Source organism: Gorilla gorilla, chromosome 13 (genome assembly GCF_029281585.2).
Source record: "Gorilla gorilla gorilla isolate KB3781 chromosome 13, NHGRI_mGorGor1-v2.1_pri, whole genome shotgun sequence".
Taxonomy (NCBI): domain Eukaryota; kingdom Metazoa; phylum Chordata; class Mammalia; order Primates; family Hominidae; genus Gorilla; species Gorilla gorilla.
The window spans coordinates 131,267,942-131,338,091 of NC_073237.2; the positions used below are offsets into that span (position 1 = coordinate 131,267,942).

General features: G+C 49.7%; 2 protein-coding genes and 1 long non-coding RNA gene across 4 annotated transcripts in view; 2 read left to right on the top strand and 1 right to left on the bottom strand.

Annotated features, from left to right (window-relative positions):
* Positions 1-19,147: 19,147 nt before the first annotated feature.
* Positions 19,148-26,053, top strand: FCN2 (ficolin 2). Its single transcript, XM_004048836.5, has 8 exons — positions 19,148-19,262; positions 20,934-21,047; positions 21,711-21,764; positions 23,091-23,123; positions 23,590-23,717; positions 24,118-24,247; positions 24,779-24,913; positions 25,517-26,053. The coding sequence occupies exons 1-8, from the start codon at positions 19,163-19,165 to the stop codon at positions 25,762-25,764; spliced, it is 942 nt and encodes a 313-aa protein (XP_004048884.3). The 5' UTR covers positions 19,148-19,162; the 3' UTR covers positions 25,765-26,053.
* Positions 26,054-45,503: 19,450 nt separating this feature from the next.
* Positions 45,504-56,175, bottom strand: FCN1 (ficolin 1). Of its 2 annotated transcripts, none has more exons than XM_004048838.5 (9): positions 56,048-56,175; positions 54,639-54,752; positions 53,047-53,100; positions 52,675-52,710; positions 51,812-51,844; positions 51,248-51,375; positions 50,718-50,847; positions 49,361-49,495; positions 45,504-48,263 (listed from the first exon to the last, which is right to left on the bottom strand). In XM_004048838.5, exons 1-9 carry the CDS (start codon positions 56,127-56,129, stop codon positions 48,016-48,018), a joined length of 960 nt encoding a protein of 319 aa, XP_004048886.3. In that variant the 5' UTR covers positions 56,130-56,175; the 3' UTR covers positions 45,504-48,015. The 2 variants fall into 2 exon arrangements, with proteins under 2 accessions (XP_004048886.3, XP_018889717.2); XM_019034172.4 differs by having other exon boundaries at positions 51,788-51,844.
* Positions 56,176-70,061: 13,886 nt separating this feature from the next.
* Positions 70,062-70,150, top strand: part of LOC134756845 (uncharacterized) — a 6,661-nt gene continuing 6,572 nt past the window's right edge. The window contains exon 1 of the long non-coding RNA XR_010130144.1: positions 70,062-70,111. This is a non-coding gene — a long non-coding RNA (uncharacterized lncRNA). The remainder of the gene's footprint in view (positions 70,112-70,150) is intronic.

Here is a 70,150-nt window from a genome sequence, read left to right on the forward strand (position 1 = left end):
GACACAGCAGCAGGGACAAACTGCGTAAGGAATAAAAATTGCTTCCCTCCTTTGTTCGGATGTGCTCTCACCATTATTCCATCTGCGATGAGCACTCTTTCTGCAGAAAGTACAAAAGGCCTTGCTGAGAGGATTAAATTTATGTTCAAATGCTATTTCTTTGCAGCACCGGGGAACAAGCATTCTGTTTCTAAATAAACATTTTTACATGTGACATAGATACCAAAGTTGAGGCATGGAAAATAAAGTTTCTAGAACAAGTGCACAAAGCCTCCGTCTTCACTGGGAAGGTAGTGAGCAAACCGAGAGAGTGCAATTGCAGTCCAAAGAAGGGAGAGGGAAGATGAGGCAGAAGAATCGTTCAAGAAATACTGGCCAAAACTTTCTAAATCTGATCAAAAGCATGAACCTGCATATCTAAGATCTCGATGAAACCCTAGCAGGAGGCCGGGCACGATGGCTCACGCCTGTTATCCCAGCACTTTGGGAGGCTGAGGCGGGTGGATCATCTGAGGTTAGGAGTTCAAGACCAGCCTGACCAACATGGTGAAACCCTGTCTCTACTAAAAATACAAAATTAGCCAGGCGTGGTGATGCATGCCAGTAATCCCAGCTACTCGGGAGGCTGAGGCAGGAGAATCGCCTGAACCTGGGAGGCAGAGGTTGCAGTGAGCCGAGATCACGCCACTGCACTCCGGCCTGGGCAACAAGAGTGAAATTCCGTTTTGGGGGAAAAAAAAAAAGCAAACCCTAGCAGGATAAACACAAAGAAAAAATCGCACCAAGGCGTACTGCCAAAAACAAAAGGTCAAGGGAAAACCTTTTTTGTTTTTTGAGACGGAGTCTCGCTCAGACCTTCCACTTCCCCTGTTCTTCTACCTTCCCTACGGATCAGCGTTTCCATGTGGTAACACCTCCCTGAGCTGTAGACCTCCCTTCAGCGTTGCTGGGGGTTTGGATCTGCTGGCAACAAATTCTCTCAGCTTTCACTCAACTGAAAAAAGTCTCATTTCACCTTCATTTTTGAATCATCTAGTTACGATTCTAAGTTAAGAATTTTTGTCTTGTAGCACCTTAGAAATGTGCTTTCATTATCTTCTCCTTTTATGATGAGAAGTCATTTACCCTTCTGATTAATTTTTCCTTTTTTCTTCTTCTCCGGTTATTTTTAAGATTTTCCTTTAAACGGTGTGGTGGCTCACACCTGTAATCCCAGCACTTTGGGAGGCTGAGGCGGGTGAAGGTTAGGAGTTCTAGACCAGCCTGGCCAACGTGGTGAAACCCCATCTCTACTAAAAATACATGGTGGCTGTGCCTGTAGTCCCAGCTACTTGGGAGGCTGAGGCATGAGAATCACTTAAACCAGGGAGGCAGAGGTTGCAGTGAGCCAAGATGGCACCACTGCACTCCAGCCTGGGTGACAGAGTGAGACTCCATCTCAAAATAAATAAACAAATGAAAATAAATAAATAAATAAATAAATAAATAAATAAATAAATAAATAAAAAGCCAACAGAGGAGAGATAATGAAGTACTAAAACATGCTTGACCAGCTCAAGGCAAGATAGGTAAGATAGAACAAAGATAGGATATGAAATAAATAGCAAGATGGTACCCCTAACAGAACCATATCGATAATTACATTAAATGTAAATCAACTAAACACTCAGAAGGCACAGGTTGTCAGGATGGATTTTTTTTTTTATTTAAAAAGAAGGATCCAGTGACTCGCTGTTTACAAGAAGGCACTTGCGGGGACAAACAGGATGAAAGCAAATGAATAGAGAAACACACATCACACAAAGAGTGACCTTGCGACGTACCCTACAGATAGCCTCAGTTCACTTTCCTGTGTGCTCAGCAACCACTGTTTCCTGTTCCCAGTCACACAACCAGGCTGCGTTCCCTAGTGTTCCTTGCAGTCACCCAGCTGTGGTGCAGGTGGGGCCGAGGGGCAACAGGTGGAAGGGAGGTGCGCCATCACCATTAGGCACCAGGGAGTCACTAGAAGCCCCTGCCACAGGCACCCCCATGCTCTCTTCCAGTTCCAAGTGGCTGGAATGGAGACCAACCTCAGGACAGGGGCCACGTATGGAACGTGGAAAAGCCACATGCTAGAAGAAGCTGGGGACCTGGAATCACTGTGGAAGGAGAGGTGTCTGGCCAGGGGCAATTACCCTGTACTTTTATGACAGCAACAAATAAACGTGTGTGTGTGTGTGTGCGTGTATGTGTGCATGCATGTGCCTGTCCGTGTGTGTGTGCATGTGTGTGTGTGCGTGTGTGTGTGCACGCATGTGTGCCTGCATGTGCAAGTCCGTGTGTGCACGTGTGTGCATGCGTATGTGTGTGTGCACATGTGCATGTGTGCGTGTGTGTGTAGCCACTGAGATAGCTGTTTCAGTTTGCTTTTCCTTAATAATACTCTCTACTCGTATTTACTTTGCAGCCCACATTGCTTTCTTGAGATATATGATCTGATATTATAATTATGCATTCATTTGATTGTTTGTCTAGTTGTTTATTTTCTGTTTGCCCTCAATAGAACAGGTTTCTAGAGCACAAGAACCAGTCTTTCTGTTCCCTACTGCACCACAGGGCATAAAACAGTACCTGGCACATAGTAGGTGTTTATTAAACACAAGCCCTTTTTCTCTCGTACTTATGAGACCACAATAGTTGGAAGCCAAATCCCTGTGTGCTGGCGCAGGGAATGCTACTATAGAGCACCCATAGGGAGGCTGGGGGTGGGGCAGAGCATCTGTAGACCCATAGGGAGCTCTGTGGACCCCGTTTTCTCATCCTTAGCAAAAATGCCCTCAGAGGTCCTGCAGCCGACCTGTGCCCGGTCCCGGTGATGTGGGTGGTTCCCTCCACGGTATTTTATTGCTTACTTTTATTTCTCGCACAGAGATCACTCTGTGAATTACTTCGTTTTTTAAAAAAGATCGATTCAAATGTAATTTTTTCATTGTATTAAAATCACAATTTCAAAAGTCCAGTGCTTCTTGAGACTAAATTTGGCTGATAAACCTTGTTCTACCCGTTACAGGCAAATGTTAATAACTTCCTTTATGAGGCCTGTGGATAATTCTTGGTCCATCACAGACTTAGTTTATTTAATAGCTTTAAACATTTTAATTGCACTTCCAAAATTAATATGTTTAAATTTATGTTTTAGTACTTCAGCATTCCACCTTTAGCAAAACCTTCCGAGTATAAACTAATTTTTCAAAATCTAATAATTTAAACATATGACTGTGGAGGGAGGTCTCTTATATGTTCCAAAACTACACACACACTACAGTTTTCCACATAAAATCACTAACTCATTCAGTTCCTCGATTTCACATTTTCAATTGGATTATCAGGGTGTCACTGACACAGGCCAAATTCTCCAATACTCATAATACCAAATTGACATAGATTGCTTTATGCTAAAATATTCATACTGTGAGGTTCGATTTCTCGAGTCTGTCTAGACTTTAGAAGAAACACACACCTACTCAGGAGGCCGTCTCCACTCAGGGAGCCCAGGTGACTAAGGGCCCGGGAGTCTGGGCAGCCCGCCGTGGGCTTTTAGCTACCAGCTGTGTGAGTCTTGCCCGTGGCACTTTGGTGAGAAGAGAAGGTGCCAGGAGGGAGGCCACATCTCTGGGTTCCGTTTCCACACATCCCTGGGAGCCCGCCCTTCCCAGCCACGTTCTGCTCATACTGCGTCTGGCACGGTCAAAGCCGAGGTCTTTAAATGGCTTTGTGTTTTCAGGCCTGTATGACGCCAGGGACATGGAGCTGGTCTGCCATGGATGAGCCTCACAGGGCTTTTTCCACTTGGGGTCATGAATCTAACCCTTTTGACACCTGCGCAGGGGCCATTGGTGGTGCAACTGGGGCCACAGCCCGCCACCTCTCCCTAATGGGACTGAACCCGAGGCCAGCGTTTGCTTCAGGATTTGCTTTTCTCTAAAAGGCTTTGAAGCTGGGGCCAATCCACCAGTTCCCCTGTTCAGGGGGCAGGTGTCCAATGGCCCCCCGCGAGCAATTTCACGCCACCCATCCCCACCCCTGCCCCCGCCCCCACCTGAAGCTGCTGCCGTCCCATTCACAGTCCTGCGTCTTTGCAGCACTGGCTTGGACGGGAGCCTGATCCAGTGCCAGCGTGCCACCCCTTGGCAAGGCTTCTGGTCCGCTCACACCACTTTTCGACAGCCAGTGTCCTCTAGGGTTGCAACCAACTCCCTGCACGCTGGCCCAGGGAGGTTCCTGGTAATCGTCCTGCTTCCTTCTCCCTCCCCTGGGAACCACTCAGACCGCAGTGGACATTCCTAAACTTCTGCGGACTCACAGCAGATTCTCTGCAAGAGATTTCCTCAAGGGCTGGATTCCACAAGCCCTTCTGTCCTGCTGCAGGCCTCAGGCAGTGTTCCCGCCAAGCTTTCCCTAAAGACACAAACAGGCAGGCCCTTCCCACATGGGCCTCAGGGAGCCTTCTGCTGGGCAGAGCGTCACTGCCAGGGGAAGCCAGGCTGGTTAAGTGGGAAGCCTGTGGGGCCTGCAGAAGACAGCGGCCCTAAGGCTGTCTCCACCGCCAGTTGGTGCCACCAAGCCTTCGGGAGGGAGTGGCCATCCCCACTGGGGTTGGGAAATGGAGACAGAGGTTACAGTGGGCAGCTGCAGCCCTGTAAGAACCATGGAGTTCCTTCAGTGGCAAAGACCAGAGCCCTAGGGCTGAGCCGAGCTGCCGTAGCCATGGGACCTGCTCTCCTGGCCCTCTCCTTCCTGTGGACCATGGCCTTGACTGAGGACACCTGTCCAGGTGAGTCAGCCCCCCGGGGGGTAGGACCTTAGAGCGATCACACTCTGGGAAGCTGACAGCGGCCACCTGCTGACCACTCACAGCACGCCAGGCCCGGTACTATGCCCTTTGTGAAGGTTCCTGCCTTATTTTCTCAACAGCTTGTTTTAAGCCTCACCCTTTAAAGAGGAGACAGAGGCTCAAAGAAACAGATGCAGCCTAACACAGGGGTTAGGAACAGGGCGCTGGGGCCAAACGGGCCAGGTCCCAAATTCAGAGCATGCAGCAAGGCCGTCTACCCGGGGCCGAATCCTCCTCCGCAGAAGGGCCGTCGTGAGAGTCCCACCAGCTGTGTGAGGAGGCAGTGGGCGTACAGGGCACTGGCGGGCAGTGGGCCTAGTCAGAGTCTGTGCCACGATCAATGTCACTGGAAGACCACCCAGCTGGAAGTGGCCAGCAAAGTCAAGCCCCAGCTCTGCAGGGAATTTGGCTTGGGATGTGCCTGGCACTGGGACAGGTGGTCCCCACTGTGTCCCTGATGTAGCCCAGTGAGGCTGATGTGGCACCTAGGCTCCAGACCTTCCCTGGGCTCCTGGGGGGCACTCAGGTGATTCCCAGCAGCTCCACCTTCTGGGGGAGGCTCTGGCCCCCCTGCATCGTGGCCATGCTGAAGTACGTTGCTCTGAACTCAGAACCAGGGATGGCTTCCAAAAACCCTAGTGGGCACCATGGCCTGAGCCTGCTCGTGGTGGACCAGGGGCCAGGGTAATGGTGGGTCCCATGGAGAAAGGCCCCGAGTGGGGCTAGGAAGAAAACACACACCACAGAGGCCCTTTCACTGGTTATGTTATGGGTGAGTTAACATTTTCCCTCAAACATGTCTTATTTTCTAGATTATCCTACATTATTAAGTATTCTTTTTTAATGAGAAAAATTAAGCAAATAAAAAAAGTGGTCTACACTTGCTCTGACCAGTGAGCCAGGGGTGAGGACAGACAAAAAAAAAAAATCCACCAAGCAGTGGCAGCTGCCATGTCTCTGGTGAGAGCACCACTCCGTTCCATGGTCTCTTAGAGCGCCCTTAGCAGGGCGTATTGATTTCATAATCAACAAAATGAAAAATATTTTTTCAGAGAAGTAAACAACCTTGGTTTGGCTCCAGCTGTGCCACACCTGGCTCTGTGTCCTTGGACCCCACACTGCCCCTCTCCAGAGGACCTAGAAACCCCTTCCAGCCCAGTAATTCTACAACCACATTCCCAAGGTCTGGGAGGGAAAATGCTTTGTCAGCCCCAGTTCCCCAAGTTTCTTAGAAATATTGATGGTCATTAGTTATTGAAAGTGCCCGCTGTTTATTAAGCTCTGTCTAAATGCCATAAATTACACTAAGAGATTTAAAATGCACATTCTTTGACCAAATCCTGGCCACAACCTTGTTATTATCCCCACTTGGCAGCCCAGAGCACAAAGCTCAGAGGAGTTAAGTGACCTGCCACAGGACACACAGCACTGAGGACATGGGCCTCCCCTAGATCGGGGTGGCCTCCAACGCCAGGTCTCTGCCCCTCATCACCTCTCCACCTCACCAGTGCCCGAGGGGTGAGGACAGACCAAGGCCCCAGCAGAGCAGATCCAGGCTCCCTGGAACTTCATGGAGAATGCCCTATTTTTCCCTCTGAGCAGGTGATTCTCTGACATACCACAACTACCCCTTCTCCACTGAAGACCAAGACAACGACCGAGATGCTAAAAACTGTGCCGTGCACTATCAGGGAGCCTGGTGGTATGCCAGCTGTCACCTGTCACACCCGAATGGTGTCTACCTCGGGGGGACCCGTGACAGCTTTGCAAACGGCATCAACTGGAAGTCGGGGAAAGGGAACAACTACAGCTACAAGGTGTGGGAGATGAAGGTGCGGCCCACCTGGCCCGGCGCTGAGGTCAGAGGGTCTCTCCACACACCCTGGCTGGAGGAACGCATCCCTCAGCCCTCACCAAGAGGGCAATGTGGGGATCGTGGCCCCCATCCTCATGGGAAGAGGGAGCTCCCACCGGTCCCTTGTAGGCATGGCCCGCAGTGCTTTGCGCCCAGTGCCACCATCCAGCCCCCTGCCTCCCATCTGCAAGGCTAGGCGAAGCCCCAGCGTGCCTCCCTCACCGCAGCCATCAGTGCTTGCTTGCCTCACAGACAATCGTGGGATGCCATGGCCGTTTGCCCTGCCCTGACCAGTGACCACACCACTGTGCTGCTCATCCGTCCTTGCTTCCCTGTGATTTGGCCCTACGGGTGGATCAGATGCCCTAGGGCTGAGGGAGTTCCCCACTGGCTAAGACAAAGCAGGGCCACCGTGCCTGTTTGTGAATAAAGTTTTATCGGCACAGCCATGCCCACGGCTTCCATATTGTCTCTGGTTGGTTTCTATCATCCCTGGAAGCTTCCAAGTGCCAGGCAGAATAGAATAGTTGGGACGGAGACCGTATGACTCGCAACTCCTAAATTGTGTATTAACCAGTCCTTTACAGAGAGTGTTCGCTGACCTCTGCACTCAGAGCCACCTGACCCCGGCCGCCTGGCCCCTGCTCTGCCCACTCGGCCCCCGTGCCGGGGCTTCCTGCTACCTGCCTCCTAGGGTCCCCCGGGACTCATGCATGAGAGCCTCACACGTTGTACCAAAAGTGATTGTGTGCATGTGAATCCCTCATGAAGAATGAAGCAAAGATTTGAAGGAGGCGAGTGGGTGAGATGGATCTGGGCCCATGGGAGAGGGAAAGGTCCTCCTCCCTCAAGCGCTTCCTCTTGGAATTAGCCAGAAAGCTGAGCCCACAAAACCATGGGTTGCATAAGGCCTGACAACACCTGTTTTCCTTCTGGTCAGCCAAGTAGGCCCTCTCCTGGGACCAGCTGCCCTGAGCCCAGACCCCGCAGAGGGTGGAGGGTTCTCCCCAGCCTTGGTCTCTCTCTCCCGGAGAGGGCTCAGACCCCAGCAGGCTCCCTTCCCCACCTCTGGAAATCAGGGCCCTCCCTAGGCCTCTGGCTTTGCTTTTGCTTCTGTTAGTCTCTCCGAGGCTTCTTTCTGCCTCTTCTCTGCTCGACTCAACTCTCCAGGTGGAAATGACGGCAGGCCCAGTGCGGCTGCTTCACAGATGACTCTTCTCAACCTGTGACCTACAGGGACCCATAAGCCTCTAGCAGAGGTCTCCGAGGGGCTAAGGCTCACAGGAGAGGGTGTGGGGAGCGTGGAGGAGCCTTGGCTCCTGCCCTCAGGTGCTCCTGATGCAGGTGAGGGCTACGTGATCACATAACAGGCCCCTCAGGTGGGCACTGCACTCTTCCCGAGCTCCCACTGTCCGCAAGCACCCATAGCCAGCATAAGGGGTACAGACGGCTGCAGGGGGGGGGGGGGTCACAAATTCCTATTGTTAGGGGGCTTCATTCATATGGGGTGGGTTTGCCCCAGGCCTGGGAGGATGAATCGGATCTGACTCTGGTGGTCCTCCTGTCCACTCTCAGACTCCGTGGACAGCCCCTGGGCTAGGCAGGGTTCCTCTGCCCAAGGGGCAGCCTGGCCTGAAGGAGTTAATGTGGAGGTGGCTGGTGGCACCTGGCAAACCCCCTCTGTGGGACACTGGATGCCGGTTTCCCCGAGTTCTGCTGGCTGCAGCTTCGTGTGGGAGACAGCAGCCCCCAGCGCATTGCCCCCCGAGGCAGCAGGTCTCGCAGCCCCCACGGTTCTGACTCCGCTGCCTGGAGCCTGGCCCACCTGGCCTAGTGTGGGTGCAGGGGTCCGTGGGCTCACTGGGAGGGCCGAGTGTAGACCTGGGCATGGCAAGGGCCAGGGGGTGCCCAGAAGTTCCCAGCCCCAGCCTTCACCCCCAGGGTGACGCCTGCCACTCCCTGCACCTTCACCACCTGGCCTCTGAGTTCAGCTGCGCCCCTCGGGGGGCCAAGCCCATGTTACCTCAGTGGAGGGAGGCCGTGCCTGAGTGGCAGCAATAAGTGCCCTCGGGGGGTGCCCTGGGTGCCTCCTGTACTGAGCCCCAAGCAGCCACGGTGAGCAAAGGAGACCCTGCCCTGAGCACAGAGCCCGGCCCTGCGGGAGCACAGCCAGCCCACCACTGACCACACAGCCGCTCCACTGTGATGAAGGAAGGGGGACACGGAGAGCACAGTATAAGCCCCCAGACTCTGAGTCGTCACAGATGCTCCCAGGGGAGGGGAGATGACACTGAGCCCCAGAAGAGGGAGAGGTTTCAGGACGAAGATGGGGTGGGAGGGAGGTGGGAGGGAAGCTGGCAGAAGGCAGCTTGTGCGCTCAGAGCCTCCTCCCTTAAGCGGGTCAGAATCCTCACTGCACAGGTCTCCCCCAACACCAGCACTGGGCTGGGCGGTGCCCTCTTTCCATTCCCCACCCAGAGGCGCTGCCCTCTGACCCCAGAGTCAGGTTACCTCGTTGCCAGCGCGGCCGACATGGTACAGCCCCTCGGGTTTTGGATTCCTTGCCCAAAGTGTCTTTTGTTTTCTAATATGCCTTGTACTTATTGATTGATTGATTTGAGCGCTACGAAAGCCCCTGAGTGGGCAGGCCTGGGTTTTATTACTGTTACCACTCTTCTACAATTTACTCAACCTGTGATCCCAATCAGGCAGGGCAATATTCCAGGATTGGCGCTGAGGACAGGTGGAATGAATTGTCTCTGCCATGGATTCCCGCAGCTTGGCCACTGAGTGTGGTTTTCGGGGCCTGTGGTTTCTGGGATCTGTGACTGCATCCTGGTTTGGGGGCCACTGTTTGGGCTGTCCCTGTGTCCTCCTTCTCCACAGTTGGATGGGGGGCACATGCCTGGCATCTCGCGGGTCCTACCTGCCAGGTCATATCATCATCCTGACCAAGAAAAGGGCAGGAAGTGGAGAGGAGCGGGGCTGGGCTGTGCCGCACTCCCCTGTGACCGCACGCTGAGCCCGCACCCAGTCCTCTGTTCTTCACCCCTCTCTGGCTCCGGGGCCCCAGACCCTTCGGGACCAGGGAGCTGTGTAGAGTGGGCACTGGGCTCCCTGCCCGGCCCCTGCCGAGCTCCTTCTGGGACCCGGTGCTGAGAGGGAGGATGTGGGTCTGTGGGGAGGTGGACTGGGATGGGCAGGAGTCCTGGCAGCCCCTCACCCGAGAGGAAAGAGCCATCGGAAAGCTTATGCTCTAGGTCCCACGGGATTTTCTTTTCTAAGAGCCTAGACGGGTGTACTTGACATTGAATAAGCTACATGGCTTTGAAGTGCACAACTTGAGTAGTTTGACAGAGGATGCACCCGTGAAACCAGCACCACGATTGAGACAAGGAACAGATCTGTCACCCCCAGAAGCTTCCTCGTTGCAATCCCACCCACCCCCACCCGGCCCCACTCATCGTGTCCCCAGGCAACATCTGTGCTTTTCTCTGTCACTATAGCTTATTTTCCTAAGATTTTTTACGAGTGAAATCACATCCTATCCACTCTCTGCTGCCTGTCTTCCTCCCCCTGGCAGACCTATTTTAAGGGTCATGATGTTGTACTGTGCACAGCAGTTTGTTTCCTTTCACTGCAGTCATACTCCGTGTGTGGATGGACCACAGCTGTGTATCCATTCAGCAGAGTCATACCCCGTGTGTGGATGGACCACAGCTGTGTATCCATTCAGCAGAGTCATACCCCGTGTGTGGATGGACCACAGCTGTGTATCCATTCAGCAGAGTCATACCCCGTGTGTGGATGGACCACAGCTGTGTATCCATTCAGCGGAGTCATACTCCGTGGTTGGATAGACAACAGCTGTGTATCCGATCAGCTGAGTGATACTCTGTGTGTGGATAGACCACAGCTATGTATCCATTCAGGTGTTGATGGACATTTAGGTTGCTTCCAGGTGGGGCCATGACAAACCAGGCTGCTATGAATCTCTGTGCACAGGTCTTTGTGTAGATATATGGTTTCATTTCTCCCGGGTTAATATCCAGGCTTGGAAATGGCTGGATTGTACGATAGGTGTATTAGCCCGTTCTCACACTGCTCATAAAGATTGGGTAATTTATAAAGGAAAGAGGTTTAATGGACTCACAGTTCCACGTGGCTGGGGAGGCCTCACAATCACCGCAGAAGGCAAAGGAGGAACAAAGTCACGTCTCGCCAGGCAGCAGACAAGAGAGAGCGTGGTGCAGGGGAACTCCCCTTTATAAAACCATCAGATCTCGTGAGACTTGTTCACCAACACGAGAACAGCACGAGAAGACCCGCCCTCGTGATTCAGTTACCTCCTACCGGGTCCCTCCCATGACACATGGGAATTATGGGAACTACAATGTGAGATTTGGGTGGGGACACAGCCAAACCATATCAGTGGGTATGTTTTTAACTTTTTCCAAATTGCAAAGCAGTTTTCCAAAAAGGCTGCACCACTTAATCCAGCAGTGCAAGAGAAGCGGTTCCTCCACATCCTTGTCAGCACTGGGGTACCGTCAGTCCTCTTAGGTTGAACCAATTTCACAGGGGTGTGGTGACGTCTCATCACGTTTTGTTTCCGTTTTCCTTATGACTGATGACGTTGAGCATCTTTTCATGGGCTTATTTGCTATATCCACACATCTTCTTCAGTGAAGCATCCTTTCACATCGTGTGCCTGTTTTTTTTTAATTGGAGGGTTAGTTTTTTTTTTACTGAGTTTGAAGAGTTATCTCTGTGTTCCGAGTACCACCCCTTTATCAAATGTATGTGATGCATGAGAGCCTATTGCTGCTGTAAGATAATTACCACAAACTTAGAGGCTTACAATCACACAAAATTATTATTTTACAGTTGTGGAAGTCAGAAGCCTAAAATCAAGTTGTTGATAGGGCTGGGTTCCTTCTGGAGGCTTCTGGGGAGAATCTGCTTCGTTGTCTTTTCCAGCTTTTAGAGGCTGCTGCGTAACAACTCATGGCCCCTCCCTTCATCTGCAAAGAGTATGGCTCCAATCTTGGCTTCTGTCCTCATTGCCTCCTTTTCCTCCCTGACCCTAACTCTACTGCTCCCCATTTAGAAGGACCCTTGGGATTACACCAGGCCCACTCAGAGAAGCCAGGATCATCTCCCCATGTCACGACCCTTCATCTCATTTGCATTTTGCCATGTATGGTTGATGGCCTTGGGGGCCATTCTTCAGCCTACAACATGTGATTTGCAAATATATTCTCTGAGTCTGTGGCTAGCAAGAGTCGACGATGTTAAGCTGCCTATTCTCCTGACATTGATCTGCAGATGCAATGCAGTCTAAATGAAAATCCCAGCAGCCCTGGGTACAAATCAGCTTCAATTTGTAATAAAACAGGGCTGCTGGGATTTTCATTTGAACTGTGGCTTTCTTTTTATTCCCTTAACACAGCCTTTTAAATGGCAGAACTTTTTTTTTGTTTGTTTGTTTTTTGGTTTTTGTTTTTTTTTGTTTTTTTTTTTGTTTTTTTTCTTTTTTGATATAGGATCTTGCTCTGTCACCCAGGGTGGAGTGCTGTGGCCCAATCTTGGCTCACTGCAACCTCCACCTCCCGGGTTCAAGCGATGCTCATGCCTCAGCTTCCTAAGTAGTTGGCAGTAGTTACAGGTGTGTGCCACCACACTCGGCTAATTTTTTGTATTTTAAATAGAGACAGGGTTTCACCGTGTTGGCCAGGCTGGTCTCAAACTCTTGGCCTCAAGTGATTTGCCCAGCTTGGCCTCCCAAAGTCCTGGGAGTACAGTTAGGAGCCACTGTGCCCAGCCCAAACAACAGAATATTTTAATTTTGATACAATCTGTTAATCAATATTTTGCTTTTGGAGATTATGCTTTTAGTATCCTATCCAAGAAATCATTGCCTAATTCCAACGTTTTCTTCTGGAAGTTTTATACTTTTCTATTTCCCACTGAGAGCTATGATCTATTTCAAATTCATTTTTATATATAGTGTGAGGTGGGGACCAATGTTCTTTTTGTTACATATTCAATTAGTCCAGCACCACTTAATGAAAAGTCTAGCTTTTCTCCACTACATTTCCTTTGTGCTTTTATCAAATATCAATTTCCACATCCATGTAGGTCTATTTCTAAAATCTCTATTCTGTGTCATTGTTCTATTTGTCTGCTTTTACATCCAAACAACCATTTTCTTGATAGTGATGCTTTATAATAATTCTTGAAATTAGGTAGTATTGACCTCCCAAATTTGTTTTTTTTAAAAGATGTTTTGGTAGTCTACATCCTGTGTTTTTCCATATAAATTTTAGAATCAACTTCAATTTGCATTTAAAAAGCTGCTGGGATTTTTGTTTGACCTGTGTTGCATCTGCAGATCAATTTGGGGAGAATAGGCAGCTTAACATTATTGAATCTTCCTATCCATGAACTGGGTATAATCTCTCATTTACTTAGATCTTTAATTTTGTCCAATAATATCTTGTAGTTTTCTGAATAGGTCTTAAACATATTTGATTGGATTTATCCATAAGTATTTTATATTTTCAATGCTATGGTAAATGGTGTTTTAATTTATTTCTAATTATTCACTGGTGATTTGAAAAAAACAACGGATTTTATATATTGAAGTTATATACTACAACCTTGCTAAACTCACTTTGTAGTTCTAGTAGATTTTTCAGATTTGATCAGATTTTCTACAGAATCATGTCATGTGTTAAATAAAAAAAAGACAGTTTACTTCTTCCTTTCCTAATATGCATGACTTCTTTTTCTTGCCAGTGACACTGACTAGGACCTCTAGTACCTTGCTGAGTAGAAATGGCGGGAGTGGACACCTTCTCTTGCTCTTGGTTGTTCTAATTGCATTCATTCAGTCTTGTACCATTCAATGTGATGTGAACTGTGGGGTTTTTGTGGATGCCCTTGAGCAAGCTTCCTTCCATGGTAGACAGGCCCCAGGGTGTTCCCCAGGATCCTTGCACCTCACTGCTCACAGCCATGTCTGGTCCCCACTGGTCCCCACCCCCCTTGAGTGTAGAGAGAATCTATGATTTGCTTCTAACCGAGAGTACAGCAAAGAGGAAGCTGTGTATGTGATTATGTGCACGTGACTATTGCATAAAATGGTAGCTCCCATCTTGCTGGTCTTGTTGCAGTCTCTCACTCCCTTGTTGGTTTTGAAGAAGGAAGTGGCCGTTTGGGGAACCCCATGGGACAGGAATTGTGGGTAGTCTTTAGGAATAAAGGGCATCTTCCAACCAAAAACCAGCAAGAAAATGTATCCCTCAATTCCTATTAATACAATGACAAGGGTTTGCAGTCTGCCCCTAAACTGAACCAGCTTAAAAACAGACCACTCCCCAGTTGAACCACGGATGAGACTATAGCCCTGTCTGATACCTCAGTTGTTGCTTTTTAGACCTTAGCAGAGAACCCCAATAAACTGTGCATGGACTCGTGACCCACAAAAACTGTAAGATAATAAACAGGTGTTATTTTAAGCTGCTAAGATGTGGTAATTTGTTACACAATGATAGAAAATGAATACTTTTTATTCTTCATTTTTGGAGAGCCTTTTTCATCTGGAATGGATGAAAATGTCCAAATCTTTTTCTGTTTCTTTTGGGATGATAGTATATCATTTTTAATTTGGTAAGCTAGAGAATTACATTGATTTTTAAGAGGTAAACAAACATTCTATTCCTGGGCTAAACCTCACTTGCTCATGATACATTATTTTCATAGACAGGTTCAGTTTGCTAAAATTTTGCTTAAAATTGTGGTATCTATGTTCATGAGGGCTATCAGTCTATAGTTATTTTTTTCTTGCAATGATTTTTATCTACTTTTGCTATTGGGGAAATGCTGGCCTCATAGAATGAATGATAAAGTAGTTGTAACTTTCTGATTTTCAGAAAGAATGTGGGAAGAATTGCTATTATTTCTTCCTTAAATGTTTGGTAGATTTCATCAGTGATGCTGTCTGGGCCTGGAGATTTTTTTGCTGGGCTCTCTATTCTGTAGACTCTCTATTTCTTCATGGGCTCTCTTGTCTGTTCCATTGGTCTACATGTCTACCTTCACATCAGTACCACATTATCCTGATAAACTTCTTTATAATAAAAATAAAGGCTTAACTACAATTTCAATTTATTTTATATGTATAGTTTTGTTTTGTTTTGTTTTGAGATGGAGTTTTGCTCTTGTCACCCAGGCTGGAGTGCAATGGCACGATCTTGGCTCACTGCAACCTCTGCCTCCTGGGTTCAAGCAATTCTCCTGCCTCAGCTTCCCGAGAAGCTGAGATTACAGGTGCCTACCACCACACCAGCTAATTTTTGTATTTTTAGTAGAGAAGGGGTTTTGCCACGTTGGCCAGGCTGGTCTCGAACTGACTTCAGGTGATCTACCCACCTCGACCTCCCAAAGTGCTGGGATTACAGGTGTGAGCCACCATGCCAGTTGTTTGACTTATGTATTTCTTGAGTGACTTTGGTGGTTCAAAGAAATTGTCCATTTCATTTCCACTGTTGAATATATTGGTGCTAAAGTGTCTTAATATCTCCTTATATTCCTCATAATATCTGTAGAATATGTAGTGAGGTCATTGATCTCTTCCTAATAGTGATATTTTGCATTCTCCCTCTTTTTTCTCTTTTCTTCAGTCTGACTAGAGGTTTATAAATTTTATTTACCTTCTCAAAGGATCAGCTTCAGGTTGTATTGATTTTCTGCACTTGTTCATTATTATTCATTCTCTTTTTTCTACTTTGGATTTAATTTACTCTTGTTTTTCTAGTTTCTTGAGACGGAAGCAGAGGCTGTTGACCTGAGACCTTTCTTCCTTTTTAGTGAACATTTCACACTGTAATTTGCCTCCCAAGGAGTGCTTTAGGAGCACCATACAAACTGTATTTTACTGCCTTTTTGTTTTTATTCAATTCAAAATTCTTTCTAATTTCTCCTTTGGCCTCTTCTATTTCCTATATCTTATTTAGAAGAATGTTATTTAGTATCCAAATATTTGGGAGGATTTTCTAGACACCTTTCTTTTCTTGATTTCTAATTAATTCCATTGTTGTCCGAGAACATACTTTGTATGGCTTGAATCTGTAGAAAGTTGTTATTTTAGTGGCCACGTTAGAATTTGTAGTAAATCTCTTCCATGATCACAGTTTACCTTCCGGCAACATGAAGCCACTGCTGTCTGCTGCAAGAGTCTCATGGCCACGTTCTCCGTTTCTGTCCTCCTGGCCTTCGTGAGATGGTGGTCACGTTAGAGACCTCACAGATGGGATCCATGCCTGCCTGGTCTGTCTCCTGTGTACAGCATCACCTGTCCTAGAACAGCTGGCACCCTGAGGGTGGAGACCTGGGCTGAGGCACAGAGGTAGCTTGTGTGGGAGGGAAACTTCTGGAAGGGGGATGTGATGGTTAATACTGAGTGTCAACTTGATTGGATTGAAGGATGCAAAGTATTGATCCTGGGTGTTTCTGAGAGGATGCTGCCAAAGGAGATGAACATTTGAGTCAGTGGGCTGGGGAAGGCAGACCCACCCTCAGTCTGGTGGGCACCATCTCATCAGCTGCCAGTGAATAAAAAGCAGGCAGAAAAATGTGAAAAAGCGAGATGGGCCTAGCCTCCCAGCCTACATCTTTCTCCTGTGCTGGATCCTTCCTGCCCTCGAAAATCAGACTCCGAGTTCTTCAGTTTTGAGACTCAGATTGGTTCTCCTTGCTCCTCAGCTTGCACACAGCCTATTGTGATCCTGTAAGTTAATACTTAATAAACTCCCCTTTATATATGCCTATCCTATTAGTTCTGTCCCTGATTAATACAGGGGGGTAGAAAAGGCCCTAGTTGGGACCCGAGGAGCTAGGGCTGGAAGCCAGCTCAGCCATGAACTGGCCATGTGCCTTGCGGGACCTTCTGCCCTTCTCTGAGCCTCAGCCTCCTCGCCCGTAACAAGTGACGTGACCCCTGGAAGCACCCCTGACCAACATTTACACTGGTGCCTGTGAGGGCTTTGGTTTTTGTGTGTTATCATCTGTGGGCAATTTTGAGTTCACCAAAGACTTTTCAGGTCTTCCTTTGCTTTCTAAAACAAATTCAAATTTAATTATGTCCATTTATTAAAAATCTTACTTTAGGGCCTGGCGCGGTGGCTCACACCTGTAATCCCAACATTTAGGGAGGCCAAGGTGGGTGGATCACCTGAGGTCGGGAGTTCGAGACCAGCCTGACCAACATGGGGAAACCCCGTCTCTACTAGAAATACAAAAAGTAGCCAGACATGGTAGTGCCTGCCTGTAATTCCAGCTACTCGGGAGGCTGAGGCAGGAGAATCGCTTGAACCCAGGAGGTGGAGGTTGTGGTGAGCCAAGATTGTGCCATTACACTCCAGCCCGGGCAACAAGAGCAAAACTCCGTCTCAAAAAAAAAAGTGTACTTTAAAAGCTGCATTCTGCCTTCATTTTAAAAGTGTGACTGATAAACCTTATTATTCTATCTTTTAATAACCACCTATAAGGAGCCTGTGAATAATTCTTGGTCCATTCCTTAACTTAGCTAACTAAACACCTTCAAACATTGTTACTGCATTTATACATTTAATATAACCACATTTATCCTTCAGTACCTTGTCTAACTTTAAAAAATCCTTCTGAATATGAACTGCTAGAAATGTAATCATTTAAATTCAGCATGTGATAAACTCAGAGTTCCAATAAAGTGATTCAATAGTTTATATGAATTCGGTAAGTTTTCCGCATAAATGCACTCTGCCAAATCAATTACTCAATTGGCCATTTTATGTTGAAGTTATCCTGCACGCACTCCAATAGGCCAGATTCTCTTGATTATTGCAAGTACTTTAATAGCATTTTTTTAGATTTCTGAACACTAAAATATTAATATAATGTCTTTGAGCTTTTAAAGCCTTCTAGACTTAATTTTAAGTCATCTAGGTTTGAAAGATGCTTCTATTAAGAAGGACAAACAGCATGCAGTAAAGGAACCTGCCTAAGGACTCGGAATTTTGGCTGCTGGGGTTTCACTGGGCAGCTCTGGGGACCTGGCTCCTCTGCAGGTGACTTCAGGACTTTGAGTAAGATGCCCCCAAGCCATCTTTCTAGGTTCCATATCTGCATCTCCATGGAGCCTGTGTCTTCCCCAGGTTCATCCCTGGACCGCATCTGCATCTGGCATAGCCTTAATTAAGTCTTGAGAGGTCTGCCCTAAACACCATGGAACCTGAGGGGGGGTCTTAACTAGTCATAGTCTCAGGACCACACATCTCCATGGGCATTGAAGGAAAATCCGATGGGATTTTGTTTCTCGCGTGGCTTTGCTGGGCTGGGGTCACAGTTTAAAATCCTTCTACTGATCTTGCCAAGGAAGAAGGCACCTCGGCATCCCGATGGCGGCAGGTGGCAGGGTGCAGTGGTGGTAGTGGGAGGTGCAGTGCTGGTTCCGTTTCTGGGGGCTTTAGGTATACAGCCTCTGGGGCCCCACCTGCTACTGTCTCTGTCTCTAACCTGGCTCAGTCCAAGGCGAGAGTGCACCTTCAGGCCAGCTCTTCTCCAAAAGGCGAACACAACCACTGAAGTAAGTCCACAGCCATCCTACAGGTGGGATGCCTGGCCTCAGGGCTCAGGGGGTTCCCTGGGCCCTAGGAGTGAAATTCGCCTACTCTCATCCTCTCTACAGGCTAAGCCCCTGCATTCACACTCAAGGTCTCCCCCTCAGATGTGTACCTGGGTCATAGTCCCCCAGGCTCCCCACTCTTCTCTCCTTTCCCTCCTGTTCGTGTGCCACTGTGCTCTACATACTGCCCCAGGAAACAGTGGACACACACGCATTTTCCTCTCCTTTTCACCCTGGCAGCCTGCCTGGACCTCATAGTGGCAGTTTCCAAGCCTCCTGAGGAGAGTCCCAAGTCTGCTCATGATGTGGTGAGGGTTACTGTATAAGGCCCACACCAGTGGCCCATGACCAGCCCTGGCCATGAGGACTCTAGGTATTTGGATAAGGGAGAGAGACCTCTTTGAAGCAGAACATCTTTAGCAAACCCTTCCTTGTTCCCCGTTCTCAGCTCATGGTGACATCTGCTCACCGCTGAACAAAGGTGGGAGGATGGGCCTGGGCTCTTTGCCCAAGGCCACAAGCAAGTCAGCCTGTTCCCTGGAAGGAGACTGTCCCCCTGCAGGGATGACAGTCGCCATGGGATCCCCAAGGGGCGGGGGGTAGGGAGCAGCCCTGGAGAGATCTCGCACCTCCTGCTGGCGTCACCAAGCCCGCGGAGAGGAAGCGGCTGTCACTCGGAAGATGAGAAATTGCAGTCTGAGGGAGGCTGGCTTCTCTAGCCCTATAAGAGGGCAGGCACCTTTTGAAGCAAAGACCAGAAGAGATGGAGCTGGACAGAGCTGTGGGGGTCCTGGGCTCTGCCACCCTGCTGCTCACTTTCCTGGGCATGGCCTGGGCTCTCCAGGCGGCAGACACCTGTCCAGGTAAGGGCACTCCAGGGCCTCCTCTTGGAAACTTCTCATCCCTGAAAGCTGGCAGCTTCGTGATTGGTGGCTTCCTGGCTTCCAGGCCTTGCACCAGGCCGTGTGGAGCATCGTCTGGCGAGACAGCAGCTCTGCATGCCTCATCTTATGTGAACAAACGCAGAGGCCCTGAATGGATGCGGCCTCTCAGAGACAGAGCTTCCTCTGCTTGCCCTCCCATAATGGAAACCGAGGCAGGTTTCCAGTCTCCCTGGGCCACATGTCCCCCTCTAAGCGTAAAAAGCGTAGTCATGGTGTTGTGTGGGGAGGTGAGGCTTCTGGCGCCAGCTGGGTAGACACCAGTCAGATATTCTGCCATGGTCGCCATCACAGAGAGACAGGGTGTGAGGTGGGGATGAGCACCCGGAGAGACAGGGTGTGAGGCAGGGATGAGCACCCGGAGAGACAGGGTGTGAGGCGGGGATGAGCACCCGGAGAGACAGGGTGTGAGGCAGGGATGAGCACTGCAGGACCTTTCCATCCAGGACCTGCTGGGCTCTGGAGATGGAGTTCCCATGGTGTCCCTGATGCGGCACAATAAGGGTGGCATTGTCCCCATGAGTTCTGGACCTCCTTTGGGGCTCCCGAGGGGACACTCGGGTGCCAAACCATGGGCTCCAGCGCATGCGAGGGCAGGTTGAAAATGCAGGTTCTGGAGTCAGGTCCTGACTCCGTCCACCCGGGGCTGGGATGCAGGGTCAGGAATTTGTGATGCTCCCGATGCTTGCAGAGATTCGTGTCAGGATTTCTGGAATGCATGTGAGACACAGAGCTCTGGGGTGTGCTGTGGCTAGCGTCGCATTCAAGGAGCAATCTGTGGCGTGAAGTGTGACACAGGCCAGGAACAGCGGGGATTCGCTTGGAAACTCCTAGTGGCTTGTTGTGGAGTGGTGGGGTTAGGGTGGCATTATTTTCTTCCTTAAATACTTCTAGAGTTTCTAAATGATCAAATAATAGCACGTGTTATTTTTATAACACACTCACTTGAATTTGAGTTATCTAATTAAAAACAACAAGCTGCATTCCAGCTCTAGTTTCACACCAACTTGTTCAGTGTCCTTGAAGGACGCCTCCCTCTGTGGAGGAACAAGGTGGACCCACAGGAGCCTATCCACTCTCAGATCTGCTCCAAGATCAGGCGTGGGAGTTGCAATGGTAGCCTCTCTCCCTGTGTCCTTCTCACCCGATATTGATTACAATGATATGATAGATGAGAACAGATGAGATTAGGATGCTGTCTTAAATGGTAGGAGCTGAAATGAACCTGCACACCTTGGTAGGTAAGGGAACAGAGGCTCAGAGGGGTTAAGGGACTTGTTTCAGGACACACAGTACTGAGGAAGTAAGGTTTGCCTTCAGGCAGGGTAGCCTCCAAGGCCAGGGTTCTGCCCCAAATCACCTTTCTGCCTGACCAGTGCCCAAGAGGTGAGGACAGACCAAGTGCCCACCAGGGCAGGAAAACCTCCCTTCCAGGTGACCCTCCAGCTGAGGGAGGTGGCTGTGGCTATAGCCATCTGCCCAGTCCTGATGTCACCAAGGTGGCAGATGCCTTTCAGTTGAGTGGTGTATCTATGGCTCAGTGGAGTCTTCAGTCCCAGGTGACACTGAGTGGCCACCTGTGTTTTTCTGCAGAGGTGAAGATGGTGGGCCTGGAGGGCTCTGACAAGCTCACCATTCTCCGAGGCTGTCCGGGGCTGCCTGGGGCCCCTGGGCCCAAGGGAGAGGCAGGCACCAATGGAAAGAGAGGTAGGTGCAGGCATGGCTGGGGGCACTGGCTCTTGCTCTTTTTGAAACCAGATGCTGAGTTGGGCAACACCCCCACCGTGGTTCCTAGATCGAGAGCTGGGTCAGGCCCCTGCAAGAGCCAGGAAAAGAACTGACTCCCAGGGCCCGACAGGGTTCTGACATGGAGGGAGCATCTTTCTTAGCTATTTCATGAGCTCACATTTGGACATGCTTCTGTAGCTCTGTCTCCTAGTCCTTGATCCAATACCAGCTTTTCTCGGCCGCTGGCACGACTTCTAAGCTCTGTGTCCCTCCACCTTCCCACCTCAACACGGAGACCACGACACTCTTCTCCACCTGTCTCAGATGAGGAAACTGAGGCTCAAAGAGTCCAGGGATTTCCCTCTGTTCTCACACTTCAAAGGAAAAGAGCCGAGATTCTACCCATGGTCTCTGGATTTCCAGCTCCCGGCCCCTGAGTGAACAGGAGAGCCCCGTGAGGCCTGGGTCCTGGATCTAGAACCTTCTGGTTCAGGATGGGCAAGCCTGGGTGGGGCCACAGTCACATCGTAGCACCAGCAGGGTTATGGTCATGATTGGAAATGACAGCCGCCAGCTCCAGGATGGGCCCTTTGATCCTGGGCTGGGCAGTTTTGCTCAAGTCAGTGTCTTTGGAAATTGCAGGAGAACGCGGCCCCCCTGGACCTCCTGGGAAGGCAGGACCACCTGGGTCCAACGGTAAGGAGGGGACAAGAGTGAGAAGCGGCTTCAAGGCCCTTCCAGACCTGGCTGCAGAGGAATGTGGGCGGGTCTTCTGGGGCTGCCACACTGTCCTCGCCAGAGCCAATGCCTGCCCAGGCAGGGCTCTTGGGGCTCAGTCCAGGGCAGGGGTCTCAGTGTGGGGGAAGGGGTCTCAATGTGTGTGTGGGTTCTCAGTTTGGGGGAGTGGGGTCATCAGTGTGGGGGCAGGGTTCTCAATGTCGGAGGAGGGGTTCTTGGTGGTGTAGGGAGAGGTTCTTGGGGTGTGTGTTGGGGGAGGGGTTCCCGGTGGGCAGGCTGTGGGGAGGTGTTATCAGCAGGGAGGGAGGAGCTGTCAATATGGGGGAGAGATTCTGGGATGGGGGAGAGGTTCTGATTATTCCGGGAGGGACTTTTAGTGTGGGGAGGGGTTGTTAGTGGGGGGGCTGTCTGTATGGGGGGGAGGTTCTCAGGTAGGGGAAGGTTTTCAGTGCAGGAGCATTTGCCCTGTGGGTGGGCCTGGGGCCAAATCCTGTCCCTCTAATGTGGAAGTGGTTGTGAGAGGGCGGGGTGGGATTGTCTGCTCACCTCTCTAAGCCCCACTCAGTCCTGGCCTCTGTCCCCTGAGCATGAGGCCCTGTCTTGTCCCCTCCTCCTGACTCCGCTTGAAAACTAGGATCGGCCCGGATGGCTTGGAGAACCATGCCAACAAGTCCCAAACACAGAATTAGTGGAAATTCTCTGCTTTAAAACAAAGAATTTTCTGATATATTTTCTTGAGGAATAAATTTTGAAGAATCGGAGAAATATGCAGTAGGAAATTGAAGCTCCCTTTACTCACTCACCTTTACCCACAGACCTACTCAGAATAAGACCACCCTACACTCACCAAACCCCGGGCTCAGTCATGGGTTGTGTCTAAACATAAAATACGCAGGTTTGGTGCCCAGACCCCAAACAACACTCCCCACATCATATTACCGTGTCCACGAAGGTGGGCTGTTTGCAGGCCTTGGGGCCTCAGGAGAAGCCTGAAGATCCAGGCTTCCTTTAGTTGGCATGTGGCGGCCTCAGCAGTCTCTGGAATGGTGGCCTCTGCTTCCCCAGGAACCTCTGAAAGGGGTGCATGTGGTGGAGGGGCCAGTGTAGGCATCCCTCAAGGGAAAGAAAAATTTGGTCAACAGAACCAGGGTCAGGGACTCCTTGACTGGACCCATACCATCACCTCCTGCGGAGGCCCAGAAAATGGTGTCCGCGGACCAATGGGGGCTGAAGGGCTCTGATTTCCAAACTGTGACATGTGTGTCCTCTCTCATCCATGAACAGGAGCACCTGGGGAGCCCCAGCCGTGCCTGACAGGTGACTAACCACCCTCACACTCCTCCCACGGCTTGTGGCTGCCCTTGGCTGGAAGTCCAGGGTCATACGATGCCATTGCCAGAATGAAGTGACAAATATGAACAGAAGAAAATGGTTGCTTGCCCGTTTCCTTGTCCCCTAATTATTCAAGGAAGTGACAAATATTGTCCAGACAACTTACATACACTCCATGGCAATTTTTTTCTATTTCTAATCTACCCCAGAAGGCCGGGTGCCCAGGAGCTGAAGGCGGAGGTGACACTGGGAGGTGGGAGGGTCAGGCCAACTGGCTGCGGCCATCACAGCTGCGTAGCCCTGGGGGCCGTGTCCCTGTCCAGGCCTCAGAGTCCTGCTCTGTTCATACAGACGCCTATGGCCCTGCTTCTTCCTCCCAGGCCTCCCTCCTACTGCCCCTGCCCTGCCCAGGGGTCCTGTCCTGCAGCCATTCCGCGGGTTCCCTTCCCAGGCCCGCGCACCTGCAAGGACCTGCTAGACCGAGGGCACTTCCTGAGCGGCTGGCACACCATCTACCTGCCCGACTGCCGGCCCCTGACTGTGCTCTGTGACATGGACACGGAAGGAGGGGGCTGGACCGTGAGTGTGGGGCTGGGCAGAGGCAGTCAGCCTGGGAGTCCCGGAGGCCAGGCTGCACACCTGGTGGGAGAACACACTCTGGAATTCTCTATTCTCCTGGTCGGGGACAGTCAGAGATGATGGGGGAGGTGACCGGTGGGTAAAAGTCCAGGCCTTTGGGGGAGGCTGGGAGAGGCCGGGTGCTCTCCTGCTGTGTGGCTTGGGGCTTGTTGCCTCCCCTCTCTGAGCCCCCATTTCCTCCTTCATCCTGTGGAGTCTGTGAGGAGAACAGGTGGGCGTGCTGGTGACCCCCTGTGATGCTCTGCCAACTACAAATGCTGCTCCTCTGGAGGGCGGGTCCCCCGTGCTGTGGGACGTCGGCCTGGCCCCCCCTGGCTCCTGTCCCCTGGCTTCTCCACAGGTTTTCCAGCGGAGGGTGGATGGCTCCGTGGACTTCTTCCGGGACTGGGCCACGTACAAGCAGGGCTTCGGCAGTCGGCTGGGGGAGTTCTGGCTGGGGAACGACAACATCCACGCCCTGACTGCCCAGGGTAGGGCCGCTGCTGGGGCTTGGGGGTCAGGGGCCCTGAATGGGGGTGCCCCTGCCCCTTGGGCCTGGGCTGCCTGGAACACAAGAGCCTCTTGGCCCACAGGGGATTGGGCCCTGAGCACACTCAGGGTGGCACTGGGACCTCCGAGGGCTTCGTCCCTGCTGCAGGCTCTGGCAGCATCGGGACGGGAGAGGGTCAGAGCTCTGGGATGAAGGCCTCTTCAGGTCTTGGCCCCACTGGCATCTCAGGTCCTGAGAGGGGAAGGAGGGACACAGTGGCCCCATAGTGGAGTTTGGGCCCAACCCCAACTCTGCCTCTAATCCGCTAGGATTTGGGAGTCAAGAGTCTTGCCCTGCTGCTCAGCACACCCTGCCGGGTCAGAGCTACACAGGCCCCGGGGATGCTGCGGTGCTCTCCGCCCTCTGCCTCCATGGAGTCCAGACCTCCTTCCAGGCCCTGCCCCAGATCCCCAGCTCCCACGTCTAAAGGTAGAGGGCCCTTCCGCTGAGACCTGAAACCTTTCTCTAACAGGAACCAGCGAGCTCCGTGTAGACCTGGTGGACTTTGAGGACAACTACCAGTTTGCTAAGTACAGATCATTCAAGGTGGCCGACGAGGCGGAGAAGTACAATCTGGTCCTGGGGGCCTTCGTGGAGGGCAGTGCGGGTGAGTGTCTGCTTGGGGCTGTGTGGCCTGGGCTTCTGAGGGGGGTTTGGGAAGTGGAGAGAGCGTGCTCAGTGTCCTGGTAGCCTTGTGGAAGAGGCCTCACCTCTCTGAGCCAATTCGTCCATCTCTACATGCAGACACTAACATCTGTGCTCTGTGTAGCATGGGGGTCATGGGACACATCAGTGTATGACTGCAGAAATCCCAGCAAGGACATCTGGCAGGAAGGAAGTCTCTGCAGAGCAGGGACCTATGCACGGTGACAGCAGCTGATATCTCTTCGGGGAGTGGCTGGAAGGGGTCTGCCATGATGGAATCCAGAGTAGAGAACGATGATCCTGACCCCTGCCTCCTGTTCTTCTGTGAAATAAACATAGTACACATTAGGTGGCAGGGCTAGACCTAAAGACAATTTGCCAAGACCACTGCCAACAGCAGGGCAGCATTCACTGGAGTCATGGATTGCACTTCTTGGATTGTGCAGTGCACAACCTGCCTAACCATATATGGAGGACACACCAGGCCAGGCCTCAGGTATAAAGACTTATACTGTCTGTAATGATGTTACTGCCTGTAACGATGCTCACATTTCCTCCTGCACAGGTGATTCCCTGACGTTCCACAACAACCAGTCCTTCTCCACCAAAGACCAGGACAATGATCTTAACACCGGAAACTGTGCTGTGATGTTTCAGGGAGCTTGGTGGTACAAAAACTGCCACATGTCAAACCTGAATGGTCGCTACCTCAGGGGGACTCATGGCAGCTTTGCAAATGGCATCAACTGGAAGTCGGGGAAAGGATACAATTATAGCTACAAGGTGTCAGAGATGAAGGTGCGACCTGCCTAGCCCAGGCCAGCCTCAGGGTCAGGACACCTCCACACATAGTTGGTGGGGGGGTAGGGTTGGGATCTTGGCCCTACGGTTTGTAAAACAAACACATGTCGTGATTCTAAATTGGGTTTGTCTTGCTGTGCGGAAAAGGTTCAAATCCAGCTGTTTCCACAATCAACCCTTTCAGATTTGTGACATTAACTCACCTCAAACCTCTGTCTTTCCTTGACAATGAGTAAGAATGTGTTTCTGACCATGCCAGCAGGAACCTTCCTTAAGGACAAATACAAGACTTTGAAGCTGCGATGGGCTCAGAGTGCAGCTCTGCTCAGGTCCCTGGGCAGGCTAAACGCCTTCCTGGGGCTCGACCATCTGGGCTTCTCTGTGAGCTGGATGTCAGGGAAGTCAGAAGGCACATTGGAGAGGAAGTTTCTCTTGCACTCAGAGATGCCGTTGCCTGTCCAAGGCCCCCAGCCTCCTAGCCGCAGCTCTGCTCACTCTCCCCTGTCACCCAGGCTTCCTGCCGCCTGCTGTCCTGGGTATTCGTGGGATCCGCTCGCTACTTCCTCACAAGCCGAAGCAAGAGTGGCAGTGTGCCTGTGACTCCCTCATCAAAACGGAGAGAGCGGTTACATGAGGCAGGTGTGAGGGACCCGAGCACTCCTGAGGAGGGAAGAACACTCCTCTTGGCCATGAGTGTCCATCCCAAAGCTGCCCTGCAGCCAAGCCCAGTGCAGATTGAATCAGAAAGCCAAAGCCCCTTCCACCTGCTTCTCTCAGGCAAGCTGCCTGCAAGAGAGAAAAGTGTATTAGTGCAGGAGCTTGTGTCTGCTGAGGATGGCACCTGGCCCTCTCCTCTCGCCACGTCCGGGTCCTCCTGAGGACCCGTCCCCTGTCCCCGGTCCCCAGCCAGCTCAGCCTGACCAGGCTTTTAGAGGCTCTGCACCCCAGCATCGGCCAGTGCTGACCCTTGTATGGCTGTTTGGGTCCCTGATCACTCTCATAACAGCCCTGCCCTTGTCCTATACCCTCTACTCAGAGAGGATCCAGAAGGGTCCAAGGAGGCCATGATCCCTCCCTGAGCTTTTTCACGCGGGCCCCCTCCTTCCCCTACGAGGGTCCGTCCTGGGTCTTAGCTGGTCTAAGCCCTACACAAGTCATGGAGAGGGCTGTGTGTCTGGGACTTCTCGGGGGAGAGTGCACTGTTTCCTCTGAGTTCCTGGAGGGGGTGCGCCGTGAAGATCAGGACACAGCCATCTTCACCTTCCCTCCTCACCCTGGGTCCGAGGCCTGGGATGAGCCAGGACAGTGGGAAGCAGGGATGGCCCTGGGCGTGGCCCTTCCTTCCTTCCTGGGCCCGCAGGAGGGGCCCACACCACCCACCCAGGAGGCTGACCCGTCCTCAGGACAGAAACTAGCAAGCTGTCAAACCTGAGGGTTTATAACTAAATGACGGGGTGCTGCCCCTGGAAATTACACCCAGACATCTCTTTTCTCGTAGACCTGGGTCCCTAGCTTTTAGACAGGATGACAAATGATTGACAGGTGCTGACTTTACATGCACTGTGGCCTCACGCTTCAGCCATTCACTGCCGGGCAGTCTTCTAGGGCAGCAAAGAGCTCAGCCACACAGCCCGGGCCACAGTCAGGATGAGACCTGGCGTCAGACCTCCCCTCAGCGCTGCTCACCCCCCATTCTGGGCATTTCAATCTCCAACAGGAGATTTAAATGAAGAAAACACGCACCTCACACAGCTGTAAAGGGAGGAACTGGGAATTTCTCCCAAATCTTAACCCTTGAGTTCTAGAAATGGAGTTCTCCCTGGAATGCATGATGGCATTATTCTGGAAGGCAAAAATAAAGCTATTTAATATAGAAATGTTTTTAGCCTGACAAGCCAGAGATTTTTAAAAATATTGTTTTTTTAAATTTTCTTAATTGAGATATGAGCTAAAAAGTAACTTTTTCTAAATATTTAATGTAGCTTTGCTATACTTTATAAATACTGTCAAGCTTTGGGGGGTTTGTTGGGATAAGAAAAAGTACTTATAAAAATGCAGTCAGTATGTCAGGAGGCTGGCGTGATTAACACAGCACAGGGAGGTCATGGAGGCTTGTGTAATTAACCTAATGTGACATAAATGTATTTGCATGACATGTGCATCACATGTGCATACGTGTGTGTGTGTGTGCACCTGCAGGGCCTCCGGGAGGTGTAACTGAGGCAGGCATCGGAAGGGCTCTGTAGGACCAGCTGGTACTGGGTGGGCACCTGGGAGCCGCAGGTGCCTGCTTCTCCCATCCCCTGAAAGACTTGGCTCTTCAGGCCACCAGTGCTGCCTCAGGGCATGTGGCTCCCTCCAGAGCAGGGGGCTGAGCCAGGTTAGAGCCTGGGCCAAGGCCAAGAGTGTCCCCAGGGCTGGGCTGTCCCTGTCCCTCTGTGGGGGACCGCTGCCTCCTTCCTGCTCTTCAGAGGTCTCAGGCCTCTGCTGTTGGGAGGGCTGGAAGAAGGGGCAGCAGCTGGCAGGGGGCCTGTGCCCACTAGACCCTAGATTCTTAACTGTAACTGTGGTTTCTGTGGCCAGGCTGGGGGTGACAGAGGCATTCAAGCCAGACTCCATCTGGAATAGGGGCTGGGTGAAATGAGGCTGAGACCTGCTGTGCTGCAGTCCCAGGAGGTTAGGCATTCTTAGTCATAGGAGTTTGGCAGGACGGGTATCACAAAATACAGGTCAGGATGCAGTAAAGAAGACGGCCAAATCCCACCAAAACCAAGACAGTGACAAAAGTGACTTCTGGTCGTCCTCACTGCTCACTATATGCTAATTATAATGCGTTAGCATGTTGAAAGACACTCCCACGACAGTTTGCAAACACCATGGCAACTTCCGGAACTTACTATGTATGGTCTAAAAAAGAGAGGGACCCTCAGTTCCCTGCCCCTTTCTTGGAAAACTCATGAAAGATCCACCCCTTGTTTAGTATTCAATCAAGAAATAAGTATAAAAATAGCCAGTTAGCAGTCCTCAGAGCTTCTCTGCCTATGGAGTAGTCATTCTTTTGTTTCTTTACTTCTCTAATAAAGTGGCTTTTACTTTATGAACTCGCCCCAAATGCTTTCTTGTGAGAGGTCCAAGAACCCTCTCTTGGGGTCTGGATAAGGATGCTTATTTTCCCCAAAGCTGTGAAGCCTTACTTTGGCTGGAGTAACTGACATTGAAACCGCCACTGTAAAATTATGACTGAGACAATGAAAGAGATCTGACTTAACCAACTCCATCTTGCTTCTAACCTCCAAGCTGTGCTTGTTCATTCCTAGGCATAGGCTGAACTAACTTTGGGAGGAACTTAGTTTATAGTTTAAAACAAAGATGATAATAGCCCTTTCCCAAAACCTCCTTCTTGCCTGAGGACTAGACTGCTTTTGTAGGACAAAAAAATTAGCCACAAGATTAGAATTTATGGTTTAGGAGTCATGCAGCTGAAGGCTACACGATTCTGACCCTCTCTCAACCGCTCCTGAAGTCAGTACTTGGGATATTTTGCAGACCTTGCACTTGATGGATCAGCTGGCACCACCCAGGTCAATAAACTGGCTCATCTGATCTCGTGGCCCCCACCCAGGAACTGACTCAGTGCAAGAAGACAACTCTGACTCCCTGTGATTTCATCTCTGACCAATCAGTATGTCCAGCTCTTTGGCTTCCCCCCAACCCTGACCAATCAGCACTCCTGGCTCATTGGCTTCCCCCCAACTCACCAAGTTGTCCTTAAACACTCTGATCCCTGAATGCTCGGGTAGACTGATTTGGTAGTAATGAAACTCTAGTCCAGTATCCTGCACGGCGGCTCTGCGTAAATTACTCTTTCTCTATTGCAATTCTCCTGTCTTGATAAATTGGCTCTGTCTGGGCAGCAGGCAAGCTGAACCCACTGGGTGGTTGCAACATCAGGAAGTCCCCGTCCTTAGGATGAGAAAGGAGCCTGCCCTGCAGGGCTGGAACCCCATGTATCAGGAAGGTGAAGCAGTGTACTCAGAAAGCTCCTCTGCAGGAGAGAGGGCCATTTAACAAATCTGGGCCCAGGGCAGTCCTCCACCTCTGAGGACTCTCCCCATGAAGGTGTGATGCTCTCTGGGAATGGGAGCACAACTTGACCCTTCCCTGGGATCCTCATTCTCCACGCTGCCCCTGCTACACCTTTTCCAGACCTCATTCTCACTCGCCTTCACCTCTCCAGAATCTGATGTGCTTTCTGGTTTTGTCTTCCCTGTGCTCTGCCTTCTGAGCTGTAGCGGGTGCTCTGTGGAACCCTAGGACCCTTCCATCCTGCCCTTGGGCTCTCAGCCCTTGGGCGATGGATTTGCTGCAGCCTGATCCCCACCCCCTCTTCCTGTCCAGTCTTCAGGAGGAACTGACCGAGCATGGGGCTCTGTGAGGCCTCCTGGCCTTGGTGTCAGTGGCCCTGCCTGGGGCCCTTTGGTCCCTGGTCCTGTTCAGCTGCCTGTACGTGTTTATGGAGACATTGGCCATGTGGCACTATGTGTGGCTTGTGCTCCCAGGCAGGGTCTCAGAGTAGAACTTGCCTCCTTCAAAAGCAAAGTCTCTTCATTTCAGCTGTGAAGTGCAGTGGCATTTTGCCCTCACAGACCTGGGCTGTGTGGCCTTGATCTGTGACCTGACCTCTCTGAATCTTCCTTCTCGTGTAACATGGGATGGCAGGGTGGATTTGAAGGCCCCAGGGAGTAAGAAGAATGTGCTCCCACACAGGATTTGCAATGTGCTGAAGGGCCAGGAAGCGTAGCACAGCATCACACACCCGGCCCAGCTGCCAGTCCTCCTCCCACAGCACCCCCTGCCCAGCTGACAGCCCTTGCCCATGAGGCCTCCCTTTCCGTTTGGGCCTTTCCCTGGGCGCAGGAGTCCTTGGCTATAGGTCTTTGTTGTGGGCTCCAGCCCTGCCTAGCCCTGCCTGGCCTGCCCCCGACACCTCCCGTCACCTGCCTGTCTCCTTGGGCTGAGTCCAGGCTGTTCTGTTGAGGGTGTTGGGAGCTGTGCCTTGGCATAGGGGTGGTGGGCAGGGATTGACTCTGTTGTGTATCCAGACCTGGGAGAGGAGGATGGAGCCACCTGCTGTGGGCCAGGCTCCAGCAAAGGCCTCCCTCACCTGCTGCCCACACTAGCCAGGGCGGGCTCCCTGGGGTCAGAGCAGAGGCCAGGCTGTCTGCCTTTATTGCTTTCAGAATCTGCTTGAGGGAGAACTGGCTCTCTTCTCTCTCTCCTGGCCTGAGGGACACTGTCTCCCTCCAATAAGCTGATTATTGGGAGCTGTGACTGATAGGCACCCAAACCCTGAAACCAGGTGTTCTTGCCTCCATCGACCCAAATCCCCGTGTCCCCTGCCCCTTCCCTACCCCTCACCATGGGTTTCTGAGTTCTTCCAATGACTCCATGCCTTAAGTGCAATTTATAAATAAAGAACTGAGAAAGGGCCGTCTTGTGGATTCCAGGCTCAGCTGGCTCTAGGCAGAGTGTAATGTTGCTCACCAAAGGTAGGATGTGATTTTAGGCTGCATTCACAAAGGCCTGACATCTAGAACAAGGAAGATGCCACACTCGCCTCTGCATAGGTCACTCCACACCTGTGCCCTGGGTTCTGAGTTTTGCACTTTACAGCAACCAAGGTGGAAACACTGCTGGGGAATGGGAGTGGAGAGCTGGAAAGAGCATTCTGGGAAGTGGCCGAAGGCAAGCGGGGAGTAACAGGCAGAAAACATGGCCTGCTGCAGAGCATGAACTGTGCATTTCGGGAGGTGACCCCACGCTAGGAGGACATCACTGTTCCAGGCTCCTGGGCACTCAGGGCCCCTCGCATCTCTTTGTCCCCAGCCTCTCTGGGTGTCTGTTCTTGTCCCTTTATTCCTCTGCATCCTAGGCTTCTTTCCTCTCCCAGTAGCCTGTAGTCAGAAAGAGTGGGGTGGCCAACTTGTGCCAGTGAGCCTGGGCCTGCCCAGTTTTAGCACTGAGCATCCATCTCCTGGAAAAGCCCTAGCCACCAGGATGGTTGGTTGTCCTAAGAGGAGTCTCAGTGGCCCCAGTCAGATGCAACAGGTAAAAAATCCCCAAAACCACTGGGCACAGTGGCTCATGCCTGTAATCCCAGCACTTTGGGAGGCCGAGGCGGCTAGATCACGAGGTCAGGAGATCGAGACCATCCTGGCTAACACGGTGAAATCCCATCTCTACTAAAAAAATACACACAAAAATTAGCTGGGCGTGGTGGTGGGTGCCTGTAGTCCAAGCTACTTGGGAGGCTGAGGCAGAAGAATGGCGTGAACCTGGGAGGCGGAGCTTGCAGTGAGCCAAGATTGTGCCACTGCACTCCAGCCTGGGTGACAGAGCAAGACTCCGTCTCAAAAAAAAAAAAAAAAAAAAAAATCCCCAAAACACTGCATGCCCTATCCTCAATCAAGGTCAGGAAGACACAGAGTTCAGGACACCTGCCCCACTGACCTTCACCTTCTCTTTTCTTCACTAGAATGACACTAATCACTTAGTGAAGAAAGACTAAGCCAAGCCCTTCTCCCACTACCCCCGTGGAACATCTGCTGGGTGCACAGCCCTCTCTGGAGTACAAGGCAGTGAATTCCTGCTCTGAAGGAGCCTGCCCTCTCACCAGGAGAATGAGGCCTTTTCCAATAGCATCAGACAAACGGCCTAAATGGAAGACTCAAAGCAGTGGCTCCAGTGAGTCCTGTCCTGTTTTTTTCTTCCAGGCTCAGCCTGAAGTTCTCCTGAATCCTTATAGGAGCCAGAATTCCCCAGTTACTTTTGCACTGCCTGTCTGACCTGAGAGAGAGTTAGGAGGCGGGACGTGACTCTGGAGGCAGGGACTTGGACACTGGATCAGATTGAGGAATAGCTGAAACAGGGCCGAGGTGAAAGCAGCTTTCAATAAGACACACCCACCCATGTGCCATGTCAGTTTACCATTGCCCACGGCAACACCCAGAAGTTACCACCCCTTTCCATGGCAATGACTTGATGACCCAGAAGTCACCACTCTTTTCCTAGAAATTTCTGTATAAACCACCCTTAATTTGCATATAGTTAAAACTGGGTATAAGTATGTCTGCAGAACTGCCTCTGAGCTGCTGCTCTGGGCCCACTGCCTATGGGGAGCCCTGCTCTGCAAGGAGAGTACCTTGGCTACTGCTGTACATGGCCACTTCAATAGAAGTTGCTGTTTGATGCCACCAGCTCACCTTTGAATTATTTCCTGGGTGAAGCCAAGAACCCTCCTGGGCTAAGCCCCAATTTGGGGTGCACCTACCCTGCATCAGGTGGACGTCCAGATTTAAGTGCAAATACAGACAATTCACATTCCAATCCATACACAAATGGCAAACCCATGGGGAAGACGGCTGCATCGTTACCGTACGTGCTCCCATCACTCCAGGAGAATTTCTCATTATTGTTTATAAAAGGCATGCCTTGTGGCATTGAGACAGAGATAATGTTATATGTTCACTAAGCCTGTTTTTCCCCCTCCTGAGGGTACAAAAAGGCTGCTTTTCTAAACCTCTCTTGCAGTTAGATGAGACTATATGATGGAGATTTAGTCAATGGGATGTTCACAGAGATTATGCAGACCCCTTTCTAAACTGGCCCCCCAAACCTTCTGTCCCATGTCCTGGTGAGGAACCCCAAAGCCCTCTGTAAACCTGCATTGCACCGCATGGGCCCTGCATTGCAGCACAAGGGGAAATGATGACACTGTGATCCTGAGGGGTTGTTTGTTATAGCAGCTATCGGTACTTACACTGACTCATGCACAGATTGGTACCAGAAGTGCAAGAGCGTGGCAACAAACACCTAAAATCCAAGGCACTGGCCTAGCAGCCACATGGTGGGTGGAGGGCTGCAGAGTTTTGTTTGATGAACATGTTGCCTTCAATAACTTGGAAGGCAGTTCCTTGGAATGTCTCTTCTAGCCCCGGGAGAGCAACTTGAAAAACAGAATTTTCAGTGTGTGTTTATTTTTATTGGCTGTCTGACTAGGTGTTACAAGAGAAAGAAGAGTTTAGAAAAGAAATTAGCAAGCAGGAAAAAAATAGATTAAAGAGACTAGGAATTGGAAATCTCGCAGAGTTGGAAAATGCCTGAACATTGTTAGACTCCAAACAGTAAGAGATGAGGTTTCAAAAGCACTAGGGTAAGAAGGATCAATGGAATACGTTGTTTTGAACAGAGTGAATCAAAATTGTAGTAAAGATCCTTCCTGCCCAAGACTGAAAACTTTAAGAAAGACTTCCTTAAGATGAGAGATACAGGGAGGCATGGGGATAAATTAGCAAAGAAGTGCATCAAATCTGAATGAAATATGAGCCAAATTTCTATCTCAGGAAAGAAGATGCCCAGAAGAAATCTGGTTTTTTAAATCACTGCAGGAGTGATTCTTGTCACCATGCCCTGCCCTGGACCATGACCTGGGCAAGAAACAAACTTGCATTGTGTATCAGCCCTGAGATATTAAGATTGCCTGTTAAAATAGCTGCTGTTTCTTATCTTTACAAAGAGGTGGCCCAGGCGAGGAGAAGAGAAACCTGCATTCTCCTCCTGGTTCGAAAACTTACTCTGGGCTTTGTGCCAAGTTGGCCTCCTACTGATTTCTTTAGCTGCACTTGAGCTACTCAGTTTGGTTTTCATTGCCACTGTGACTCATCAGCCAGAGGCCATATGGGTGGGGGGCGGCCAGTTATCTGATTCCTGCAGCTTTACAGGAGGCTGGAAGCCCACCCACCCACCCCAAGATGTGGCAGAAGTCCCAGTCGGGAAGCCAGCAGAGCCAAGGACAATCTGGATATGTCCATCTGTCCCAAGGTAGCAAATGGGCCCTCCCAGAGCCCTGTGCCTTCCATGACGGGATGGGTGTTCTACAATTTCATTGGGGTTGAAACATGAATCATCAAATCTGAGAACTGGAAATTAAGGGGCAGCTGCTCTGGGTGATCTTGCCACCCAGAACTCAACTCAGTGCCTCTGCAGCTCCCAGCAGACCCACAGGCACAAGAAGCTCACTACTGGCATGAGCAGCCACCAGATCAGTGTGGCCTGGGATGGTGGTGACTGACATTGGAAGGTCTTCCTCTTGTCAAATGCAGCTCTGCTTCTCCATAAAAGCTAATCTTCAAAGTGGGCCAAGTGACCTGTATGGCGGGAAGTCCAAGGTTGTTTACCCCATACCGTCAGGAAGGGCCTCTACTGGGCTGATGGCCAAGACATGTGAGTCAAGGACAGAACGCACATCCAAAAACAAAAACAAAACCCGGAGCGGCCATCACGTATCCAGCATGCTTGGCTCTGATGAATGCTTGGCTCTGATGAATGCTTGGCTCGGCTGACACCTACCTGGCTTCCCAGCTCCCGTTTCTCTGGGCTGTGCGAGCCTGGATTCTAATTGAAACCCATTTGCGTTAATTCGTTTATCTCTCTTTTCCCTTCCAGGATTGCTGTCTTCTTTAATATGAGTTTGCTCTGATGAGCCAGAAGATCTCTGGGTTTTGTTCACTTGCACTAAAGCCATCAAGCCTTCTACTCGGCTCTCTGAAACTAGCACGCTAGTGGTTCCTCAACCTGACTGTCCATCGGAGCCACCTGGGGAGGCTTTGAAAAATACAGATTCAGGGGCCCCATCCCAGAATTTTGGAACCAAAATCTCAGTGGGAGATGCCTAGAGCCCTCCCTCTTCTCTGCTAATGAGCTGTGGTAGGAAGTCACACAACAGCACATCGAACAGAGATGACAAGTCAGCCTGCCTCCCACTCCATCTCCAACCTTCTGTGGGCCATGTGTCCCCAGGCCCCCCACCCATCCCTCAGAATAAAGGTGAGAGAGATCCAAATCAAAAGCAAGTTGAAATGTTTTTAAAACATGGAATAAGGATCAAATTAATTACAGTTAATATTTACATGCCTTAGATAGATTGTTTTATGGGGGTGTGGTATTATGACTTGAATCTGTTTCATAAGTGTCACTTATGAAACTACGTGAACTTAAAGAAAAGCTTGTACCCTTTGAATCAATAAGCTCACCAGAGAACTTACTCTTGGGAAAAAAATGCAACGTAAGAGAAAAAAGCGTGTACATAAACGTGTTAATTACTGGCTAGGATATCAGTATTCAACAATAAGAGGAAACACTGGATAGATTATAAGTGTTCAACAATAAGAGGATGTCCATTTCCTCCAGTGAGTATTAAATGGCCATTTAAAAAAATGCTCAATGTGCAAGCTCTAGTGACCTGGAAACCTAAGTGTAAAATTAGATCATAGAACTGGAAGTGCCGACTTCTACTTCCAGTAATAATGGGTTAGAAAACAAGGCCAAACTTCCTTCTGAAATCGAAAAAGCTGGGCAAAGTTCAGAGATACTCTTCTTAAGCACTAAAGATAATCAGAGTAATGAGGAATTACCAGAATAAGATTCGGCAGAAATAGAAACTCAGAGTGGAGTATCTGTGAGTATCTTTGCCTGGGGTCATTCACCAATCAGAGAGAAGCTTTCAAGTCTGTGCGGGAGTTTTGTCAACTTAGCAGGCTGAAGGGGACCAGGGTACATGTTTAGAGCCTGCGAAGAATGGAGTTTCAGGTTAAGGAAACTGCACTTTAGCCTGACCACTATGTACGTGTGCATCCCAGAGGTAAGGATCACCTGCAAGTAAACCAGCTCTCCCCCAAAATTGCAAACTGGTTTTAAGTCATATGGGTGCACAGACCATCTCTGGCAATGGAACTGGTTATTAACTTCCAGAACATGCCTGGAGAAGCAAATGAAACCTGTGTTGGAGGAAGACAAAGTATTGCTAAGTTTCAAGTGATCTACATCAACACTTAAAAAACAAAGTTCATAATTTCTATAGCAGTCAAGGTGGCTGTGTTAGTATTCTACTCCTGCACAGCAAATTACCACAAACGGCACCCATTTATTAACTCACAGTTCTATGGATCAGGGGTCTGAGTGGGCTCAGCAAGCAAGGTCCTCTGGTTAGAGTCTCACAAAGCTGAAGTCAAGGTGTAAGCCAAGCCTTATGCTCAGCTGGAGATTTGGGGGAGAAGCAGCTTCCACGGCCATTCAGGATGTTGTCAGAATCCAGTTCTGTGTGGTTTTAGGAGTAAGGTTCCCATTTTCTTGCTGGCTGTCAGCTGGGAGCTGCTGTCAGCTATTGGAGGCCACTCTCAGGTTCTTTCTAAATGAACCTCCATCTTCAAAGCCTGCAAAAGTGTGTCAAATCACCCTCATGCTGCAAATCTCTCTGACTCCTCTTTCGCTACCTGCCAGAGAAAACTCTCTGCATTTAAAGGACTGTCATGATTAGATTAGGCCCACCCTGATAATCCCTTTTTCAATTAACTCAATGTCAGCTAATTAGCCATCTTAATAGCATCTCAAAATCGCTTTTGCAACGTAACATAACATGATTACTGGCATGATAGCCTGTATTTATAGCACTGGGAATTAGAGCAGAAAATCTTTGGGGTTGAGTTGCATTTTTGAATGATGCTTCCCACAATGGAGTGAGCCCACTGCAGCACATCAGACATTGAACAAAACACAAATACCTGATGATTTGAAAAGTAACAAAGACAGATTGGAGAGAGAACACAACATTTGTGTAAATAAACTACGCAGGGAAAGCCAAACAGAAGTTGCAATCTAAACTTAATTAGGTGCATTGCCTGCTGAAACAACAACAAAGTCAACATTTTCCCAGAAGATGTTTAAAGAATCTCATAACATAATATTCAAAATGTCCTGGGTACATCCAAAATTGCACAAGGGATGTAAAGAACCAGGAAAACATAAACAATTCTGAAGGAAAAAGGCAATCGACATTCACCAATCCTGATATGACCAAGTGCTAGAAGTATTGAAGACTTTAAGGCAGCTATTATAATCTTGCTGTAAGGAGTAAGTGCTAACACTCTTGAAGTTAATGGAAAGCTAGACAGTCTCATCAAAGAACTAGAAGCTACAAAATAAATCAAATGAAAACTTTAGAACTGAAAAATGTAACAATAGAAATAGCATTTCCCTAGATAGAATCAATACAAGAATGGAGATAACAGAAGAGCCAGTGAACTTGAAGACAGGTCAATAAAAGTCTTCCATTTTGAACAATGGAGAGAAAATGCATTGGGAAAAATAGAGACTTCTGGTTTTGGTAATATGGAGTAGACATACTTTTATCCTATTCCACTCAATAAATGTAACAGATATCCCTGACCTGAAGAAGCTGATAACCTGAAAATACCAAAAGGCACAGATGAAAAAAAAAAAAAAAAAAAGAAAGGCCAGTAAAAACCTGCTCTCTCTATCCAAAGGCTCAGGAAGAAGACAGTCCAGCAAGACAGAAAACTTTAGACAATAATTGCTCTATTCCAGTCAAACGCTGGAGGTGACCCATCTCCTCCCCTACAAGCAAAGGCTAGGTAGAGAGCTTAGATTTCCACCTTCATTGAGCTGTAATGAGGCATCCCAGCACCCTCTAGTGCTGAATGGGTTGGTATCAGAAAAGGCACTTTCATCTCCTCTGTGCACAAGCAGTAACAAGTCCCCTCTGCTCCTGCAGTGTCAGTGGAGTCTACATGGGGAAACTAGACTTCCACCCCAACCCAGCAGTTACGAGTTGCTCAGCTTCTTCCCCACTGGCTGGTATCAGAGAGGCCGAGTGGAGATTCAGGACTTTCACCATCTCCCAGTAGCAGTGAGTCCACCCCTCCCCTTATGGTTTCAGTAAAGCCCTCATGGAGAACAGTAAGGAGACACACAACCCTCCTACGCACAGCGGTACCAGAGAAGGTCTCCTGAGGAGCTGGATCTTCTACTCCCACCCAGCAGTAAGGAGGAGTCCTAACATTTCACTAATTACATAAAAGTGAATGGCCTAAATGCACCAATTAAAAGAGAGAGATTGTCAGAGTGTATTTGAAAGCCTGACTAAGCATATGCTATCTAAAAGAAACTTATTTCAAATATAATAATATGAGCAAATTGAAAGTAAAAGCATATGGGAAAATGTATGTTATACAAACATTAATCAAAAGAAAGCAGGAAAGGCTCTACTATATCAGGTAAAAGCGACTTCAGGCAAAGAAAATTACCAGAGACAGAATATAATAATAAATGGTCAACCTACTAAAAATTTAGAGGTTTTTTAGTAGAATTGTTGGATTCTAAATGTGTGCACACCAAACAACAGAGCTACACATTATGTGCTATACAAAGAAGGTAACAATGATCTGAACAGCTGCATGTTTCTTACAAGAAACCACTGGGGGCCAGATGCAGTGGTTCATGCTTATAATCCTAGCAATTTGGGAGGCAGGGCGGGTGGATCACCTGAGGTCAGGAGTTCAAGACCAGCCTGGCCAACATGGTGAAACTCGTCTCTACTAAAAATACAAAAAAAAAAAAAAAAATAGCTGGGCATGATGGTGGGCGCCTGTAATCCCAGCTACTTGGGTGGCTGAGGCAGGAGAATCACTCAAACCTGGGAGGGGGAGGTTGCAGTGAGCCGAGACTGCGCCCTTACACTCTGGCCTGGGCAACAAGAACAAAACTCCTACAGAAGAAGAAGGAGAAGGAGAAGAAGAAGAAACCACTGGGGCCAGGTGACACAAAAATAACTTTTTTGTTTTGTTTTGTTTTGTTTTTTTTGGAGACAGGGTTTCACTCTGCTGTCTCACCCTTATTCTGCTGAATAAAGAGTGCTATTACATGTTGCAGTAGTGTGACCAGGGCTCGCTGCAGCCTTGACCTCCCAGGCTCAAGTGGTCCTCCCATCTCAGCTTCCCAAGTAGCTGGGACTACAGGCCTTCACCACCACACCTGGCTATTACTTTTTTTTTTTTTTTTTTTTAGAGATGGACTCTCACTATGTTGCCGAGGCTAGTCTCAAACTCCTGGACTGAAGCAATCCTCCCACCCCCACCTTGGCCTCCCAGAGTGTTGGGATTACAGGCATGAGACACTGTGGCCAGGCTGGAATAACATTTTTGAAGCATGGGAAGAAAATAACTGTAAACCCAGAATGTTATATTCCGTGAAAATATTCTTCAGATATAAACTTGGAATAAAGACATTCTTTTTTATTATTATTATACTTTAAGTTCTAGGGTACATGTGCAAAACATGCAGGTTTGTTTCACATGTATATATGGGCTATGTTGGTGTGCTGCACCCATTAACTTGTCATTTACATTAGGTATATCTCCTAATGCTATCCCTCCCCCCTCCCCCCACCCCACAACAGGCTCCGGTGTGTAATGTTCCCCACCCTGTGTCCAAGTGTTCTCATTGTTTGATTCTCACCTATGAGTGAGAACATGTGGTGTTTGGTTTTCTGTCCTTGCAATAGTTTGCTCAGAATGATGGTTTCCAGCTTCATTCATGTCCCTACAAAGGACATGAACTCATCCTTTTTTATGGCTGCATAGTATTCCATGGTGTACATGTGCCACATTTTCTTAATCCAGTCTATCATTGATGGACATTTGGGTTGGTTCCAAGTCTTTGCTATTGTGAATAGTGCCGCAATAAGCATACGTGTGCATGTGGAATAAAGACATTCTATTTTTTTATGTTGTATTATTTTTATTTTTTTCTCAGAAAACTTCTGTATAATTTTTTTTAATTATTATACTTTAAGTTTTAGGGTACATGTGCACAACATGCAGGTTTGTTACATATGTATACATGTGCCATGTTGGTGTGCTGCACCCATTAACTCGTCATTTAGCATTAGGTATATTTCCTAATGCTCTCCCTCCCCCCTCCCCCCACCCCACAACAGTCCCTGGAATAAAGACATTCTTAAGGAAAGGAACACTATGCGAACTGATCATCAATGGAGCTGCTTTAAAAGAAATGCTAAAGAAAGTTCTTAGGTTGGAAGGAGAATGAAAACAGAGGGATGTGCAGGACTTCAGAAATGAAAGAGAGCAACGGGAATGATAAATAGTTGGATAAATATATCACACTATTTTTTGCCTCTTAAGTTTTTTTAAAAATATGAATCACCATTGACAGCAAAAGTTAAAAGACTGATGGGTTTTCAAGGTAGGCAGGTCTAATACATTTAATAATTGCAACATATGGAGGTGGTAAAATGTAACTGATATCATTGCAAGGTTTCTATGTTTTCCTCGAAGTACTACAATTTCAACTCTCAGTGTACTGAGAAAAGTTAAGTATATATACTGTCATGCCCACAGCAACCTGTAAAAGAATTACACAAAGAGATACAGTCAAATGTTGGCCAATTAAAACAGAATACTAAAAAAAATTCAAGTAGAGCACAACTAGCAAGATAGTAGGTTTCAGTTAAATCTTATATATGATTACATTATGTGTAAATGGCATAAACACAAAATTAAGGACATCAATTTTCAGATTGGATTAAAAAACCCAAATTATATGCTGTTTACAAGAAACCCAACCTCAACTAAAAAATATAGAGTTGCTAAAAGTAAAATGGGGGAAAAACTTATCATGTAAAATCCAAGCAAAAGAAAACTGGAAAGGCTATAGGAATAACAGACAAAGCAAAATTCAGAACAAAGACTATTATCAAGAATAAAGGGTGCTATTACATGTTGATAAAAGGGACAATTCAGCAAGGACACAATACAGTTCCAGAAGTGCATTCACCTAAAAATGCAACGTCAAAAATTGAGGAAAAATCTGCTAGAACTGAAACGAGAAACAGATTAACCCACCATTATAGTTAGAAAGCTTATACTTCTCTCTTAGAGAATCTGTTAGTAATCAACAGAATGACTAAACAGAAAATCAGTAAGACTACGAAAGTGGTGAACCATGCTATTAATCAGTTTATTAATCTATTTTTTATATATAGACTTTTCAGTAGACAACAGCATAAAACATATTCTTTTCAAGTTCAAATTGAACTTTCACCAACATAGACCATATTCTGGGCCATAAAATAAACATTGGCAAATTTAAAATAATTGAAATCATATTAAGTTTGTTCTCTGACCCTGATAGAGGTAAGCCAGAAATCAAGAACAGAAAGATATCTAGAAAAATCCCAAATAATTTGGAAGTAAAAGAACACAATTTTAAATAAACCATGGGCCAAAGGAAAAGTCACAGAGGAAACTCTTAGAACTGAACTAAAATAGGTGAATTTTACTGTATTAAATGATACCTCAAAAAATCTGACTTAAAAAAAAATCCTCTCTGCCTTCCTGAATACTATGTCTAGCATTCAATCAAAACCCTCCAAGTGTGCCAAAAAGCTAAGATTAAAAAGAAACAAACAACAGAAGATAAGATCTACAGGCCACTGAGGTGTTTAAAATGTCTTTAAAAACGACTCTGACTGGTGTGTTGAAGAAAATGGAAGATGGTGAAAAAAATAGGTGAAAAAGTGGAGAAGTGGAGCCAAGCATTGGAGTCTACACTGGCTATTCTATAACTGAAATTAATAACTCAATCGATGGTTTTCTATTGATAAGCAAATTAGATACAGTGAAAAGCATTATTAGTGAACTGGAATATAGGTCAGCAGAAAATATCCAGACTGAATGTGAAAAGGAAAAAAGAATACAAATCCAGAAACTAGAAGAAGAGACATATGAGACACGAGCAAACATTGACCATCGGGGTAACTGAAATATCTGAAAGAGAAGAGGGAGTAGAGTAATAGCAATATTTAAGAGATAATGGCTAGCATTTTTCAAAACTCATGAAAGACATCAAGTCACAGATTCTATGAACCCCAAGCAAGACAAATTCAGAGAAAGTCTCATCCAGGCACCTTGTAGTAAAACTATCAAGGCAAAGAAAAAAAATCTTATAAATGTATTTTTTGAAAAAAGTCATATTACCTTCAGAGGAGCAACAAGACTTTCAGCTAGCTTTTCAGCTGAAATAACTGAATCTGAAAATACTGGACATCTGTATTTACAGTGCTAAAAGAAACTAATTGGCAATATAGAAGTCTACACCCAATCTAAATACTATTTAAAATGAGGCAAAATAAAGATGTTTTCAGATAATAAAAGTGACAGAATTCATCCTCAGCAGACTTTCATCAAAAAATATATGAGGCTGGGCACAGTGTCTCACATCTGTAATCCTAGCACTTTTGGGAGGCTGAGGCGGGTGGATCACTTGAGGTCAGGAGTTCAAGAGCAGCCTGGCTAACATGGCGAAACCCCATCTCTACCAAAAAATACAAAAATTAGCCCAGCATGGTGGTGCACACCTGTAGTCCCAGCTACACGGGAAGCTGAGGCAGGAGAATTGTTTGAGCCCAGGAGGTGGAGGTTGCAGTGAGCTAAGGTCATGCCACTGCACTCCAGCCTGGGGGACGGAGTGAGACCCTGTTTCAAAAAATAAAAATAAAAAATATATATGAAAGGGAGTTTGTCAGGCAGCAAGAAGATGATCTCACACCAAAAATAATGATAATAATAATAATAAAATAGAAGAAGGAATAAAGGGCAACATAAAGTATAAAAATATGGTAAAAATGAATACGGACTGCACAAAACGATACTAATAGCCATTTCTTGCAGGACTTTAAATAAATGTATCATAGCATGGCGGCAAGAATGGCATAAAAAGCAGAAGGGAGTTAATATAGTTAGAGGTGTTTCAAAGTCTTCATTGGTAAAGTGGTAGAAGGAATAATTTATAGTACACCATAAAAAATCAAGGCTATATATTGCAATCGCAAGCATAAACACCAAAAGATAGGAAAAGAATGAACAAGTTATAAGCTGATAGAGGAGGTGACGGGATAATGAAAATATTCAACAAAGACGAGAGAAGATGAGGAAGGAGAGGAAAAGAACAGAAACAACACTATGTGGATGTCCACGAATGCCCAAATGTTGCTGGATGGGCCCACGCCTACACTCCTACTTGAGAGATCCCATGGCCGGGAAGAAGAGCACTGGCCCAAGAGGAGGAGGGCTTGATTTCTGTTCACCCATTCAGCTTCATCCCTCAAATCACAAAAGCTCTCTCAGTTCTGCTGATGTGCGCTGGGGAGGAATTGGTGATGGGAAAAGACTCTTCATCTCTTCATAAGCTTGCTTTGCTTCTTTTATTTCGAGACAGAGTCTCGCTCTGTCGCCCAGGCTGGAGTGCAGTGGCGCGATCTCGGCTCACTTCAACCTCTGCCTCCTGGGTTCGCGCCATTCTCCTGCCTCAGCTTCTCGAGTAGCTGGGACGATAGGCATCCCCCACCATGAACGGCTAATTTTTTTATATTTTTAGTAGAGACGGGGTTTCATCATGTTAGCCAGGATGGTTTTGATCTCCTGACCTTGTGATCCGCCCGCCTCGGCCTCCCAAGGTGCTGGGATTACAAGCGTGAGCCACCGCGCCTGGCCGCTTCTTCTTCTTCTTCTTTTTATTTTTATTTATTTATTTTTTTGAGGCGGAATCTTGCTCTGTTCCCCAGGCTGGAGTGCAGTGGCACGATCTCAGCTCACTGAAACCTCCACCTCCCGGGTTCAAGCGATTTCTGGCGGATTTTTGTATTTTTAGTAGAGAGGAGGTTTCATCATGTTGTCCAGGCTGGTCTTGAACTCCTGATCTCAAGTGATCCACCCACTTCAGCCTCCTAAAGTGCTAGGATTACAGGCGTGAGCCACTGTGCCCAGCCTGCTTTGCTTCTTAAAATTGATGTTCAGTTTCTGAAAGCTACAAATTCAAAAACTCAATTCATCCTGAATATTTTAAGTTTGGCTTACAGTTCTTGTTTTTCTACTTATAAGACCTGCAAATCTTAAGAGTCACCTTTTTAGAGTTTTTGGATACCATACATTTAGTTCTTTAAATAACTTCAAACATTTAAAATTGCAATAAGAAGTGGAATACACTCGAATTTCTCCTGCGGCATTTCAGCTGTCTAATGAGAAAAACCTCCTTAGCACTAATTAATCTTTAAAAATCTAATAATTTAACTTAAATCTTAAGAAATCTAATAATTTAACTTAGAAATGCAATGAGCTCAAAGTCTCTTAAATATGCCAATACTGTGTATAAACGCACTAAGATTTCCATGTAACATTACAAGATGATTTTGATTAGTTAGTTCCACATTTTATATTGGATTTGTGAGATTCTTCATAATAGGCCAAATTATTTAAACATTAAAAGACTGTGAAAAATCAAACCTGTCCAGATTCCTTAATACAAAAGGCATATTTTGGCCAGGCACAGTGTCTCACGCCTATAATCTCAGCAATTTGGGAGGCAGAGGCGGGTGGATCACTTGAGGTCGGGAGTTCAAGACCAGCCTGGCCAACACGGCGAAACCCCATCTCTACCAAAAATACAAAAAAATTGCTGGGCATGGTTGTGTGCGCCTGTGATCCCAGCTACTTGGGAGGCTGAAGCATGAGAATCTCTTGAACCCGGGAGGTGGAGATTGCAGTGAGGTGAGATCACTCCACTGCACTCCAGCCTGGGTGGCAGAGTAAAACTCTGTCTCAAAAAACAAACTAAAAGGCATATTTCTATGGCTATTTTATATTTATATTTATATTAATCATATTTATATTTTATATTTATACTAATCATTTCTAGACTTAAAGCTAAGTCTTCCTAGGTTGTAAAAATGCTTACCTACTGAGGGACGAAAGTACTATCCCAATAGTGGATTTTGTGATGGACTAGAGATTGTGGCAGGGGCGTGGTAGGGTCTGGTCCACCCCCAATGGGCTACAAGGACCTCTCCTTACAGGTATTGAGTCAAGAACACTGGGCATCATTGGAGGATGTGCCTGTAGCTCATGTTCCTGGATCCAAGCATGTGCAGTTTCTTTATAAGTAGTTTTTAAATTGTGGAACATAACATGTACTCAAAAGTGTATAAAGCAAAAGTACAGCTTAATTATTTTTATCACTAGTTAACAAACATCCTTACAATCACCACCTGGGTCAAGAAACAGAGCATAGCCAGAACCCCAGAGGCTTGTCCCTGTCCCTTCTCAGTCACCATGTGGTCCCACCCTCAAATACAATCACTTTCTTATTTTTCCTGTATACATTTACCACCTAAATATGCATCCAAAATACCATTGGCTACTTTTGCTTTCGAAAAACTTTATCTACAATGGAATCCATAGCACATACCCTCTTGAACCAGCTCCTTTTGCTGCCATGTTTGTGAGACTCATGCTCCTTGTGTGTAGGTGTCACTGTGTAATTGTCATGGCTGTATGGCGTTCTACCCAATGGCTATCCTTGCATTTTGTAACATCCATTCTCTTCCTGATGGGTATGTCGGCTGATTCCAGTTTGGTGCTATGGTGAGTATTTGGCTGTAAAGATTCCTGGCCATGCTCCCTGGTACACATGACGGCCATATCCAGGCCCTGAGGTGGGACTGGCAGGTTAGAGGACTGTGTGTCTTCTTCTCCAACAGTTGATGCCAAGCCATTTTCCAGGTTGGTTCCATCAATTCGCATTGTTACTAGCAGTGTATGCAAATCCCCCTCCCACAGTCACCTCTGACACTGGTGCTGTCCATCTTTCTAACTTCTGAGGCTCAGATGAGGGTGCCGCAGTGACTCCTTTGGGTGCTGATTTGCATTTCTCTGGTAAGTGAAAAGTGGAGCACTTTTTGGTAAACACCTTGCTCCCCTGCATGTCATCTTCTGTGAAGTGTCTGTTCACATCTCATACCTTTTTTTATTTAACTGAGCTGCTCTAATTCTTTTATTATTTGCAGGAATTCTTTCAGGTATAAGCCTGTGATTTATTTATTTTTGTATAAGGCATGGTAGGCAGAATAATTCCCTGCCCCCACCACTGCCCCACCAAAGATGTCCTGTCCCAATACACACAAAGTCAGAGCCTGCAAATACCTTCCATGGCAAAAGAGACTTTGCTGATGTGGTTACGGATAGAGACCTGGACATGGGAGAGGATCCCAGATTATCCAAGTAGGCCTAGTCTAATCCCATGAGTCTCAGGAGTGGAGACCCTGTCCCGTGGGGCTTGGGGGGAGAGGGGACAGTGGATGAAGGGTCAGAGAGATGTGGTGCTGCTGGCTTTGGGGTTGGGGGAAGGAGTCCCGGCCAATGAATGCCAGTGACCCCTGGGGCTGGAAAAGGCAAGGAAGCAGGTTCTCCCCTAGAACCCCGGAAGGAGCCACCACTGCTGAGTCCTGCCTGCTGGCCCAGTAAGGCCCAGGGACTCCAGATCTACCAAGCCAGGAGGTGACAAGTTCTTGTTGTTTCAAGCCACTCCATTTGTGGTGACTGGTTGCGGTAATAGTAGAAAACTAAAGACTTGTGTGCCGCACCGTGATTCTGCCCCTCTGGCCTTCCTTTGGTTCCCTTAGTGTCCTTCAGTAAGTGGGAGCTCTTGATTTGAATGGAGTCACACTTGCCACATTCCCTTTGATGCTTCTTAGGTCGTGGTTGAGAAATCTCCCCTGGCCTGGGAGCTGGAGAAGCCCCTTCTCCATCATCTCCTAGAAGCCTTGTGCAGCTTTTCCCACTGAGGTCCGCGGTCACCTCTAGCTGAGGTCTGTGTGTGGGAGGAAGGCCTCTTCGGAATCTTCTCTGTGCAGGTGGCTGACCAGGCGCTCACTTAGTGAGTGCTAAGTGTTTATCTCTTCTCAGCAGCCAGCCAGCCCAAAGCATGAGCTCTGCCGTGGTGGGAAGCAGAAAAGTTCCTACTAAACTTTCCCCCTTTTTAGTAAGTGTTTTCTGGACCCCAAAGTGACCTTTTTCAAGAAGTGTGAAGTGTTGTGAGTGAGGCGTGGGGGGACGGGGGAGGCTTGGGGGTGGAGGTGAGGATCGCCCTGTGTCAATTACTGGAGGTGGAAAATCCTCGCAAAAGTCACTCAACCTGCCTGAACATCGGTAGTGCCATCTGCTAAATGAGGGTCCTGACTCTTCCCGACTTACCAAATTCCAGGGAAAGACCTGCCGTGCAACAGACACAGGAAAGTGATCAAAACCACTGGTGTTCAAGAAACACACATTGAAGCTGGTAAAACTTTTCTGTCCCAAAGTAAACATATTTAGAAACATAATTCTCCCTCTGGTGAGGTTGTGGGCGTGTGGCGGCTTGACTGAGCTGGGGGCAAAGGGGCAGCTGTGGGTGTCATGGGAGTGTGTCTGGCTGGGGAAATGGGGTGACTTCCACGACGCAGCGCTTGTGGGTGTGGCCTCCCCACTAGCAGGTGCGTGTGGAGGGGTCCTGGCCCGTCTAGGCGGGCCGCACCTTCATCTCTGACACCTTGTAGCTATATTTGTACCCCTTCGCTGCACTCCAGTTGATACCATTGGCATAGCTCTCATGGGGTCCCATGAGGTAGAGACCATTGAGGTTTGAAGCATGACAGTCGGCATACCACCAGGCTCCCTGGAACTTCTCAGCACAATTGGAAGAACTCACATCATTGTCTTGGTCTTTGGTGGAGAAGAAGTTGTTGTTGTGGCCCGTTAGAGAATTACCTGCTCACAGAAAATGTGGGGTTTGCAGATGCTGGAAAAAGCCCTGCCACTGTGAGACCCTCACCACATCCTGCCTCTGAGCAGAGCCAACCTCACTTTAGCGATGCATGAGCCTAGGTACAGGTGCACAAATGACCCACCCAGGCCTTGGAGGAAGGGGAAGCAGGAGGCAACCTCTGGCAACCTGGTCTGGAAATCCCTCTCCACAACCTGAGGCCCCTGCTCCAGCAACCACCTGTTTTCTCCAGGGCTCCCGCAAACTGTCAGGCCTCGTGCTCTCTCCTGGAATGACCTCCCTCCTCCAGCCTGCGCCGCTCCTTCTGGTCTCTCCCCACGTCCCCTGGGGCCCTGGTGGCCCTTGGTAGGTTCAGGACAGCCCTCACCTGGGGGCTTCTCCTCTATCTCAAGCCCTGAGCCTGAAGCTCATCCCTGGCTCCTATAGCTGAGAAGTGTCACCCCCTGAGCCTCAGTTTTACCACCTGCAAAATGGGGGTGACCTTCCCTGCCCTGCTGCCTTCCTTGGAGGTCCCGCGTGAGATCGTGCCTGTGAAAGGACTGCACAGACTCCAAGGCTGTCATTTCCAAGGCTCCCCTGGGACTGCCTTTCTCCATGGAGCAGTTAGTTACACAGACTTCCAGCTGCAGCAATTCTCAGCGCCTTTCACGAACGAATGTGCACTGGGAATTCCCTAAGCAGACACCCTGTAGGAAATGCCTCCCCAAATCGTGTAGCCAGAGACTCCTTTTGGTAAAGAATGTCCCACAAGGCTGGTGTTCCATGGAGCACAGTTTGGGAAACAGCTCTAAGGCACCCATGAGAAAAAGACGTCATCTTCCAGGTTTCAGCAGTGATGCTGGTGGGTCGTCTCAGCCCTGCCCAGACAGCTCACTGTGCGGCAGACATAGCCTTAGGAATACCAGCCGCTATGTCCTGTGAGCCCCACGCTGTACAGAGACACAAATGCTAGTGTCTGCTTGATAGATGGAGAAATGGGATTCAGAGAGGGGAGGGCCCAAGGTCACCAGGGGAGACAGAGCCAGGTTCTCTCTGCTTTCCTAGCCCCACTCAGGCCACCCAGCCCCAATCAGACACTCACCTGCACTGCCCCCGACAAAGGCTCCCAGTACCAGCTTGTACTTCTCTGCCTCGCCAGCCACCTTGAATGATTTGTACTTAGCAAACTGGTGGTTGCCCTCAAAGTCCACCAGGTCTACACGGAGCTCGCTGCTTCCTGTTGGAAAAAGATTTTAAGGCCCCAGCCTTTAAGATCTTTCTGTCACCAGGCATGAGGGCTGGGGATGGGTAATTTTTTTTTTTTTTTTTTTTTTGAGACAGAGTTCCGCTCTTGTTGCCCAGGCTGGAGTGCAATGGCACCATCTCAGCTCACTGCAACCTCCGCCTCCTGGGTTCAAGCAATTCTCCTGCCTCAGCCTCCCCAGTAGCTGGGATTACAGATGTGTGCCACCACACACAGCTACTTTTTTTTTTTTTTTTGTATTTTTAGTAGAGATGGGGTTTCACCATGTTGGTCAGGATGGTCTTGATCTCTTCACCTCATGATCCACTAGCCTCAACCTCCCAAAATGGTGGGATTACAGGTGTGAGCCACGGTGTCCGGCTGGGGATGGATACATTCTTAAGGGATGTCTGAACGTGGCATCCAGGAAAAAAATCAACCGGAAATGTCAGAAAATCCCTTGTTGCTATCAGGCCCTCAGGGATGGCTTTCTGTTTCTAAACACCTTTCCCGTTATTTCAGAGAACTGAACGTGCCCCACTGGAGTTCACTGGGTGGAAGGGAGCATTCTTTCATTTTGAAAGTGTACCTTCTCCTTCTAAGGGTTAGTGAGCCACTAACACAGCAGTGGGCGAAGCTATAATTGTAGTTTCTTTTGCAGGAATTTGAGGCACCTGATTGGATTCCTTCAATCATGCCACAGGGCAGTGGGCAGGGATAATGGACCAGCAATTATACAGACTGCCTCAGGACCAGCTGTGAAACTCATCCCCTGCCCCAGAGGGTTGGGGGGAGGCCCTCTCACTCAGGTGAGTGAGGCTGTGGGGGCCTGCTGAGGCGTGGGCTGGAGGAGGCGAGCGTGGGCTCTCCATGGGACTAAGATGCCAGCTTCAGAGGCAGATCAACAGCTGGAGATGGGGGAAGGCTACCCCAAGCCCCATTGGTCTCTCTCCTGCTTCCCACTCTCAGGATCTAAGATGCCAGTGGGACCAAGACCTGAAGAGGCCTTCAGCCCAGGGCTCTAACCGTTTCCCTTCCCGATGTTGCCAGAGCCTGCGGCAGGGGACGCAGCCCTTAGAGGTCCTGGTGCCACCTGAGTGTGCTCAGGGCCCAATCCCCTGTGGGCCAAGAGGTGCTTATGTTGCAGATGGCCCAGGCCTAAGGGGCAGGAGCACCTCAGGGCCCCCCAACCCCTGAGCCGCGGCAGTGGCCCTACCCTGGGCAGTCAGGGCGTGGATGTTGTCGTTCCCCAGCCAGAACTCCCCCAGCTGACTGCCGAAGCCCTGCTTGTACGCGGCCCAGTCCCGATAGAAGTCCACGGAGCCATCCATCCTCCGCTGGAAAACCTGCGGAGGAGCCAGGATTCAGAGTTAGGCGGGGCAGGCCGAAGTCCCACAGCACGGGGGACCCGCCCTCCAGAGGAGCAGCATTTGTAGTTGGCAGAGCATCACAGGCCGGTGCCACACGCACACCCACCTGGTCTCCTCACAGACTCCACGGGATGAAAGAGGAAATGCAGTCTCAGAGAAGAGAGGCAACAAGCCCCAAGCCACACAGCAGGAGAGCACTGGTCCCCTCCCAGCCTCCCCGATGGCTTGGACTTTTACCCACGGGTCACTTCCTCCATCATCTATGATTGTCCCCATCCAGGGGAATAGAGAATTCCAGAGTGTGTTCTCCCACCAGGTGTGCAGCCTGGCCTCCGGGACTCCCAGGCTGACTGCCTCTGCCCAGCCCCACACTCACGGTCCAGCCCCCTCCGTCCGTGTCCATGTCACAGAGCACAGTCAGGGGCCGGCAGTCGGGCAGGTAGATGGTGTGCCAGCCGCTCAGGAAATGCCCCCGGTCTAGCAGGTCCTTGCAGTTGCGTGGGCCTGGGAAGGGAACCCGGGGAATGGCTGCAGGACGGGGGCCCTGGGCAGGGCAGGGGCAGTGGGAGGGAGGCCCTAGAGGGAGGAGCAGGGCCACAGGCTTCTGTGCGGACTGAGCAGGACTCCGAGGCCTGGACAGGGACACGGCCCCCAGGGCCACGCAGCTGTGATGCCCACACCCAGTCTGCCAACCCTCCCACCTCCCAGTGTCTCCCCCACCTTTGCCTCCTGGGCACCCGGCCTTCTAGGGTAGATAATAGTAGAGCCCAGGTTGTCATGGAAGGGATTCAGGTGATAGCTGCCCATTACTCGAGTGATTGAGGGGGGATGATAGGTGCAGACAGGGTTCTGTCCTTAGATTCCGTAGGGTGAACGTGTGCAGCTGGCCCCAGGGGTGGAGGCAAGGCTTGGGTACCGAGGTCAGGGTGTGATCCGTCACCTGTCGCACACGACTGAGACTGCCCAGCGTCTCCTGTGTGGGGAGAGGAGACACTTGTTGTAAGCTTGAAATCAGAGCCTTCTTCCTGGTCAGCCCCAGTGCCTCCCTGAGCACAGAATAGAGAATGGGCAAAGGCAGCTCCTCTGATGTCTCCAGCACACGTGGCACAGGCCTAGGGAAGGATGGCCAGACTCGACTTCCCCAGAGGCACCAGCCACACGGTTGTCCATAGGCCCCTGCTGTGCAGCTTGAGCTTGGTGGGCTGTGGCAGGCGCTGCAGGTCCTGCTGGACGAACTGGACCCCTAGTGGGGCCTTCGCCACTGATAACAGCGAAATAACTCTTCAAGCCTGGCAGGGTCACTCCAAGCCTGCCCTGCCTCCGCCCTGGCCTCTGTTTCTTGGGACTCAGATATCGGCGGACCCTCAGCCCCCGGCTCTGATTCTCATTTGTGTTTGTGGGCGGAGCGTGGGTCTGCAGACCCTCAGCCCCCGGCTCCGGTTTTCATTTGTGTTTGTGGGTAGAGCGTGGGACTGTGTCTTAGAGTCTTGCACATTTGGCTTTTTTAAACTTTTACAATTTTTGCATAAATGAGCATAAGTAAGACAGAAATTGAAATATTGAAGTGTCACCATCTATGCACTGATGTGGTCCTGCTGGCCACTGGGAGTGACTGCTGTAGACACCGGGGTTTGAGCCCTCATGGATTCTGACAACAAAGCCCGCTGGACTCCTTCCACCCCTCCCTGCCCACAGCCTGGATTGACAGGGACGTGGGCGGTAGGCGGGCGGACTGAGGCCTCTGAGACCCCTCCCCTGGACAAAGCCTGCAGAGGCAACTGCCTGGGTCCACGGGTGGCTCACCTTTCTCTCCACGCATCCCCTTCTCTCCTCGGTCTCCTGGAGGAAGAGGCAGGATAATGAGCTTTTGACCCCAGATGTGTGGGCCATGGAGAGGCTGGTCCCAGGGTGGGCTCCTGGCCTGGATACTGCATCTCCCCAGGCCTGCAGGCTCACTAAGCCATCACAACGCCCAGGTCTCAATGGTGGGGAGGGGCCCCGAGGCCTGGAATATCCCAGGGTCCCTGTCTGCCTGCCACTGTCTTTCTCTCTCTGTTGCCGTGTCTCTCTGTGTCTGTGTCTGTGTCTCTGTCTCTGTCTCTCCCTCCCTCATTTCATTACAGACAGCTCCAAGGTCCCTGCTCAAGGCCTCCTCGCTGTCTGTCCCCTGGTTACCTTTGGGCCCCACTGGTCCTGCCTTTCCAGGGGCTCCAGGGAGACCGCGTTCTCCTGAAAATTCCAAAGACATATCACTGAGAAAAATGCAACCTAAACAATTCTCCCTGGAAATCTTTGCCCCAAGTGGTTAAGTCCTGACCCTCCCCCACTCTGCCTTGAATCCCTTCTGGTTCCAGGAACCCTTAGAATTGCTAGCCATGGATTTAGCCTGGGGGTGACTGCAGATGGAGGTGAGGGAGTGATGGAGGGGCCTGCACCCCACCTTGGGCTCAAGGCAAGGTGCACCTTGCTCCTGTTTGTGCCTTGGGAGCAACCTGGGTTTCACACTCTGTTGACCATAAGCCTGGGCCCAAGTCACCCTCACAGAGCTCTACTGCCTAGCAAGGGACCAGGTTCTGGAACAAAGAATGCGTCCTCAGAGAGCCTCATCCTACCACGTCCCCACACGGAGAGGGTGGGCGCCACGTGCAGCCGCTGCTGCCAGGGAGGATCCGGTTCCACCGTGCGCCTGAGCTCCTGGGGTGTCACACAGCCCTCCACGCGGTTCTGGCCAGAAAGGTGACCCTCCCGTCCCCGATGCCAGCCAAGAGGCAGCCCCCAGCCTGCTTGCTGACCCCAGTGGCTGGGGAGAGTGTGTGGGGGCTGGTTCTTGCTTTAGGGTATATTAGCCAGCCATGCCCACTGGTAGAAGCCTGGTTCAAGGGAAGTCTGAGCCAGACTTGATTCTTCTCCTGCCAGGGAAGGGCTTCCTCCCCAGTGTTCCCTCAGCAGGGGATAGAGACCGCATTCTCAGGTCCAGCCTGCGGAGTGGGCACAGAGGACCTGGCCCCGGACACCCACACGGAAGCCTGGACACGTCAGTGAAAGTCCAAGTCATAGGGACATTTGAGCTTGTCCCATCTACACTGGGACATCCCCACCAAGTGCTCCGCAGGCATCATCTTGAATGCCTCCAGGCATGGGGAGCTCACCCCCTAAGGCAGCGCCCTTTCTGAGCTTTTGTGCACGTCTGCCTTATGCCATGCTTAGGGGGACCCAAAACCACCCAAGGCAGGTGCCTGCTGTTCATTCTCCCATGTTCCCTGCAAATCCACATGCAGAGCTCAGGGCTCAGGATTCGGGTGCCCTCTGTGCCCTGAAGTAGACCAGTCCAAGTCCCAGCCCCACTCCTTACTGGTTTGTCAAGTAGGAAAGCCTCTGACCTCTTTGAGTCTCAGTTTTCCCATATGAGGCAGGTGCAGAAGAAAGCGGTCACCTCAATTTTCAGGTGAGAAGGTGGAGGGACATAGAGCTTAGAAGTCTTGCCAGTAGCCAAGCAAAGCTGGTATTGGATCAAGGACTAGGAGACAGAGCTACAGAAGCATGTCCAAATGTGAGCTCATGAAATAGTTAGGAAAGACACTCCCTCCATTTCAGAACCCTGTTGGGCCCTGGGAGTCAGCTCTATTCCTGGCTCTAGCAGGGGCCCCACCCAGGCTCTTGATCTAGGAACCATGGTGGGGGTGTTGCCCAACTCTGCAATCAGTTTCATAAAGAGCAAGAGCCAGTGCCCCTGCCATGCCTGGCCTCCCCACCAGGCCCGCACCTACCTCTCTCTCCAATGGCACCTGCCTCTCCTTTTGGCCCTGGGGCCCCGGGCAGCCCCGGGCAGCCTCGGAGAATGGTGAGCTTGTCAGAGCCCTCCAGGCCCACCACCTTCACCTCTGCAGAGAAACACAGGTGCCCACTCAGTGCCTGGCCCAACAGTGGCTGGGAAGTGAGGTTTTCTGCTCTGCTGGGGCCTTGGTCTGTCCTCACCCCTCAGGCACTGGTGAGGCGGAGATGTGATGGGGGGCAGAGCTCTGGCGTTGGAGGCCACCCCGACCTAGGGGAGCCCCATCTCCTCCGTGCTGTGTGTCCTGCAGCAAGTAACTTAACTCCTCTGAGCTTTGTGCCCTGGGCTGCCAAGCAGGGATAATAACAAGGTTGTGGCCAGGATTTGGTTAAAGAATGTGCATTTTAAATATCTTAGTGTAATTTATGGCATTTAGAAACAGCTTAACAAACAGTGGGCACTTTCAATAACTAATGACAATCAATATTTCTAAAAAACCTGGGGAATTGGGGCTGACAAAGCATTTTCCCTCCCAGACCTTGGGAATGTGGTTGTAGAATTACTGGGCTGGAAGGGGTTTCTAGTTCCTCTGGAGAGGGGCTGTGTGGGGTCCAAGGACACAGAGCCAGGTGTGGCACAACTGGAGCCAAACCAAGGTTGTTTACTTCTTTGAAAAAATATTTTTCATTTTGTTCATTACAAAATCCACACGCCCTGCTAAGGGCGCGCTTAGAGACCATGGAACGGAGCAGTGCTCTCACCGGAGACATGGCACTGCCATTTTTGGGGTATTTCCTTTCTGTGTTTCCAGTCCTCCTTCCACTAGAGCAGGCTGTAATTTACTATTTATGTTTCCTTCATAAATATGTTATCAGCCAGGGACACCAGGCCGTCCTTAGGAGCAGTCTCTTGCTGAGCGTCACAGAACCACCTGCTCCCGAATCAGCGAGGGAAACACCTCACCACCGTTCAAACCCTTGTCCCTATCAACTGATTCCGACTCTCTTGGAGGAGAGCCAGAAATCTGCCTTTTTAACAAACCCCCCAAGTCCGTGTGGCAGCCACCGTATTAGAGGGTCTTAGAGTGCCTCCCTGGTAAGCCCGTAAGAAGATAAAGTCAACAGTATTTTCTTCCTTCTCAGTGACAGATTCCAGACCCATCTGTGAAGCTCCAATGGGCAAATCCTGGGCTTTCAAGGCAGACAGACCTGGTGACATCCTTCCCCTATCCCTCCATGACCCTGGGCAATGCCTCAGCTGCCCTGAGCCTCCACATAAACAGATCTGTTGGGCATCTTCGCACGAAGATGTGCATGAAAGAAAGGTTCTGCCTGGGACACCCGAGTGTCAGTGAATGGGGTTGTTACCAGCTTTTAGGGACCAGAAAACCCGGGTCTGTCTCACCTGGACACGTGTCTGCCGCCTGGGCAGGCAGGTTCTTGATATGCAGGAACAAGACTAGCAGGACAGCGAGTCCCCGGGCCATGGTGGCTCCACTCAGCTCCGTGCTCTCTGGCCTTTGACTCTGAAGAGTCCCCCAGCTGTAACAGGGCAGAGGAAACCAGCTCTCGCCTTGTGCCACAGTTTCTCAACTCCCTGGGGGACACCCACTTCCTATGGGCTGCTTAGTTGCACCAACAGGAGGTATGAGGTCATCTCAAAGGATGTTTCCTTCCACTAGGCTCCAGCAAGATGCCCACCCCATTGGGCTCTCTTCCCCAGCAAAGACACCCTGCTCCCAGTCCAGAGAGCTCCTGAGACTCCTCTGCTGGAAAGCATCGGCTTTGCTTGTGGCTTAAGGAGAACACAGCCCCCACACCCCGTTTCCATCCCCCAGCTGTCCCCAAGCAATACTCAGAAACCTAGACCTTAACCTTGGGGTATAAGGAAGGTTTTGCTGAAGATGCTTCCTTGCCTCATCTATTCCCAGAAAATTCAGGGTTTGTCCGTCATCAGGCACTTATCATGGATGGAGAGGAAAAAAATGTTGAGCACTTGTTATGTCCCAAATACTATTTCCATCATATCATCTTGCACCAGCCCCATTCGGTGGAGTAAATTATTTGAAAGTTACAGCTGGAAAAATTGAAGTCACTCCACTAGTAAGAGCCAGGCATTGGACTCAATTCTGTCTAACGCCTTGTAGATCACTGGGATTGCTCATTTCACCTGAAGGTGGGGATGCCTCTTGTTCCCCCCAAATCCCTGAGGCCATGTTCCTACTCCACGTCTCGTGCTGTGAATCATGCTTAGCCAGGCCACGTTGTGGACACTTTGCGCGGGATTTTTAGAACGTATAGAAATAGTCACTAACGAGAGTCAGATGGTAGCAGGACTAAGGAGCAGGGAGAGGTGTTGTTTTGTGGTTTGCAACTTCTCTGAGCCAGTGTGTGTAGGCTGGGTTTCCAAACTCACGGGCTCCCCAGGTGGGGGAGAAGTGGAGGGGCGGCCCAGGGGTGGGGGATCCAGGAGACACAGGACCTTGTGTCCAGGCTCTCTGGGCACCACAAGTCTCGACTGTGTGTGTTTGTGTGTGTTGGCTCCAGCCTGTTGAGAGACAAGGGCAGGAGGCTTCATTGCCTCAGACACCGCTTAGTGTCCCTGAGCTACTGGCCCAGGCGGGAGAGGTCTGGGTGTCAGTGGTGTGGCCTTCTTTCTTGGAGAGGATCCAATTCAGGAGGAGCACTCACCTGGGATATGGTCAGAACAGGGAGAAAGCCAGCAGGTCTGTGCCCCTCAATTCCATTTGCCAGCTGCCCCCTGGGTGTGAGGGGATCTCCTCTTCCTTGCAACGTCAATAGGTTTATTTCAGGTGAGAAGTCAACACCACCTTCAGATATCAAGTCAATGTTCCCAAGAGTACGTGAGCCCAAGAGCATGAAAGAATGCAAGATTCTGGCAAGTTAAAATATCTTAACATTGGATCAACAAAAGTCATTTGATTCCTGGCAATGGCAGTTTAGGTATTTGGGGGCATCCTATTAAGGACAAACAGACAAAACCTTTAAAAAGAGATTTGCTCGAAGGCACCGTCAAGCTAGCTATGTAGTAAAGGATTACTTTGCCAAGCTCTCAGGAGCCACAGAAATCTTAGAGAAGTGAAACTAGTAGTGGGGACCTCTTTTTGCACAGGGATTTGCCAGTCTCCAAAAGAGAGGTGAGAAGTTGGGCAGTGATTTCACCATCCTGCAGAGCTGAAGGTCAAAGACTGGGGCCTACGGCCTGCCAAAGGTATGGGTTTGGGGTTGGCTTTCAGAAGGGCTGCACCCTAGCAATAGGATGAGTGAGCAACAACCAACCTTCACAAGGGCTGCAAACTGGTTTTGAGACATCTAAGTGTCCCAGGAAAGGAATCTCAACTCCTGGAATTATTGCTCATGCCCCCAGCCTCCTCGCTGAAAGAAACAAAAATCTTCTCTGAAGGAGAATGACATCATCCCAGGTCATTATTTCTGCAAAGTGTTTAATTTTTTTCAAATGAAATGTTAAAACACAATCAACGATAACCAGGCTCATGGGAATAAAAGACAGTGTGTATAAGGACCAACAGAAACAACAGAATATAGAAAGAGGTCTTTGGAAGCTGTGGATACTGAAGTTACAACATAATTAACAGGGAAAATGGAAAACCATCCTCAGAGACTGAGAACAAATAAGGATGCTTGTCATCACCACTGTGGTCAACATTGTATTGCATGTCACTGTCCAGTGCAGTAGTCAAGAAAACAAAACCATAAAAAAGATTGGAAAGGCAGACACAAAGTTGTTATTTTCAGAAGACATGATTGAGGATGTAGAAAATTCTAGAGTTTCTACAGATAAACTAGCAGAATAAAAAGTTTAGCAAAAATCAATTGCGCTTCTAAAAACTAGCCTCAAAGAATTTAAAAATGAAATTTAAAAAATTTGCATCAGCAACACCAAAGTCAAATAACTGTGAATAAGTCTAACAACATCCATGCTGGTCTTCTGTGTACGAAACTATCAAATAGGAACAGAAAGACCTAAAAGAAGATTAAAATAATTAGAAGGATATTCTATATGTGTGGATTAGAATACCAAATATAGGAAAAATAGTCATCTTCTCTTAATTTATCTAAATATCCACTGTATTATCAATTAAACTACCATTTTCTGTGACAATTGACATGGTGAATTTAAAATTTATATAAAGGGCCGGGTGCAGTGGCTCACACCTGTAATCCCATCACTTTAGGAGGCTGAGACAGGTAGATTACTTGAGGTCAGGAGTTCAAGACCAGCCTGGCCAACATGGTAAAACCCTGTCTCTACTAAAAATACAAAAATTAGGTAGGCATGATGGTGGGCACCTGTAACCCCAGCTACTTAGGAAGCTGAGACAGGAGAATTGCTTGAACCCAGGAGGCGGAGGTTGCAGTGAGCCAAGATCGAGCCACTGTACTCCAGCCTGGACGACAGAGTGAGATTCCATCTCAAAAAATATATAATATATATATTTAGCAGGGTGTGGTGGTACATGCCTGTAGTCCCAGCTACTCAGGAGGCTGAGGTGGGAGAATCGCTTGAACCCGGGAGGTGGAGGTTGCAGTGAGCCGAGATTGCACCACTGCACTCCAGCCTGGGCAACAGAGTGAAACTCTGTCTAAATAAATAAATAAATAAATAAATAGATAGATAAAATTTATATAAAGGCAAGGGGCTGATAGCCATGCTATTCTTGAGCAAGAAAAAACAAGGGTGAGTTGCTTGAAGTGACACCAGCAGTCGTTATCAAGTGATAGTGATGGAGACAGTGTGGGGCTGGCTTAGGCATACACAGCAAACCTGGGGAAGTGAGTAGGGAGTGCAGAAGCAAATCCAGGCACATACGGACCCTAGATTTATGACATGGTGGCTCTAAAGAGCAATAGTGAAAGAATAAACTTTCAATGAGTGGCACAAACTACTGGATAGTCATATGGAAAAACAAGAAGTGACACTTGACTTTTATCAGATGAAAAGGGAGGCTGGATCGCCTGAGGTCAGGAGTTGGAGACCAGCCTGACCAATATGATGAAACCCTGTCTCTACTAAGAATACAAAAATTAGCCGGGCATGGTGGCATGCACCTGTAATCCCAGCTACTCAGGAGGCTGAGACAGGAGAATCGCTTGAACCCGGGAAGTAGAGATTGCGGTTAGCCAAGATTGCACCATTGCACTCCAGTCTGAGCAACAAGAGCAAAACTCCGTCTCAAAAAAAAAAAAAAAAAAAAAAAAAAAAAAAAAAAAAAAAGAATGGTGAAATGGCCTTTCAGAATCACAATTACAATGCCAGCTAGGTGACAATACTTTGCAAGCCTGGGGCAAAGTTCTCCAGGAGGCTGTGTATGCTCTGAACCTGCATCAAATATATGATACTATTTTCCCCATAGCCAGGATTCATGGCTCCAGGAATCAAGCAGTGGGAGTGGAAGTGGCACCACTCACCATCACCCCTAGTGACCCACTAGCAAAATGTTTGCTTTCTGTTCCCGCAACATTATGTTCTGCTGGCCTAGAGGTCTTAGTTCCAGAGGGAGGAATGCTGCCACCAGGAGACACCACAATGATTCCATTAAACTGGAAGTTAAGATTGCCATTTGGACACTTTGGGACAGGACATCCTCCTGCCTCTAAGTCAACAGCCTAAGAAGGGAGTTACAGTGTTGGCTGGGGTGATTAACCCAGACCATCGATATAAAGTCAGTCTACTGCTCCACAGCGGAGGTAAGGAAGAGTATGCATGGAGTACAGATTTCTTAGGGTGTCTCCTCCTCTGTGATTAAGGTCAATGGGACCTCCTGCCCTGTGATTAAGGTCAATGGGAAACTACAACAGCCCAGTCCAGGCAGGACTCCAGTCGGCCCAGACCCTTCAGGAATGAAGGATTGAGTCACTCCACCAGGTAAAAAACCATAACCCAGGCCAGGTGCGGTTGCTCACACCTGTAATCCCAGCACTTTGGGAGGCCGAGGTGGGTGGATCACCTGAGGTCAGGAGTTCGAGACTAGCCTGACCAACATGCAAAACCCTGATTCTACTAAATACGAAAAATTAGCCAGGCATGGTGGCGCATGCCTGTAATCCCAGCTACTTAGGAGGTTGAGGCAGGACAATGGCTTGAACCTGGGAGGTGGAGATTGCAGTGAGCCGAGATCACACCATTGCACTGCAGCCTGGGCAACAAGAGTGAAACTCTGTCTCAAAAATAAATAAATAAATAATAAGAACCACAACCCGCTGAGGTGCCTGCTGAAGGCAAAGGGAATACAGAACAGGTAGTAGAAGAAGGTAGTCATCAGTACCAGCTACAACCACGTGACCAGCTGCAGAAATGAGGACTGTAATTGTCACGAGTATTTCCTCCTTATTTTATTAGGAATATGTTTGTGCATGTATACTCTTGTACTAAGAAAATATCTTCACTTTATTTCTTCTTTTTCCTTCTACCATGTGACATAAGATTTATTGACTTCATATCAACATTTAAGTGTTGTTAACTTTATATAATATCATTTAGGTTAAGGATTAGCGTGCTTCCAGTTGTGCGAAGGACAGCTATATTATGTTAGGTTTAATTATGACTTTATTATTGTCTTTATTTGAAAATTACATATGATACCAGGAGAACGTGTATGGGTTCAAGTTGACAGTGGGTGGACTTGTGATGATTAATACTGAGTGTCAACTTGATTAGATTGAAGCATGCAAAGTATTGTTCCTGGGTGTTTCTGTGACGGAGTTGGTAGAGGAGAGTAACGTTTGAGTCAGTGGACAGGGAGAGGCAGATTCATCCTCAATCTGGATGGGCACCATCTAATCAGCTATGAGTGCGGCTAGAATAAAGCGGGCAGAAGAAGATGGAAGGACTAGACTTTCTGAGTCTTCCAGCCTTCATCTCTCTCCTGTGCTCGATGCTTCCTGCCCTCGAACATCGGACTCCAGGTTCTTCAGTTTTTGGACTCTTGGACTTACACCAGTGGTTTGCCAGGGGCTCTTTCACCCTTAATCTGGAGGGGCACCATCTAATCAGCTATGAGCGCGGCTAGAATAAAGCAGGCAGAAGAAGATGGAAGGACTAGACTTTCTGAGTCTTCCAGCCTTCATCTTTCTCCTGTGCTCGATGCTTCCTGCCCTCGAACGTCGGACTCCAAGTTCTTCAGTGTTTGGACTCTTGGACTTACACCAGTGATTTGCCAGGGGCTCTCAGGCCTTTGGCCACAGACCGAAGGTTGCACTGTCGGCTTCCCTACTTTTGAGGTTTTGGGACTCAGACTGGCTTCCTTGCTCCTCAACTTGCAGATGGCCTATGGTGGGACTTCACTTTATTATCGCGTAAGTCAATTCTCCTAATCAATTCCCCTTCATATATACATCTATTAGTTCTGTCCCTCTAGGGAACCCTGACTAATACAGGGTCTTTAGGGAGATTCCTGCAATGAGCAATGAAGTCCTTTGCAAGTTTCATCTTCCTGAGCAAGAGTCTCAAGGAACACTAAAGTTCTGCTAATGCAGACCTTGGAGGTAGATGTCCAAGCTGTGGCCTCAGCAGGTGAAGTAACATCACCAAAAGCCCAGCGGAGAGCCGTGGAGTCAGGAACCAACTTAGAGTAACACCTAGAGCCAGGTTCTCCTTGAAATGTGCCACCGTTGCTGGTGGAGCTTTCCAGGACCCACCGGCCCCAGTGGGCGCCTGAGAGCAGCAGCTGTGTCCCCCGCACCCACCCAGAGACCTGGCTCCTCCAGGCACCAGAGCTGCCACAGGGCAGTTGGCTCCCTCCAGAGTGGGGTTGGAACCAGTGTCGAGCCCAGGCGTATCCCCTGGGCTGGGCTATTCCCGTCCCTCTGTTGGGACACGCCCCCTCATTTTCTGCTTATCATGTCTGGCTGGTGGTGGGAAGATGGACAGCTCGCCTGGCTGGACCTGGTGGGGCCCTCCACACATTACTCTTTAGGGTCCTGTGAGGAACCAGAGGGCACCTTTGCTTGGCTGTGAGGAAAGACCGTGCCTGCAGCCCTGCCGCTGGGGAGAGGTTCTCTGCCGAGTCAAACCAGAGCCCAGACCCCAGGAAAGGGACCAAGGGCTGCCTGCTCCACCTCTGTTTGGTTATTTCTTATTGGGGGGAAGAGGAATCCAGGACTTTCCTTGAGCAATGCCAGATACGTCCACACCCATGGGCTTCCTCTTCTCAACCTCAGGACACACGGCCCTGCTTCCTCCTTGTGGCTAACTAGCCCCACTTCTGCCCCTGCTTCCTCCTTGTGGCTAACTAGCCCCACTTCTGCCCCTGCTTCCTCCTTGTGGCTGACTAGCCCCATTCCTGCCCTAGGTTCCTCATTCTTTCCTCCAGAGAGGCACGCTCTGTCACCATGTGCCGGCTCCAGGACAGGGGTTTTCGGAAGACCCATGGAATTATTCCATCCCCAACCCCTGGGCAGGGACCCAGCAGCTCACGGAGTTGACCCAGCCTGACCCCCCACTACCTCTTCCTCACCAATATCCCACCTCGTCCAGTCCTCAGGACAGCCCAGGCCACCCCTGCCTCCTGACTCAGGCATCAGGCCCCAACCTGGGAGCATGAGGTTTATTGAGCACCTGTTATCCCCCTGAGTGGGAGGCCTCCCAGCAGCCCCATGCCTGTGTGAGGAGCAGGGACCGTGGGTCCACACAGACCTGGGCTCTCCCCACCTGGGATGCAGGACCTTGGACCAGCTCCTGGCAGGCCATGCCAATAAGGGCAGGTGAGAGCTGCAGCCCCTTCTACTGAGAGGGAGAGACAGCCCTGCTGAGAGTTGGGACAGTCATGCCAAGAGCAGGAAGTAGTGGTGCTGAGTTTGGGGGACAGTCACGCTGAGTTCGGGGAGAGTCGTACTGCACAGAGCAGTCTTCTCCCTCCCCTCTCCCCGTGTCCCCAGGTCCAAGCAATGGTTTCTCTTGGCCTTCCTCCCCTTTGCTCCATCTCCCAGACAAATGGCCATAGTCCTCCCAAGGGTTCTTCCAGCAAAGGGAGCCACCTGGATGGAATGCCAGTCCTCCTCGGGTCTCCAGGGAAGAGTGGGTAGATTTGCTTTCCTCACCTCCTGGTAAGTGTGCTTGGGGGGAATGCTGCTGCAGAGAGCAGGGTGCGAGGATGTTCTGGGGCTCTGCAAACACCAGCGGACACCAGAGAAGCCAAAAATCCAACCTCAAAAGGCCTGGGGCCGGGGTAGGCACCATTATCCACCAGTGCCACGTCCCCACAGACTCCTTTCTCTCCCTCTCCCTTTATCCCACACTCCTTCTCTTTCCCTGCCTCTCCTCCATGCCTAAGCACCACTTTCTTGCGTTTAGTGCATAGCTTTTTATTCTAACCATGTTCTTTCAAAATGAATCTGTGTGTGTGTATTTTTAACTTAGGTAAATGGCATCTGTGGCACCTGGCTCTGAACATTACTTCCTCCGCCGAATTTGCATCATGCACGTGTGACTTTTACCATCACCCATCCTGGTGCACCTGCATTCAGCCCGACGCTTTCCACAGCCGTGCCACACTCCCCGGGCTGCACCTACTGGGTGACCCAGGTGGCCTGTAAGCCTACCTTCACTCCCAGCGCCAATGCTGCGGTGCCACCCCCGCCCCCCATCGCTGCCTCCCCCCTCCCCGCGCCCCCGACGGAACCTGTGTCAGAGTCCTCCTGGCTCACACCAAGGTGGGGACTTCCGAGCAGTAAAACTGGACTGTATAGAAAGGCTGTGCTCCAGTGGGGGCTGTGCTGGCTGTTTGTTTTTTTTTTTTTTTTGAGACAGAGTCTCACTCTGCCGCCCAGGCTGGAGTGCAGTGGTGCGATCTCGGCTCACTGCAAGCTCCGCCTCCCGGGTTCACGCCATTCTCCTGCCTCAGCCTCCTGAGTAGTTGGGACTACAGGCAACTGCCACCACGCCCAGCTAAATTTTTTGTACTTTTTAATAGAGACGGGGTTTCACTGTGTTAGCCAGGATGGTCAGGATCTCCTGACCTCGTGATCCACCCGCCTCGGCCTCCCAAAATGCTGGGATTACAGGCGTGAGCCACCGCGCCCGGCCCGGTGCTGGTTTCTGCATTTTCCCACCGACTCTTTGCACGCCCCTGCTTCCTGAGTGTGCCCGGGATTTGGAACATCTTGCTGGTGCTCATGAGCTTCACAGTGGACAACGTAACTGCCGCCCGAGTAAACTGCTCCTTCCCAGCTTTCTCTGCGGGAACTGCTGCCTTTCACTGCTCATGCCTTAGCTCTACACATCGACCTTTGTGGGCTTCAGACATTGCGAATCTCTTCTTCCTTTCTATCAGCTCTCCGTGGACTTTGCCCCCTAGTTTTTTGAGCTAGTAATTTTGGCTGCTAAAGTTTTCTTAGCTGAATGTGGTTGCTCATGCCTGTAATCCCAGACCAGGTGTGTGCGTGTGACCCGTGAGGCTCTGCAGCGGAGAAGACAGACCAGGTGTGTGCCTGTGTGTGTGTGTATGTGCACGCACACATGCGTGCTCCCCCCTCAGAGCCTCGGTTTCCCTATGCGTAGCGAGTTTGAACCAGAATCCCAGCACTTCAGGAAGCCGAGGTAGGAGGATTGCTGGAGCCCAAGACTTCAAGACGACATGGCAAGACCCTATCTCTACAAAAAAATAAATTAGCCAGGTGTGTTGGTACATGCCAGTAGCCCTAGCTGCTCATGAGGCTGAGGTGGGGGGATCCTTTAAGCCCAGGAATTCGAGGCTGCAGTGAGCTGTGATTATACCACTGCACTACAGCCTGGATGACAGGTTGAGACCCTGTCTAAATAAATAAGTTTTCTTTAAGAAGGCTTTTGTAGCCCTTAAGCCCTAAAGATACTCTGCAGTCTTTTGGCTTTCTGACTTTCTTCTACTTTTCCAATCTGGCCCTTTAATCCATGGAGTCCTCCCGTGTCTGTGACCCACAGGTGTAGAAATTCATTGCTGACCTCCATCTGCTAAGCAAACATCAACCAGACCACATGCTCCTTCCCCATTGGATTGGCAGTGTTGCCTTTGGGATGTAAGTTCCCACGTGGGGTCAATGTTGGCCATGTCTCTGGGCTCTTGGTTCTAGGCCGTTGCTCTTCTTGCCAGTGCCACGTGGCATTTATTGCTGCGTCTTTGCAGGGCATCTTCCTATCTCACAAGACAAGTCCACGCCCTTTGCCCTTCTTTTCTAATGTTGAGCTAGCCATCTGAGGACCTTAACTGCTCCATCACTGCTGAGTTCCACAAACACTCTTGACTGCGATTGCGTTGAATTTGTGGGTTCGTCTGGAGACACTCGGCATTGTCCTGACATTAGGCCGCTGCTTCTGAGAGTGTGGAGCGTGCAGAGCCCTGCCCGTCTTCAGACTGTCTTCCACATCTTGTATCAGAGTGGACATTTTTGGTTGATTCCTAGATACTTAATGAATTCTGTTCTTGTGGTGAATGGCATCTTTTTCAGAATTATATTTTCTAATTGGCATTGCTGGGGAGAATAAATGGTTTGGACTTCTGTAGGCCCAATATGTCTAGCAGAAATAGGCCATGTATCTGTCACTCCTACTGGCTTTTTTCTACGTAGATCATTTGATTAGGAAGAAGTCAATGACTCACTAAAAACGAAGCCCAGAAAAACTAGTTCTCCATTGTCTAGAGTGGTAAGAACTCATTCTTTACACACGTGCACAAACGCACACATGAGTGCACACACACACACACACACACACACACACAACCTGGTCTGTCTTCTCCCCTGCAGAGCCCCATGGGTCCTGCTTGGTGTTATGTCTCGTGATCCATTCACAGCACACCAGGGACACAGGTAGCAGAGCTCAAGCCTGCTTGAACAAACAGGCCAGGTATTCATAGAGTTCTGGTAGCAAGGTAGCAAATTCTGCCCGATTTCTTTCCTCCAGCCTCAGAGGTGTCTTCTTCCTCTTCCTGGAGTGACTGGGGGGTGGCTACCAAGTTTGAAAGGCAAAAGCCGACCCAGCAGACCCAGTTCCCTGCCCCTGGTAGCCTCTCCAGAGGGCACCTGATGGCAGGCCTCTCTGGAGGATGGGTGCCTCCTGCCAGATATACTCCCTGACTCCAGGTAGTCCAGGCTGCAGTGCCCAGTGGCAGCCCGGACCAGGGAAAGGGTGGGCGAGAAGCCAGGGCTCCAGTACAGCTTTGAGCAAGCTCTGCAACAGGACGGACTCCACCCATTGAGACCAGATGACCTTTCAGAGCCTTCTCTGCTGAAGCTGACTCTCCTCTCCACCCCCTGACCCTCCACCCTGCCCCGCTGACTCCATCTTCCAATTCCAGGAGTCACTGTCGCCTTCAGCTGGTGACCCTGCCACTACTCAGGTCTCATGGGCAGGCAAGGGTCCCCCGGCTCTTGTGTCAGGATCTCCTTTGCAGTAACAGATCCTAACATCTGTAGAGAATGGGTTCAGCAAAAGGCACACCTGCCAACAGGGTGGTTTGTCCCAGTGCTCAAGGCAAAGCCGACCAATAACATGCTTAGGAGGTGGGAATGTGAGGTGGGGCAGCTGTGGTAGAAACAGGCTGGCAGCTCCTCCAACAGCCCCCAGCAGCAACCTCGGGAATATACCCAAGAGAAATGAAACAGGCCTCCACACAAACCCCCGCACAAGCACGTTCACAGTAGCACACTTCACAATCCGCAAAAGGTGGAGGCGACCCAGGTTCCCTCGACAGAAAGGGATGAACACAGTGTGGTCTCCCCACAGAGGGGAGAGTCCTTCCCCGTTTCCTCTGTCCCCATGCTGTCACCTCCTCCCTGCCCAGATCCCTGGGCTGGCAGCCACATTGCCCTTTATAAAGCCCCCTACCAGCTACAAAAGGTGAGGTGCTTATCAGCCCTTATGAGGGAGCAGAGGGCAACAAGAGTGAGCCACGGAAGGCACGGAGCATGGGTCCAGGCAACAATAGGGCGAGCCCTCCTAACGTGCCCCACATGAGAAGCCAGGCCACACAGCCCAGGATTCCACTGACGGGAAATCGCCACAATGGGCCAATTGACAGACAGAAAGGACATTCCTTGTGGCCAGGGGATGGAAAGAAGGGTGGCAGGGGGGTAACAGCCAAAGGGTCCAGGGTTTCTTTTAAGGTGATGAAAATGTCCTAAAACTAGAATATGATGATGGCTGCACGATTCCGTAACTATACAGAAAACCATGGACCTGTGCACTTTAAAAGGGCGAATTCCGCCAGGCGCAGCGGCTCACGCCTGTAATCCCTGCACTTTGGGAGGCCGAGGCGGGTGGATCACTTGAGGCCAGGAGGTCGAGACCAGTTTGGCCAACATGGTGAAACCCCATTTCTACTAAAAATACAAAAATTAGCCAGGCGTGTTGGCGCATGCCTGTAACCTTAGCTACTGGGGAGGCTGAGGCAGGAGAATTGCTTGAACCCAGGGGGCGGAGGTGGCAGTGAGCCGAGATCGTACCACTGCACTCCAGACTGGGCAACAGGGTTAGACTCTGTCTTTAAAAAATAAATAAAATAAAATAAAATAAAAGGGTGAATTCTATGGTATGTGATTTACATCTCAACAAAGCCTTTACGTTGGACAAAGAGTGCTGGGATGAAGGTACCAAGTGGGCCTCCCCCAGCACCCAGGCCCAGGGGTTCTTAGATGGCGGGGTGGGGGAGCCTGACTCTGAATACTTTAAAGGGGGGATTTTCTCTAGCCCAGGATTGCAGGGTGGGGCAGGCCCTGCTCTGCTATGCAACATGGTCTTTTCTTCCTCTCCCCTCTTCCTTCCTTCTTTTCTCCTTCCCCTTTCCTCTGTCCCAGCACTGTCACCTCCTCCTTGCTCAGACCCCTGGGCTGGCAGCAGCAACTTTGCCCTTTATAAAGCCCCCTACCAGCTACAAAAAGTGAGGTGCTTATCAACCCTTACGAAGGAGCAGAGGGTGAGAGTGAGGACGTCGGGCATCAACACCCAGAGAGACAAACCAATTCATGCTTGGGACTATTTGGAGGTCAACCTCGGCCTTCAGGCAGAGGCACCTGGGGCTCCAGCAGGAAGCATCCCTCACCCTGCAGCCCACTTTAATTTCCCAGAGATAATAGCACCGGCGCCGAGTATCTGCCAGGCACCTGAAGACGGATGGCCAGTGTTTGCAGGGTAATAGTTTGTGTCAGAGTAAATTGGAATTTATACCCCGGGAGGCAGATAATCCCCTTTAGAACTCTCCAGCCTCCCTGGGACTGGAGGGGCTTTCACAGGCCGCTTGCTGAAGACATAAACAAAGACAGCTCCACGGAAGCACCCTGCTGGCCCCAAGTCCTATTTTTAATATCTTAATTGAGTCTCCAAGCCCTAGAACACGGTGGCGCGACCAAATCTCCAGCCTCCACCGACAGCTCTGTTAGGAGAGAGGTCACTGTCACCTTCCGCAAACCCGGGAAAAACAAACTGGGAAGTAGTGTTGGTTTTGGAGAAGGGGCAATTGCTGTTTTTTTGGTGGTGGTTGTTTTTGTTCAGCTTTGTGTATATTTTTAAAGCTTATGAAAAGATGAGAAAAATCCAGGCGCGTATTCTCACCTAAGTTAAACTAATGGTTCTCAAAATCCCAAATTATTTTACTGCTTTTTGTTCCCCAGAACCAGCTCACAATCTGCTTTGCGCTTGATTTAAAGGCGCTGACAAGCTGCTGCCCGCTCCCCAGCACGGTGGCGAGACTGGATTGGGACTGTCATATATAATGCATGGAGTCGGGGCCGCGAGCCGGGTTGTACGCGTGTGTGATCCGCTCCGGAGCGCTGTTCCCAGAGCCATTGTGCAAACATATTTACTCTGCATAAAAGAATGGGATGAAGCTGCAAAGGACATTTGTTCATCGAAGTGGATTTAATTTTTAAACTCGCATTAGGACAGAATTAACCTTGCTGAAGGGTATGGTGATGTGGGTGGAATGTATAAAACTAATCTAGGATCCACGTTGCTACGGGAGGAGCGCTGGGTGGAATTAAATATTTATTGCACATAAATACCTTGTCCGCCACCTCCCTCACCCCTGCACAGTCACCTCTGTGTAGCGGGTTCTCTGCTACAGTAGAGGGCAGAGCACGGGACCACGGCTTCTTCCATCCTCCCAGCACCCCGATCTGGTCATGGCAGTGACAAGAGACAGCTGGGGGTGGGCACGTGGGTTTGCAGGCTCACACACGCACATGCACGCACGCACACACGTACACACACTGTCCCTGCCTGGGTTCTTTCTCTCCTTCTACAGAGGAGTGCTCTCTCAGAGGCAGAGAGAGCCCGGCCAGCCATGGTCACCACTAAGTCACCTCCATCATACTCTGTGAGTTAGGGGGGCAAGTGAGGATGTGATCCACCAATCCTCAACGAAGAATCCTAGGGAAGAATCTGATTGGCTAGTCACCTGCCAGTCATCACAGCCGAGGGAAAGGAGGGGTGGAGCAGCGACTCCACCAGCTACAAAAGGTGAGGTGCTTATCAACCCTTATGAGGGAACAATGGGTG

Excerpts from the sequence above, each read along its gene's own strand:
- FCN2 (XM_004048836.5), top strand. The coding sequence starts at position 19,163 with ATGGAGCTGGACAGAGCTGTGGGGGTCCTGGGCTCTGCCACCCTGCTG. Across the intron at positions 21,765-23,090 it reads AGGACCACCTGGGTCCAACG|GAGCACCTGGGGAGCCCCAG; the intron begins GTAAGGAGGGGA and ends ATCCATGAACAG. Across the intron at positions 24,914-25,516 it reads CTTCGTGGAGGGCAGTGCGG|GTGATTCCCTGACGTTCCAC; the intron begins GTGAGTGTCTGC and ends CCTCCTGCACAG.
- FCN1 (XM_019034172.4), bottom strand. The coding sequence starts at position 56,129 with ATGGCCCGGGGACTCGCTGTCCTGCTAGTCTTGTTCCTGCATATCAAG. Across the intron at positions 53,101-54,638 it reads AGGTGCCATTGGAGAGAGAG|GAGAACGCGGTCTCCCTGGA; the intron begins GTAGGTGCGGGC and ends TGGAATTTTCAG. Across the intron at positions 48,264-49,360 it reads CTTTGTCGGGGGCAGTGCAG|GTAATTCTCTAACGGGCCAC; the intron begins GTGAGTGTCTGA and ends TTCTGTGAGCAG.